At 43.2% G+C, this 72,089-nt stretch overlaps 2 protein-coding genes across 4 annotated transcripts in view; both read left to right on the top strand.

Moving 5' to 3' along the window:
• Nucleotides 1-16,182: 16,182 nt before the first annotated feature.
• On the top strand, nt 16,183-64,790 carry SIAH2 (siah E3 ubiquitin protein ligase 2). Of its 2 annotated transcripts, XM_042460107.1 has the most exons (3): nt 16,183-17,341; nt 61,560-62,090; nt 64,145-64,790. In XM_042460107.1, exons 1-3 carry the CDS (start codon nt 16,856-16,858, stop codon nt 64,145-64,147), a joined length of 1,020 nt encoding a protein of 339 aa, XP_042316041.1. In that variant the 5' UTR covers nt 16,183-16,855; the 3' UTR covers nt 64,148-64,790. The 2 variants fall into 2 exon arrangements, with proteins under 2 accessions (XP_042316041.1, XP_042316040.1); XM_042460106.1 differs by lacking the exon at nt 64,145-64,790 and having other exon boundaries at nt 61,560-63,883.
• A 7,049-nt stretch (nt 64,791-71,839) lies between these two features.
• ERICH6 (glutamate rich 6) overlaps nt 71,840-72,089 on the top strand; it is a 48,655-nt gene continuing 48,405 nt past the window's right edge. For both annotated transcript variants that reach the window (XM_042460102.1, XM_042460100.1), the window contains exon 1: nt 71,840-71,912. In XM_042460102.1, coding sequence (XP_042316036.1) covers nt 71,870-71,912 — 43 coding nt within the window. In that variant the 5' untranslated portion in view covers nt 71,840-71,869. The remainder of the gene's footprint in view (nt 71,913-72,089) is intronic.

The raw sequence follows: 72,089 nt of genomic DNA, 5'->3' as shown, positions 1-72,089 counted from the left end.
AGAGAATTCTAGTATGCTAGTTCAGTGGAATAAACAAGTGCTGTAACAGAATTCTAAGTACCTCATCAAACTACAAATACCAGGATTTGGTAAAATGGATTTATCACAGTTAAAATGATACAAACAACAATAGATGTATTGCATAGTAGATACAGTCCAAGTATGTTTATTCAAATATGCAGGTTGTCTTTTCAGATCTTCTGTCAAGTAGTAAAGATCTGAGAGTGCAGCTGGTATAGCCAGAAACATTAGGACTGTGGTACTATCTGTCCCCTACTCAATGCAATTTAAGCCCATGAACAAGGTTTACATTGCACTGAAATCTGTAAAATTTACTGGGGTGCAAATATGTTTGGGCTTGGATGAAGGTAATTTAAGATAATAAAGATGTTGATAAACAAAAAATGGGGTTACCAGATAAAATGGGATTACCAGCAGTTACAGTCTGTGCTTTATAAGAGGGGAAAGTGATTTTTTTAAGGAGGAAAATGAGACTGCTCAGCAAGAGTAAAACAAAAGTGTAAACCAAGTGTTACAAACAATTTTAATTGAACAGAAAATGTCAAACATTTAAAGTCAAATAAACTTGTGCTGAAGGTAAAATCATTCTTACATACAATGGCAGAGTCAATAATAGGTCTGGAAAATCTTTAAAAATTGTATCATTTGTCCTTTATTTTTCCCATATAACATCAACATATAACAACAAAGACGCTATAAAATCACCATCTGGAAATCTTCAGAAAGCAATTAATATTATTGGAGACCTAATTGAACAGAGAGGCGTGGAGTTCAAAGTATGCTCAATCACAGCAGTTGAAAGGAGTATAATCTACCACTACCACTGCTCTTAAGAATCTGGGAATTCACAAGAATAAAAGTATCAACAATTTTTGTACGTTCAAGGAAAGTCAGACAACCTTATCAAAATGTTGAAATATATCGTTTTAATTGTTTATTGGAATGAGAAATATAGTGTCATTGCAAGAAAAAAAGTTGTATCACTGAAATCATGTTAATATGTATTTATTTAAAACACACCCAAAGAGAAAGAGGGAATTAAAATTAGGACTGGAACAATACGTGGGCAGACACAATCCAGACTGGTTACCTCCCTATTTTCCAACTTGCACAGCCATACCCATCAATCAATTAAATCTGTACCATCTCATCAATGAAGAAGGTGCACTGCATAAAGTTGCCAGCAAACTAATATTTCCAGATGGCTCAAGCAAGCTATGGAATAACTTGGCTAGTGTTTGTTGTCACAGATTATTGAGATAAACCACACGGTGGCGCTCAGAACTGCAAATTTATCTTGCAGGAGCTAATGGCAAGTTAGTGACCCACAGTTACCAATTCTGGTTCATATGCAAAAGCAATCCACTAAGACTATTTTTGCTGTCCATGAGCTTGTTTGCATGCCAAGCTACAGTTGAGCAACAAATTGCACAGGTGCCGTGTTAGCCATCTTGTACAAATCATCCAGCGTCTCTCGTGACACGACAGAAATGAATTCAGAATATCCAGAAACCTCTTGATTCAACTCACCAATAAGAGGTTTCTGGATATTCAAAAGGAGCTGTTATTGTTGTTGTTTCTGAAATTTTATTTCTGTGATTTAAAAAATTGACATTTCATACTCACAAAACAGAAACAAACTAGATGCTCTGTAATCAATTCAGTAACTAAAACCATAGGAATCATAACAGTATTATGGTCAATGCCACAGTATTATGGGCAATACCATCTTAATGTTGACTTAAGTACATGTGAAGTTCATATATTATTTTTATTATTTTCACACTACAAAATTATAGCTCTGTTATTCCCCTTTAACTGCCATGACAACATCCCATGGAACCCTGGAATTTGCAGTTTGATGGAGGAATAGTGTATTTAGAATTCTCAGCTGTAGACCCTCTTCAAACTACAATCCCAGGATCCCATAGAATGTTGCCATGGAAGTTAAAGCAGAATGATAGTGCTATAATTGCATATGAAAGGGCCCTGAATATTATAGGGTTTAATCCTGTCGGGGATGCTTTGATTTGGATTTCCTGCATGGCAGGGGGTTGGACTGGATGGCCCGTGCGGTCTCTTCCAACTCTATGATTCTATGATTCTAATATTTTGTTGTGTATACTGATTTCAAACTTATGGCAATCTTGGAGTTTTCATGGTGTTTTCTTGGTAAATTTGTTCATAGAGCGTTTGCCTTTGCCTTCCTCTAAGACAGAGAGATTGTGACTTGTCCAAGGGCACCCAGTGGGTTTCCATGGCTGAGTGGGGATTCATACTGTGATCTCCAATCGTAGTCCAACACTCACTACATCACACTGGTTCATCCAGAGTTTAAAACAGGGGGTGCTAATTTTAATTAATTTAACAATATTCAGTGAAGAATTAATTTCAGGTCTTTCCAATCTAATTATTTATATTATATATATATATACACACACACATATATATAATAATAATAATAATAATTTGTTTTATTTATATACCGCTATTCCAGAGATCATAGCGGTGAACAGCAAGTAAGCTAATTTGCCCCCAACAGTCTGGGTACTCATTTTAGCGACCTCGGAAGGATGCAAGCCTGAGTCGAGCTTGGGCCCTTTTGCTGGTCTTGAACTCGCAACCTTGTGGTTTTGAGTGAATGGCTGCAGTACAGGCATTTAACCACTGCGCCATCAGGGCTCCATATATACACACACACACACATACACACACACACTTTACACTGATTTTTTTCCAGATTAATTCTGATGCTGTTTAAGGCACTTTGGAGACAGCATGAAGAAGTTAAAGATGAAATGCTTTATACAAATTTAAAGAGGGGGGGGGGTAAAGCCACTGAGGATGACACAGTAGGGTTGCCATAATTGTCCACTATTACCAGGGACAAAATGTAGGACAAATTCAAGACCAAACTGTAGGACAACTGCAGGACAAAACTCAGCCCAAAATGTAGGACATTTAAGGTCCTCCTTTTTTCTTAAATGTCCTACATTTTGGGCTGAGTTTTGTCCTGCAGTTGTGTCTCGAATTTGTTCCACATTTTGTCCTGGTAATAGTGTCACACTGTGTATTATACTTTTATTTTTACATGTTTCTGAAAGAGACAGTGAAACACAGAGATTCCAGGCTAAGAACCTGTTACAAGCCAGTATGTGGATTCAGCCTTTCCTGCACCACATTCCCCTAGGGTAGTGATTCCCAAACTTTTGTCCTCCAGGTGTTTTGGACTTTAGCTCCCAGAAGCTTCAGCCAACTTAGCCAATAGTCAGGAATTCTGGAAGCTAAAATCCAAAACATGTGGAGGACCAAAGTTAGGGACTCACTGCCCTGGGGGGATACAGAAACACATAAGAAAATGTAGCCAGGGCCAACAGGCAGGATTTGGCTATTTTTTTAAAAAAAATGTATGTAATAAAGCAATGCAATGTAAATTAACAATCTCAACAAAACAATTGTAGGGTTACACAAAATGTCACATGTTGCACATGCAGGCAGCTGCACATGAAGGCACATCTTCTACCATGCTCTACTCATAAAGGGAAGCACTATCCCAGCTGTTTTCCATGCAGAAACAACTGTGCTGCTGCTTTTCAACATACTGGTACTGATTTCTCAACACTTGATACTTCTGCAAGGGCAAGGACAAACCTAACTGAAGATGCAAAGTTAACTTCCAAATTGTTCCTCCACAAGAATGGCATTTGCAAAATCATTGTGATAAGTATATGCTGACTTAAAATGACTATTAACATTTATTTCTTTGGGGAGCTACTGCTTGTGGTATAAAGATCCTGCTTGTTGTGTGATCCATTAAGCAGATTACTCCTTAACAGGAATCAGCACACCTGAACACCAAACCCTGTTAAAGCCCCCTTTGACTTAGCTTCAGGCTGAGCAAAAGCAAATGTACTAAATAGACAAAATGCCTGTTTTGTCTAGCAGAGCTTGGGAAAGTTCCCTTTTTGGCCTATAACTGCCAGAAGTCCCCAAGCAGCCATGCAGGCTGGAAGCATCTGGGAGTTGTAGTCCAGAGAAGAAACAATTCCAAGCTTTGGTTTCTATTTTCAACAGTTTTGTTCCACAATTAAATAATTGCATCCCTCCTGACATTCCCTGCCTCTTCTTTGGCTACAAATCTATGTACATGTCATTAACATGATAAAGTAGCAGAGACCCTTGAAACACAACAGCTTTATTAAGAACCTTTCACCTGACACTCAAGTAAAACAGTTTGGAGATTGTTTCCACAACAAAGTTAGTTATTTCATTGGTTATTAGTGTTTTGTTTTGTTTGCTCCAGGAGAAAAGGAAAAGTACTTGAGGGGTTCTATGGTAACTATGAATATTATGAACTTTGCTTTGGATGGGTGAGAACTACCACTCCCTGCCTGCCTTGCCTTAACTATCATTATCTCTTGGGCCACACCTGATTTTATTTGAATGCAGATGTAGAGGAAGTGACAGTGCAATCCTAAACATATCTATTCTGAAGTAAGTCTCACTGAATTAAAGGGATTTTTTTTTCTTGGATAAGTGGAGAGAATGCTGAGATTGCATTCACTGGAGTGATTCACCTGAGTGATTCTCTATTATCACATTTTACAACTGGGTGTTTGTAGTACTGTATTTGTATGAAACCTGGGCCTGTGTTGGTGATGAATCTACCAGAGAGGCCATTTAAACATCATCTTTAAAAGGACAATGGTTTGCATAACATTTGAATGTGGTAATTTCTATGTACGTATAGGTACAAATTTATAAGTCGTTTGCTATTCTGTAAAGAGAAACACAATGTATCTCCTACCTCAGTGACCAGATAACCTACTAGCTGTTGATCAACCTTAAGCTGTCAAAGCCCATACTCTTGCTTCTTTTTTAAAAATGATGTTTAATTTTTTTTAAAAAAATCTATGCAGTTTTTAAACCAGAGTTAAGACTAACTTCTGTTAACTCATGTTCCACAAAACCAGGAAATTCAAAGCTAAGGCTAACTCCTTAATCAACATGATATATTGTCCACTATCACAAACTGTGCCTACTTGCAACCTAACCTCCAAACATCCATATTTGTTTTTCAGGCCAAAGTCCAGAGGGGAAAGACTTTATTGCTTGAGGAATCCTCCTAAGAGTTGATACAGACCAGTTTACTTCTTGTAATGTGTAATGAAACAGACTAGTATTTAGTAAATGCCCTCTCCAGCACAGAACCAGCTGAAAACATTGGGGTATCAACACATTTCTAGTTGCAGAATGAAACTCAGCATGTGTGGCATACTTTTGCCAGAAGTTGCTGCCATAGGCTTCAGTGGGACATGAAAATTTTAGTAACTTTTCATCCACTGCTCAGAGAACATTCCTCAATAAATCTGGATAAAGTACATCATTTTTACCAACATTTGAAAAAAATGTGAAGCTCCTGCTTTTAAAAATGGGGTCAAAAGCAAATGTGTCAGTTTTCAGACCACTGTAACTTGTACCTATGCAATTTTTATTGGATCAGTTTGCATTTTGGCACAAATGATTTACCAAGTACGTAAATCACGTATATTGAGATTCAAGATAAAAGTTCATAGAGTATTATTTTCATAAGCAAGGGAACTCTGAGGTTGATAGTGATGGAAGCCCTTGTTATAGCTATGCCTCTTTAGTACTGGACTTGGACTGGACAGCCATTCCAACAAAAAATTATCCTGAAGGTTACCAAGTGAAATAAGAAACAGGGCTCCTCTACCTTTAATACACTTTTATACACATTTTTAAAAAATAATTTTGTGCATGAAACAAAGTTTGTGTACACTGAACCATCAGAAAACAAAGATGTCACAATCTCAGCCACCCAATGTGGACAATTTTGGTTTTTGCAATATTTCAGATTTCAAAATTCCTGATAAGGGATACTCAACCTGTAGTTATGTAGAAGAAATTTCAGCGGCCCCCAACTAGTAAGGTACAGAACCGTTCTGCACAACCACTAAACATACAGGAGCATCTTCCTTATTTCACCTAGCAACCCTGTTCTCCTTAGACAGGCCTTCAAACAAAGGACAGTGCTCTGTAAAGAAGAACATGTGATTCCTCTAGCTTGTAACGTCAACATTCGATCTGAGCTGACAAAAATTGAACACACCTTAACCACCTTCCTTTAGTAGTTGAGCAATGCGTCACCACTTTCATAAAAGGATGAAATGTGCAAAAACTGGCCTGACCTCTTACTTAATCTGCCGCGTTTGCCTAATAGAGCTTTTAGATGTACAACAACATGTCAGACTGTTCTTGTATGAAAGTACAGCCAGAACTGATTTCCTCCCCTATTGTAATCAGTGCTGAATTCAAAACGAATTTACTAATGTGGGTGTTCTCACCTTACAATGCTTCCATCAAATTCTATGCAATCAAAGACCAACTGAATTATTTTAAAAAATGTTTTATGATGAGCATTACAGTTGAGTCATACTGTCCTGGGTAACAAAAAAAGCCTTGTTAGGTAAGTGAACTACAGACTGGGAAACAGCAACTAAAGCAGCATGGAACAGATTTCTTGAGACAGATCTGTTTGTTTACTGATTGACTGACATAGTAGACACTTTGACATAGTAATGATGCTGTTCCTGCAACAGCCTTGTCCTGTCAAGTGCAGGTTTTGTAATTCAGTGTGAGGGCCTAGAAACATAGCTTTTAGTTATAGCAATACTTGGTGAGTTTTTGCTGGTTTATGCTAACTGTGCTGGTCTGGACATCATTCAAGAAATAGTCTTGTTTCCAATCTCTGAAAACTGAGAAATGAGACTTGCACAAGACATATTACTACCGGTAGTCATAAGTGAATAAAACACACATTTCATATTACTGGAAATGTTTTCCTGCAGTTTTGTTGGATGGTGATTCATAAATAATATTCAGCAGATTGACATCCTGTTTCATCTGAATTTCCATGTACTGTACAAGAAAGCCATTAATGAACTTTTCCTCATAGCATTTAAGTTGCCCTTTTGTGAAGGAAAAGAACAATAAGAAGCAATGAGAGAGTCTAGCTTTATAAACTAAACTAGCCTTATAAACTAAAGTTTTTTTGGTCTAAGTTTTTGTGGGCTGCAGTTAACTTCATCAGATTTTGCTTCTGTTAGATATTTATACTATGCTCTTCAGCTGTCCCAATTTATGAAATGTCCAATTATACCTCTGTCATCCCACTTTTTCCAGATGCTTTTAAAATGTCCCAGGTGTTTATCAGACGGGGTCTTTGCAGCTCAGATCCGGGGCATCTGCGGATCGGGCAATTCGCATTCACGTGATAATGAGAATGTATTTTTATACCTGGTTGCTGTTCCGTTGCCCTTCCGAACTGACGGGGAATTGAATCGAAGGAAGTCACGTGATGCAGATTCAGGCAAAGCAGAGTGAGTGCAAATTGTATTTCCACACTGGTGCATACCATGAGGATTCAATGATTTGAATTGGGACCCTTGCGCATGCTCAGTGGGGCCCTGAAGGCATCCTGAACCTTTGCACTTCCGGGGTGAAGAAGGGAGCCTGGCTCCACTTTCACGGAAATGACAGCTTCCCCTTTATTCCTCCCTTCTATTTTCCCATCCCTGGCAGCCAAATTCAAAGGGTCCTCCATGCCAGAGCCCCCATCCATTTCATCCACATCTATATCTATCCTCTTGTCATTCTCCTCATCTATTTTGGCTACATATATCTACATCCATCCTCTTGTCATTCTCCTCATCTATTTCAGCTATATATATCTACATCTATCCTCTTGTCATTCTCCTCATCTATTCCATCTACATCTCTCCTTCCCTTTGTAGCAGTTGCCTTCTCTTAGGTTGCATCCACACTGGGGAGATAATCCAGTTTAACTCCAGTTTAACTGTTCAGGCTCAGTGCTATGGACTTCTGTGAATTCCATCTCTCCCTCCAGCCTCATGTTTTATTTCCTTCACATCTATAATCTCTGCATCTGCATCAGGAAGTAATCTATTTCAAAAACATTAATATACATCCTTATAGAGATCTTGTTGAACCTCTGAGACCAAATGCATCTGAGGAAGCAGACTTTAGGAAAGCTCATGTTGCCAACTTCTTTCTTTCAATTAATAATAATAATAATAATAATAATAGAATTCAAAGACATATTTTGGAGCACCTAGATGCATCTGAGGAAGTGCTGCAAGAGGCAGCAGTGGAGGGCGAGCAGGGTTTGATCCCTTACATGGGTGTAAAAAAAAAACCCTCACTGGGCAAGTCACACTCTCTCAGCCTCAGAGGATGGCAAGAGTGAACCCCCTCTGAACAATCCTCCCAAGGAGACCCCTTGGGCAAGTCACACTCTCTCAGCCTCAGAGGATAGCAAGGGTGAACCCCCTCTGAACAATCCTCCCAAGGAAACCCCTCGGGCAAGTCACACTCTCTCAGCCTCAGAGGATGGCAAGGGTGAACCCCTCTGAACAATCTGCCCAAGGAAACCCCTTGGGCAAGTCACACTCTCTCAGCCTCAGAGGATGGCAAAATCAAACCCTTTCTGACTAGGGTTGCCATAAGTCTGGAAATGACTTGAGGACAGACTAGAGTATGTGAGTGTGTGTGTGTATGTGTGTGTATGTGTATATATGTGTGTGTATATATATATATGTGTGTGTGTGTATATGTGTGTGTATGTGTACATATATATGTGTGTGTGTGTATATATATGTGTGTGTGTGAGAGAGAGAGAGAGAGAGAGGCAGGGAGGGAGGGAGGGAGGGAGTGCTGGCTGGCCAGACCCCTCTGCAGAAGGTGCAGCAGGGAAGGAGAGAGAGCTCCAATGGAGCGATGATCGCTCCCAAGCCCCAGTTGCCCTGAAAGCGAAAAAGGCCACCGGAAGCAAATGGGGCAAATTGCAGCAGGGCATCATGGGAGATTTGCAAACTGGGAGTCTTGCAATGGTGCTCAGAAGCACAATCAAATTGGAATTCCACACCAGACCAATTCACAGTGAGTTCGAACCGAGCCCCAATGCGAATCGCGTCAATTCACTTATTTAGCGCACTTGCCAAAACTTGTCAAAATGAGGAGCCAGTGTGGATTCAGTTCAGAAGTCCCGTGGAAGGGGCTCACATTTAAAGCAACCAGGTATGAAAATACATTCCCGCTTTCACGTGAATGCGAATCGCCCGATCCGCAGACGCCCCGGATCTGAGCTGCAAAGACCTCTGATAAATGCCCCAGATTCTCTCTCCTCCTTCCACTTTCCCCCTTTGTCCTTAGCTTATTTCAGCTGCTACAAATGGAGTTAAAAATGCAAAAGTAGTTTGCACTCTATTAACTCAGCTCTGGGAGATGAGAGGAGGGGCAGAATCTTTCCCTTCCCTGTAGAGCCAGGAAAAAGCAAACTGCTGGAGAGTAAGTTATACTCATGTTTGGGTGAGTGTGCGGTAAATGAAATTATTATTATTATTATTATTATTACATTTTATTTATAATATGCTGTAAAATATGAAATGCGCTATATTGATAGTAGTTAATAATAAACAGTAGTTGGGTGAAAGCATGAATGACAGATTAACACAGCAACCCCTACAAAGTACTTTGCATGTTTCTTAATTTACTATATTCACTTTAGCAATTTATCCCACTGTTTCTACAGCTTAAAAATAATTTTGCAATTCAGTATTAGCATCTGTATAACGTATGCCAATTATTTTTCTTTCTTATTGGACTTTTGATATTATTACTGGAAGAGTTATTATTTCTGTTCGTTTGAGTGTTCCCCACAACTTTTCTGCACCAGTTCATTTTCCAAAGATTTCACCAGTAAAAATCAAGAAGAGGAGATAACCAGGACTTCCAAGACTATTGGTAATCCAGGCGAACTATCACAATAAAAACAAAGCAAAAAGCGGAACAGAAAAAGTCTGAGTTCATGAAGACATCAGGCTCAGTCACCAATTTTGATCTATGGGAGCTTAAACATATTGATGGTCGCCAGCACAGTTCAATGAATACTGAAGCACAATACTTGTAAATACTTTATTATACCTTCATATTATCTTTTGCTAAAAATGACTAAAATGATTTTCTAAAAATGTGCACAGAAGCAATAGACAGTGATCATCACTTAGAATCCAAAGAACACATGGCTTCATCTGTGAAGACAGTAAGGTCATCAGAATGGTTTTTCTTTAAAAAGGCATCCTTCATCATACCACACAACAAACTAATTTTTAAAAGGGAGGACTGCAACTACTATGGTGAACTGTTCAAAATAAAAAAAGAATAAAATCTTCTATTTGCTGCACATATGCTAATAGCCAACTTGAGAGTCATACTGAAATTCAGTTCAATATAAAAAGGATTCTCAGCTGTTGCAGAAGCAACTTGAACACAACCCTTTAAATCAGTTTAATCTAGAACATTCAACAGTGGAAATGTTTAGTTCCCTGCCATGAACGCCTCACCTGCAGATTCCGGCAGACCAAAATTTTCTTGAAGGAACAAAAGCAGTGTTTACACAGCCTGTTACAGCCAGCCCAAAATAAAGATGCTTCGAGCACAGTGGAATGTATGGTGTTTCAATGATGCATGTGTCCTAAGAGTCCAGAAGTCGCACCAAAGCCACGCTCCAGCCCTAAGGACTGGAGTGTGGCTTCTGGACTCTTAGGATGCATGCATCATTGAAACACCACACCTTCACTGTGACTCGAAGCAGCTTTATTTTGGCTGTCTGTAACAGGCCACAATGATTTTTACTGTTGTTCCTCCACCAGGAAATAAACACAATACAACCCGGGGAACAGCAATGGTTCTGATTCATTGTAGAGAGACTTTATTCTGTGAGAGCCGGGGTCATGGTTTGGAAAAAAAGATACTTGTTTGGACTATGTCTCTGTGTTGAACTTTATTGCACAGGCCCTGCAACGGGCCTGTTGCGTTCTTACCGCGGAGTGAGAACGCTGCCGCCACTGCCGGACGTTCTCATCACGTTCTGGATGTGTTTCCCAGAGGTTCCTGAAAATCATCCCCTCTGGGACACATCCAGAATGTGATGGGAATGTTTGGCGGCGGCAGCAGCGTTCTTGCTGTGTGGTAAGATGCGTTCTTTGCCGCCTCCCGTCGCCATGACGTTCCCTTTTAGAACGCGACAGGCCCGTTCCAGGACCTGTCCGATAAAGTTCTGTGGTTTGCATTCAGGTCACTTCTGACTTATGGTGACCCTGTCACAGGGTTTTCTTAGCAGGTTTCTTTGGAGGGGGTTTGCCATTGTCGTCCTCTGAGGCTGAGAGAGTGTGATTTCATGGCCCAGTGGGGATTCAAACTCTACTCTCCAGAGTCCAACGCTCCAACAACTACAACACGCTGGCTCCTGACTTGTTTGGACTACAAGTGGTCATATTGGCTGAGTGTTCTGTGAGTTGAAGTCTGAAAAAGCAACTTGTTCATAAACATTCAGGTGGATGAACAACATTCATCTCAGTGCCTCAGTACCAGGCCTGACTGAGACTATGGAGATTATCACACTGGTTGTTTTTCCCCGATCTGGGCAGGGGCTGAGACCATGTGTTATCGCACAGCTCCATGCACAGATCAGAAGCATCCCATACTAGATCGCAACTTCTCCCGTACTTTTTTAAAAACGGGACTTTTCTGTGCTTAACAAAGTAATGGGAGAAGTCCCGATCGGCTACAAGATGCCTGTGATCTGGGCATGGAGCTGAGCAATAATAACATATGGTCCCTGGCCAGTTTCAGCCCCTGTCCAGATCAGGGGGGAAAGCCGTGCAATAATCTCCTATGTCTCCTTCCCCATTTTGTGTACATTTGCCCACTCAACTTACTTGAAAACTCAGTTGCTGGGGCAACAATGACTTGAGTGGAGATTCAGCCCTTATCTTTCCAGAAGGATGGGTAGCCATTGTTCTGATTCCACTCACTAATAAGACTGCAGGCTTCTAGATTGTGCTTCTTACAAAGAATAAAAGGCAGATATTATTTTATGGCCAGCTAACAGGTGAAGAGATCCCACATGGTGTAATGGTCTGAGCCAAGCTACACACCTCGGGGGACCAGGGTTCGAATCTCCACTTGGCCATGGACCAAGTGGAGTCAAACTGCATTATTTCTATAGTGCATACGCATCCTAAGTCAGGCATGGATTTATATCAGGGTGGGAATCAAGAAGCCAGATGCTGTTGGACTGCAACTCCCAATATTTTTTACCATTGGCTGGCTAGGGCTGCTGGATATTAGTCCAAAAGCCTGCATAATTCTCACCCTGGTCTACCTGATGGCTTTTCTAATGTCTCTGCTATTGAAGATAGCAGAATGGCCATTTACATCTCACTCAAGGAGAAGGAGAAGGAGAAGGAGAAAGAGATTAAAAAGTAATAGATTTGCACAAAAATTCCTCTGTACTAATACATATGTACAGATATAACTCTAGAAACAATTACTGTGCATTTTTAAAAGGCAACCCAAAATGTCCCTGTGGCATTTAATCATATATTCCATTTGGGTGTATGTTTTCATGGGTTACAAGCCAATGTCATAGGTGTGGAAAATTTGCTTTTGGGAATTTATAATTTTTTTAATATTTTTAATCCATGGATGGTTTAATTGGTGGATTAAAAAATCCATGGATATTCAGGGCCAACTGTAGCTAGCTGGTTGTAATGAGTTATTTCCCAACTGTCTCAATAGTTTTTTAAATACAGATTGATTACTCCTTATCTGAAATGCTTGGGGCCAGTTTTGGATTTTGGAGTTTTTTGGATTTTAGAATACTTACATATACATAATGAGATATCTTGGAAATGGGTCCCAAGTCTAAACACAAAATTCATTTATGTGTCAGATATACATTATATGCATAGCCAGAAGGCAATTTTATACATAATATTTTTATTAATTTGGTGCATGAAACAAAGGTGCGGTGCCATCAATATAGGGATGACATCTGACTGTATTACTCCTTTCCACCACCCCAAGAAGGCTGTCCTGGTCCTAAACCAGTCTCAATCATTAGTAATAGCCCAGACAAACCACAGATGCTCCTGGTCAGTCAGAAGGCAGATCAGGAAATAGAGATCCAGCCTGTGTTAGATGGGATTACACTCCCCCTGAAGATGCAGGTTCACAATTTGAGGGTACTCCTGGACTTGGCTTTGAACCTGAAGGCCCAGGTTTCTGCAATGACCAGGAGTGCTTTTGCACATTTAAAACTTCTGTGCCAACTATGTCCATTCCTTGAGACACCAGATTTGGCCATGGTGGTGCATGCCTTGGTTACATCCCATTTGGACTACTGTAACACGCTCTACTTGGGGCTGCCTTTTAAGAGTGTTTGTAAACTTCAGCTGTTCCAAAGAGCTGTGGCCAGGCTGTTAATGGGGGTAGGTTACAGAAATCGCATAACACCCTTGTTGAAAGAGCTCCACTAGCTGCCAGTTTATAAGTCTTAACCAGCACTTTGAATTGTGCTCGGAAACAAAGTGCTGCTTTTGACCTATAAAACCTGACATGGCTCAGGTCCAGGCTATTTGGCAGACTCCCTCTATGAGCCATCTGGGCTCTGAGGGCTTCTGTAGAGACCCATCTCTCAGTCCCACCACCATCACAGGCATGGTTGGTGGGGACACGAGAGAGGGCCTTTCCTGTGTCTGCCGCCAGACTCTGCAACTCTCTTCCCAGGGAGACTAGAATGGTCCCCTCCTTGTTGCCTTTCCAGCAGCAGGCTAAGACGTTTTTATTCAGATGGATTTTTAATACAGTGGACCCTTGTTATACACTGGGGTTTGGTTCCAAGATCCCCTGTGTATAACAAAATCATGTATGCTCAAGTCCCATTAAATATAATGACATAGCAAAATGGTGTCCCTTATAAAAAATGGAAAATCAAGGTTTGATATTTGAAATTTATACTTTTTTGGAACATTTTCAAACCGTGTATGCTTGAATCCGTGTATAAAAAATCCATGTATAAGAAGGGCCGACTGTAAAAATAAAAAAATTAAACTTTTATTTATATCCCACTTTTTGTTAAAAACAATCAAAGCGCTTACAAGAGTTAAAATACATCCATATATACAAAGTATCCCCCCTTAAAAGACAATTAAACAATATAGAATTTAAAATTACATAACAATTAAAACCTATAAAAGTGGCAGACTCATAATATATATGGGGGGGGGGGCAATCACCACATGGCCGAGTAGTTTATTCTGGAAAGGCCTGCTGGAAGAGATCCGTCTTGACAGTTTTCTTGAAGCTGTCTAAGTTGGTGATTTGATGGATCTTGTCCAGCAGGCCGTTCCACAGGCTGGGAGCGGTTGCAGAAAAGGCCCTCTGGGAAGTTGCAGTCAGTCTAGTTTTTATAGGTTGCAAGAAATTCTTTCCAGAGGACCTGAGAGTACGGGGCGAATTATATGGAAGTAGACGATCCCTTAGATAGGTTGGGCCCAAGCCATGTAGGGCTTTAAAGGTAATAACCCACACCTTGTACTGTGCTCAAAAACTAATAGGCAGCCAGTGGAGTGACTTTAATATTGGTGTTATATGGTCACTCCTAGATGTTCCAGTGATCAACTTGGCCACCATATTCTGTACCAATAGGGGTTTTCGGACTGGGTTCAAGCTTGACTCAGGCTTGCATCCTTCTGAGGTCGCTAAAATGAGTGCCCAGATTGTTGGGGGAAATTAGCTTACACTTTGTAAACTGCTTAGGGAGTGCTTAAGTGTACTGATAAGCAGTACAAAAATGTACAGTGCGTCATCCCCTTACAAGGGGATCCGTTCTGGGTTCCTCTGCTTAAGGGGAAATCAGTGTATGCTGAAGTCCCATAGGAACTAATGGGGCTCAGGCCTGTGGTGTGTGGCGGCATGTGCCCAATTAGTTCTTCCAGGACACGCGATGGGCTCTTCTGGCACAGCTTACTTGCTAATTAGCTTACTTGCTGTTCACCGCTATCTTTGGAACAGCGGTATATAAATAAAACAAATTATTATTATTATTATTAAATGATTTTTAAAAAGTCATGCGCCTGTAGGTCACACCACAAGCACAAAGGCAGTGCTGAGAACTAGTGTCGGGAAAGAGTGGGGTTTTTTGCATTTGCCTTGCTTCATCGCTATTGAAACCCATCAGAGTAGGATCTGAACCAGTTTCAGATGGGAATGACTGTCATATAACCAGACCAGCTTTAAATTAGTAGGAATGCGCCCATAGTTCCCAAGCCGGGCTGCCGCTTATGTCACTGATGAAGCGCAGATGATCGACACGCATTTTGAAGCAGTGCAAAGTAGCGGGGGCGACCATCGTGCCAAAAAAAGAAGCGATGCCAAGGGGATAATGAAAAGACCTGCTTTCATAGTGGGAACGATGGACCTTTTGGAATCACTTCACTGACACGGAACGAAGGCGAGTCACAAAGCAGTTGAAATGTAAGTGGGAATGGGTCCCAAAGTGGCGTGAAACCGGATTGTGAAGTTGAAGGCTTTCACAGCTGGCGTCCATATTTTTTGTGAGGCTTTTTTGGGCTACTGGGCCATGTTCTGAGAGAGTTTGTTCCTGACGTTTCACCAGCATCTGTGGCTGGGATCTTCAGAGGATGAAACCGGATTACTGCAGCAGTGTGGACGCAGCCTGAGTCATGTAGAGCCTAGGGGGCCACCAGGGGGCGCTCGGGGGAGTCTCCTTTCGTCTCCGCGGCGCCCCCAGAGGAGGACGGAGGAATAATATGCCCCTTCCCTGCTTCCCTCCTCCTGGCCTCAGTCTTCTTACCCCTCCTCTCTCCTCCCCAGAGCAAGCCTAGGGCCTCAGCTGCTCCTCCTCCTTCAGCCTGGACGACGGGGCCTCGGCAGAGTTACTGGGGGGCGGCAGCAGCAGGAAGAGGAGGAGGAAGAGGAGGAGGAGGAGGAGGAAGAGGAGCAGGAGGAGGAGGAGCAGGAGGAGGAAGAGGAAGAGGAGGAGGAGGAGGAAGAGGAGGAGGAAGAGGAGGAGGAGGAAGAAGAGGAAGAGGAGGAGGAGGAGGAAGAGGAAGAAGAGGAGGAGGAGGAGGAGGAGAGGGAGGAGGGGGTGGTTTGGGCGCTTTCAGATTATCATTTTTAACTTTCAATGTTTTCAGTTTTATCTTTGTATTTTTTGCTTTAAAAATCCGGTTCTATTTGTTTTAACATGTTCTCTCTCTCTCTCTTTGTCTCTCTTTCTGTTGTTAGCCGCCTTGGGTCCCACTTTGGGAGAAAGGCGGGAATAAAAAACGGAAGCGCAATGCTCTGCCCGCCGGCGCCCTGCTGTCGCCAAGGGTGGCTTCTTCGCCCGCCTCACTGGAGAAACCACCCGGTTCGGCACCGCTTTAAAAGTCTTGGCTGAAGGCTACGGAATTCTGGGAGTTGGAGTTAGTTGCGTGGCCCAAGACAGACGCCAACGCCCAGAATTCCACAGCCTTCAGCCAAGGCCCTTAAAGCGATGCCAAAGCGGGTGCTTTCTCCCGTGAGGACGCAGCCCGGCTGATGCCTTGCGTCAGCTCCAGGTTTCCGGGGAGGAGAGAGAGGCGAGGCGGCAGCAGAAGAAGGAGCCGGGCTTCGTCGGGAGAGAGAGGGAGGGAGGGGAGGAGCCCAGGGGAGGGCCGGCCTTGGAGAACGCCGCCGCCGAGGCTGCTGCTGCTGCTCCTTCGGAACCTTCGGGGGCAGCCTTCTCTTTGGGAACCTCGGGGGCGCTCTTTGGAAGGCGGAGGCGGGGCTCCGGGGCTGCTCTTCTTGGCCTCGGTTTCCTTGGGCGGCGAGGGGCGAGGAGGAGGAGGAGGAGGCGCTGCCGCCGCCGGGGTCCTCCCTTCTTCGATGGTGGCTCCCGACCGACATGAGCCGCCCGTCCTCCGCCGGACCCAGCGCTAGTAAGGCTTGCGGCAAACAGCAGCAGCAGCAGCAACAGCAGACTCCGGCGGCGGCTGCTGTTGCTGCTCCAGCTGCTGCTGCTGCTGCTGCTGCTGCTGCCGCCAGCACCCCCAACCCTGCCGCCTCTAGCCTCTCGGCTGCCGGAGCCGGGCCCTCGGCCAACGCTGTGCTCTCCGGCCCCGGAGGAGGAGGAGGAGGAGGGGTGGGCGAAGGGGGCCCGGTCTCCCCGCAGCAGCATCAGCATCACCAGGAGCTGACCTCCCTCTTCGAGTGCCCGGTCTGCTTCGACTACGTGCTGCCCCCCATCCTGCAGTGCCAGGCCGGGCACCTGGTCTGCAACCAATGCCGGCAGAAGCTGAGCTGCTGCCCCACCTGTCGGGGCTCCCTCACCCCCAGCATCCGCAACCTGGCCATGGAGAAAGTGGCCTCCGCCGTCCTCTTCCCCTGCAAGGTAAGGGGCCCCTCCGCCGGCCCTGGGTCACACATCCATCCCCCCCCCCAAATCGGACCGTTTGGATGAGCTCTGGAAACCCCTTCTCAGGACCAAGGCTGCAAGTACACTCGGCCCCTCATCCAGACGGATTCTCTTTATCCACGGATTCAAGCATCCATTTCTTTTGCAAAAGGAAGTAGACATTCTAAATAGCAAACCTTGATTTTGCCATTTTATATAAGGGGCACCCATCTATTCTGCCTTGGTCAGGCCTCACCTGGGAGACTGGAAGGGGTCTAGGAGTGCTAGTAGACCACAAGCTGAACATGAGTCAACAGGGCCATGCAGCAGCTAAAAAGGCCAATGCGATTCTAGGCTGCATCAATAGAAGCCTAGTGTCTAGCTCAGTGGTTCTCAGCCTTCCTAATGCTGTGACCTGTTAATACAGTTCCTCATGCGGTGCTGGACCCCCAGCCGTAAAATTATTTCCGTTGCTGCTTTGCTTTATGTGTTTCCCGATGGCCTCAGGCGACCCCTGTGAAAGGCTTGTTCGACCCCCAAAACCCACAGGTTGAGAACCACTGGTCGAGATCAAGGGAAGGAATAGTGCCACTCTATTCAGCTTTGCTCACGCCTCACCTGGGATACTGGGCCCACTTCTGGGCCCCACGATTCAAAAAGGATGTTGAGAAATTGGAGCAGGTCCAAAGGAGGGCCACCAAAATGGTGAAGCCATGCCTTATGAGGGACAACTTAGGAAGCTGGAGATGTTTAGCCTGGAGAAGAGACAGTTAAGAAGTGACATGATAGCTCTGTTTAAGTATTTGAAGGGATGTCATGTTGAGGAGGGAGCAAGCCTGTTTTCTGCTGCTCCAGAGATCAGGACCTCAACAGGAAAAGAGATTCCACCTCAGCATTAGGAGGGACTTCCTGACAGCAAGGGCTGTTTGACCGTGGAACACACTCCTTCCTCGGAGAGTGGTGGAGTCTCCTTCTTTGGAAGGAGAGGCTGGATGGCCATCTGCCAATGGGGATGCTTTGACCAAGAGTTCCTGCATGGCAGAATGGGGTTGGACTGGATGGCCCTCGGGGTCTCTTCCAACTCTAGGATGCTATTATTCTAGAACAGATAGGCTGGAGCACAGCTATGTAGGGCTTTAGAGGTCAAAACCAGCACTTTGAATTCTGCCCAGAAATGTACCAGTAGCTAGTGAAACTATTTAAACTTAACCTTTAATCCAGTTTTATAAATCTACTACAAAGCATAATATTAAAGAAGCTAGAGAGATATACACATAGTGAGTGATCAACATTAGGAGGAACTTCCTGACAATATAGAGCTGTTTGACAGTGAAACACACTGTTTAAAGACCTTCTTTGGAGGTCTAAACAGATGGCTGGATGGCCATCTATCAGGTATGGCAGGGGTTTGGACTGGACTTCCGACTCTGTGATTCTGTGATTGCATTTAATGGGACTTGAGCATCCATGGATCTTATTATCCATGGGAGGTCCTGGAACCAAAGCCCAGGAGATACCAAGGGTCTACTGTACTCAGGAAAATGGCTTCCCAAGCTGAGTTGTAAGACAAGAGCCCTTGTCCAGTTGAAGTTCATAGCAGAAGGAAGGTGGGTCTCAGTAGCAACAGCTAGGTCCAGGCAAACTTAGAGATGCCTGACTGATCCTCTTTTTCCTCTGTACAATAGCAGATAACTATAACTCTGTAGATAATAACAAGGGACCACTGCATAGAAATGCTTTACAAGTGAGATTTCTTCCCCTTTTCTGTATGCAAAGGGATCTTCTTGGAGACAAAGACTGAAAACACACTGCAGAAATCATCTAGTTTGAGACCACTTTAACAGCCATGGCTCAATGCTAGGGAATTCTGTAGTTTGGGGAGACATTGAGCCTCCTCTGTCAGAGAGCTCTGGGGCCACGATAAACTACAAGTCCCAAGAATTGAGCCAGAGCAGATAAAGCAATGTCAAACTGGATTATTTCTGCAGTATGTTTTGGAACTAACTGAAAGAAAGAACGTGGGAGTATGAGCTTTTGCAGACTTGAGATTCGCATGCATCTGAGGAAGTTGGCTCAAGCCTACAAAAGCTCACCTTCTTTCTTTCAGAAAGGCTCCAAGGTCCTCCAAAAACCCTTTGCGTATATTTATTTTCCAGACACACACTACAAAGGTGGTACAAGATCTCTTTGCATACTGTTTCCAGACTTGACACTTTTCTGGCTACTCTGCGAAAAAAGAGCTTGTATTCTGTGGCTTTAAAGGCTGCCTGTGGTCCAGTCCACATTTGCAAACATAATCCGGTTTTGAGACTGCTTGAACTGCCCCGGCTCAGTGCTAGGAAGTAGACTTACAGTCTACAGAAGCCCATGCTGCCAACTTCTTCCTTTCGGTTTGTCTCCAAGGTGCGACAAGAGCCCTAGCGTTGAGTCGGGGCACTTAAAGCAGTCTCAAACCGGATTATTTCTGCAGTGTGTTTTGGATCTATGTCATGGTGGTGGGCTTTCCATAGGCAACTAGGTGACAGAAGTCTGGAGTAGGTCTTTGGTCTGATCCCTCAAGACTATGCTTATAATTCTTACCTTTATTTTGGTCAGCATGCAGACATCAGCGGGGCCAGTATTTCCTAGTAAATAATCTCACTGCCTTCCCAAGAATGTATTGTATATCCTTCCTTTCATCTATGGCTCCTTTACTGAAACATTCCCTAGAATAGACTCCTGTTGCTGCAATTCTCAGAGTTTTTGTTGGTAAATGCCTGACCTATGCAAGACCTGGTCTGAGCAAGGTAGGAACCTGATTTAGACTTCACCTTGGCCATGGTTGTAATCAAGCCAGTAGTTTTCAGTCTCCGTTCTTTCAGTTTGTGAAATGGGAGGGTTCAGTCCTACAAGAGTATTGCAGTGATCTTTGAGATATGTATATATGGGAGCAGTTCAGAGGTTTGGGGAAAACATACATTATATAATCTTATTTGAGAGCCAGTGTGGTGTAATGGTTTGGGCATTGGACTAGGACTCTGGAGACCAGGGTTCAAAACCCAGCTTGGCCATAGAAATCAATGGCATGACCTTGGGCAAGTCTCTCTCTCTCAGCCCCTTCTGAAGAAAATTGCCAAGAAAGCCCTATGAGCCTTATCACACGTGAAACAGGCTCTCCAATTCAAAGCCCTTCCAAAGCAGAGTCACTTCGGGTCCAAGGCAATTCACGTGATGTATTATCATACCTGAGGAACGAAATTGTGGTCTCTATTTGGGCAAAGCGGAGCAAGTACTGTATACATTTTATTACCACACTAGAGGGATTCAGTGATTTGAATTTGGCATCCTTGCGCATGCTCAGTGGGGCTCTGGACGCTGTCATCCTTCCCTGCCCCCTCCTTAGCTGTCATCCGTCTTGGGGTGAAGGAGGAGGCAGGGGATGATGGGACAGGTGGCAGGATGCCAGAGGGGGTGAAACGGGTGAAGGAGGAGGCAGGGGATGATGGGACAGGTGGCAGGGTGGCAGAGGGGGCAAGATAGGGGAGAAGGAGGAGGCAGGGGATGATGGCACATGTGGCAGGATGCCGGAGGGGGCGAGATCGGGGAGGAGGAGGAGGTGGGATGATGGGACAGGTGGTAGGGTGGCAGAGGAGGCAAGATAGGGGAGAAGGAGGAGGTAGCGGATGATGGGACAGGTGGCAGGGTGCCAGAGGGTGCCAGAGGGTGCGAGATCAAGGAGAAGGAGGAGGCAGGGGATGATGGGACAGATGGCAGAGGGGCGAGATCAGGGAAAAGGAGGAGGCAGGGGATGATGGGACAGGTGGCAGGGTGGCAGAGGGAGTGAGATCTGGGAGAAAGAGGAGGCAGGGGATGATGGGACAGGTGGCAAGGTGGCAGAGGGGTCAAGATCGGAGTGATGGAGGAGGCAGGGGATGATGGGACAGGTGGCAGGGGGTCACTGAGGGGTGGGGTGAAGGGTGGGGTGATGGGGTCACTGAGGGGTGGGGTGATGGGTGGGGTGATGGGGTGAAGGAGCAGGCAGGGGATGATGGGACAGGTGGCAGGATGACAGAGGGGGTGAGATCGGGGTGAAGGAGGAGGCAAGGGATGATGGGACAGGTCACAGGGGGTCACTGGGGACGAGATCGGGGTGATAGCTCCACACCAGACCTATTTGAAGTGAAATCGAAGTGAGCTTGAAAACAATTTTTATCAATTTGCTTGTTACCGAATTCACAAAAATGAGGAGTCACTCCGAATTGACTGTGGATCCGCCTCTGAACGACCCCCCATAGAAAGCAATCATGTCTGATAATACATCATGTTATAACGTGAATACGCATGGCTGGACCCGCAGTGACTCCGGATCTGAGCTGCAAACCCCACGTGTGGTAAGGCCCTGGAAACGACTTGAAGGCACACAACAAATAATAATAGTAAGTATTAAATCATTTAATGTAACAGTCCTACTTCATTTCTGTTTTAGTTTCTTTTTACCCTGAGGAGTTATTATATAATGCCAGGATTCAAAAGCATACTATTGTAATGGTTCTAGTTCTTCTTTGCTGGTTGGTATCAGAAAGTAGTGTTGCCTCATTTCTCCTCTCCCAGTGTTCATGGGATAGGGCAGTGGTTCTCAGACTTTTTACCCTTGTGATCCCCCTTTACACCCACATCCAAACATCATACCCTTCACTGGACATAGTATATAAATAAAATATTATTTTTGTTTTATATTAATGTACTGTATATTCATGTTTTAACATCTTATAAGGAAATAGCTCCTCCTCCCTCAGTCACAGGTTCCAAGCACCCTCCTTGCCTTTCTCTTCCTTTCTAGTACAGAAAAGGGGTGAGATGGGCCGGGGGGGGGGGGGGGGACAAGCCCTCCAAATTTGCCCCCCCCCCTCAGGGTCCTGCTCCACAGTTTGAAAACCATTGGGATAAATAGGGCATTTGGTGCTTGGGGTTCCATCATCATCAGTATTTCAGATAATATGCAGCTCTTCTTCTCTTTTCCAGGAAATATAGTAGAGCTTCTGAAAAAAATACTTGGTGCAAAGTTAGGATGTAACTGCAAGAGCAAGCTGGAACTTTGGGCTGGGAAATCAGATAATCTGAAAACATGGTGTAAATCCAGTCCTAGATGTGGTTATGTTCCCCTTTGGGGAAAAAAGTAGGTACATAATTTTGTAAGATGATTGTTGTTGCCCAGTAGGCTGCAGATACTAGTGGTATGTCTTAGAATAGTTGTAACTATTGTAGAAACCTAGAAACCCACACAGTGGTACCTTCAAATAGAGAACTGCAGTGAATTTTGTACAAGGATGCTGTTGAAGACAATTTTGAAGACACCCCAATAGCTACAAAATTTGTCTCCTCATGGACTTGTTCAAGCCAGAAAATATAACTCTGACTTTTGGCTGCCAGTGAGTTTCCAGTCTCAGTTCAAAGTGCTGGTCTTAACTGTTAGCAGTCTTAAAAATCTTGGAACCAAAGCTATGTGAAAGATCACCCTTAGTTTTATAATCCTGCTCATATGCTAAGATGTGCTTTGGGGCCCTTCTCGTGTGTCTGCTGTTCAATTACTTTATGTTGGATTAAGTTGCCTAAGAGGTGGCACTATTACTCTGGCACTGTTGAATTCCCTTCCTATTGATATGTGCCTAGCTCCTTCTGTTTCCCCTGTCTAGGGGGATTTTTCTTGTGAATTTTTAACAATATGTTTTTTAACTTGTTAAATGCTTATAGCATGGACAGCCAAAAAGACAAACGATTGGGTACTAGAACAAATAAAACTTGAACTCTCCCTTGAAGCCACGATGAGTAAATTGAGGGTGTCGTACTTGGGCCACATCATGAAAAGGCATGACTCGTTGGAAAAGTCAATAATGCTAGGGAAGGTGGAGGACAGTAGAAAGAGAGGAAGACTGCATATCAGATGGATAGACTCAATCAGGAAGGTCACAGGCCTGAACCTGAAAGATCTGAGCAGAGATGTTGAGAATAAGGGGTTATGGAAATGTCTCATTCACAGGGTTGCCATGACTCAAAGGCAGCCAACAACAACTGCAACAACAAGCTGCTTTGAGTCCCAAACTGGGGGAAAAGCAAGATAGAAATAAAGATGATGTAAATTATTTTGTGTTTAAAGTTTCCTTCCGCTGCATTCATAGTTGGCCTGTGTGTTCAAAGCAGACTGGCAAAGTTTTCTGGATGTCTGTGTCATATATCTTGCTTTATCGGGGATGGCCCTAGGTGGGGAAAGTTAAAAATGCATAAACCAAATAAAAATGGTGGCTACTGGGAAGAGGAAGGATCCTAAAGTTTTAAGCGGCATCACTGTTTAAAAAAAATATTATAATAAGTAATACAAACAGCAAAACAGGAGTTATAAATGGATATATTTTAGGTTAGAGGTTCTTACCCCTTTTGCTCAGAGGAAGGCAGGAAAACCTGTGGCCCTCCAGATTATGTTGCGCTACAACTCACATCATTCCTGACCATCGGACATTCTGCTGAGGCTTGACAGGAATTGGAATATGATATCTGGAAGACTACAGGTTCTCCACCCCTGTTAAGGGATCTACCACCACCATTTGCTGTATGATTCAGTGAAATCTTATCAGAGCTAAAGCACACCGCATATGGTCATGCCTTGTTAATCCACAGTGCCCAGTGTGGGAACTGTGGCATCAATCTAAATGTGCAAAAGAAGTGCAGGATTTCCTGCCATGTACTTCTTTTCCTTCCTCCTTCTCTGCTTTGCTGCTTTCTTGTTCATCTTAAATGATGAAGTTCCTTCTGGCACCTTAAAATTAGCATGTTACATTTGCCATAGGTGTTCCTGGACAGCATCCCATACATCATGGGCATGGAATGTAGCTTGAGTAGATGGATGTTCGTGTGTGTGTGCGTGTGTGTGTGTGTGTGTGAGAGAGAGAGAGAGAGAGAGAGAGAGAGAGAGTGCATGATGCAGAACAAATGTGATGGAGAACAATTGCAGAACTAGCTAAATCAAAACCTGAGCCAGGGCTGTTGATGACAGGGTGATGTGGAGGCCTCTCATTCATTCATTCATTCATTGAAATTGACATGGTGGCAGTTAAAAACAACAAAAATCATTCCAAACCATTGTTTAAAGATAGAGCCATGTTAGAGTCTGTAGAATCATATATAGAGAGCTCTTGGACCAAATGCATCTGAGGAAGTAGACGTAAGTTTACAAAAGCTCAGGCTGCCAAATTCTTTCTTTCAGTTAGTCTCAAAGGTGCTACAAGATATACATACTATTGCTTTTTTGTTTGTATATTCTTTTGGCCTGGTGTTGAACTCAAGTGCTGCTTTGGGGCAGTATATCACCCCCCCCCCCCCCCCCTCTTTATGTGGCCCTCACTCTTTTTTCTTCCCTTCAAAATGGTGAATGCTCCTGAAAATCTCCAGGAGAAGCAGCTTCCCATTTAAACTGGTTGCATTCCAAAACTCCTATGAAACATTTGGCTACCTCTAATTTTGTTTTTCTTGTTTGAGGCCATTTTCAAAATCTGTGCAATTCTCAATGGATCCTTGAGCAGAAAACTGGCTCTTGAATTTATAAAAGTTGCCCACCACTGTGTTAAAGGCAGAACTGGTGCATAATGTGATACAGGGCTCCCTACTTTGTTTTTACTTCAAGGTATTGGAAGGGCCTAGGGAATGGGAGTGTGATCCTATACATGCACACACCAAACAAAGTCTGTGCCCTCTCTCTTGCCACTGTACCACTCATCATCTCTTCTTTAAAATGTCCCCATCCCTCTTCCGTGCTTGTTGCTGCTTTTACTGAAGAAAAACAGCTATTTGCAAGCATCTGAAGACAAAAACAGAGGCAGCACCTGTGGCAGGGTAAGCCACTTCCACCCTGACTTTTTGTTACTGCTGATCTGGAGACCATTAGCCCTCTAAGGGAGATATAGTGGTGTCGGTTTCATGCCTGTTTTGCTCCCAAGAGGCCAGTTTAAGCTGATCCTTATGCACTCTAAACCTTCTAAAGTGACATTGAGGCGGATCTTAAGGTCACGTTGATAAAAGGGAGCCTTGGAGGCAGCTGTGTTGCTTGCATTAAATTTTCCAGTAGAAGGGCTTCGGGGAGACAAGGCAAAAAATATATCTATACTTAGGTAAATAGAAAGATGTCTTATTGATCCACTGCTGCCATCAGTCAACTCACCAAATATGGTAGATGTAATTTGGGAAGTGAGAGGAATAGAAGAGAAGAGAGAGAACAGCCCTCCTTATAGTCAGTGAGAATAGTATTAGGAAGAATGTCTAGATCAGGGCAGTAATCATGCAAGGAGCAGAAGCCAAAATTTTCATACCCATCTGGCAGATTGTACCATGCTTTGTAGGTGTGTTGCTGATGCACAGAAAAATGAGATTGTGCCACTTCAAGTTGGGGGGAGTGGCGTAATGAGGGCTAGTAACAGCTAAACTGTTGTACTTCCATGTGGTTTGGAAGCAAAAAGGTTAACAAATGTGGGGAGGGACTTCTGAGGGGGGCACTTTGGGACTACAAAAACATAATTCTCTCTACACTTGGCTCTGTTTGACACTGCCTAGTTATAGCACTATGATTCTACTTTAACTGCCATGGATGAGTCCTGTGGAATCCTGGAATTTGTAGCTTAGGGTGGAGAGCTTAGAATTCTCAGCCAGAGAACTGCAGTGCCTTGTCAAGCTACAAGTCCCAGGAAGTGGCACCACTAGTGTTGGTGTCACTTGGTGCAGTGCAGTGGTGGCAACAGTGGACAGCCCCATCCATCTCTCCTTTCCACTGCCCCAATTGGTCAGATCCCAAAAGACCCCGGCAGCTGGACAAAGCAGTGGACACAATCCCACCTCCCTTCCCTCCTGCTGTTTCAACCATCTGACTAAATGGCAGGTCAGACCCAGAAAGATCTGGCCTGGGCAGTGAGCCAGCAGTCTTCTTCACCTTCCCTTTCCAAGAGGGAACAGAGAATGGGGCAATGCTCTGCAATGGGGCACCGTCCCCCCTTTTGCAGAAGCCGCCTGGCTGGTGGTGGAAGGGTTGAGACAGACAATGAGTGACCTTCCCACTGAGTCTTCACCTGGGGTTTTACCCAGTGCAGTCCGCACCCATCAACCCCCCCCCCCCCCCCCCTCAGTGAAGCCCCTGGCCTCAAGATTCCATAGGAAGCAGCCATGGCTCATATTGCTATAATTGTGTTGGGTAGAAGCGACTCAGGTCTAGGTGCTTTGATTCAAGGGAGAAACAGTAGTCCCACAGGCTCAGAGTGATAGAGCATGTATAATATTTGCCAAAGGTGGCAGAGCTGGAGTAGAACCTGGCCTGGAGACCCACTACCAGATGGAGCCAACTCATAGAATCATAGAGTTGGAAGAGACCACTAGGGCCATCCAGTCCAACCCCCTGCCATGCAGGAAATCCAAATCAAAGCATCCCTGACAGATGGCCATCCAGCCTCTGTTTAAAGACCTCCAAGGAAGGAGACTCTATCACCCTCCGAGGGAGTGCATTCCATTGTCGAACAGCCCTAACTGTCAGGAAGTTCCTCCTAATGTTCAGGTGGAATCTCTTTTCCTGCAGCTTGCATCCATTGTTCCGGGTCCTGTTCTCTGGAGCAGCAGAAAACAAGCTTGCTCCCTCTTCAATATGACATCCCTTCAAATATTTAAACAGGGCGATCATATCACCTCTTAATCTTCTTTTCTCCAGGCTAAACATCCCCAGCTCCCTAAGTCGTTCCTCATAGGGCATGTTTCCAGACCTTTCACCATTTTTGTCGCCCTCCTTTGGACACGCTCCAGTTTCTCAATGTCCTTTCTGAATTGTGGCGCCCAGAACTGGACACAATATTCTAGGTGGGGCCTGACCAGAGCAGAATACAGTGGCACTATTACTTCTCTTGATCTAGACACTATACTTCTATTGATGCAGCCTAAAATAGCATTGGCCTTTTTAGCTGCCGTATCACACTGTTCACTCATGTTCAACTTGTGGTCTACTTGGACTCCTAGATCCGTTTCACACGTAGTTTCATTCAGCCAGGTGTCACCCATCCTATATCCGTGCATTTTATTTTTCCGCCCTAAGTGCAATACCTTACATTTCTCCGTGTTGAATTTCATTTTGTTAGCTTTGGCCCAGCTTTCTAGTCTATTCAGGTCATTTTGAATCTTGATCCTGTCCTCTGGGGTATTAGCTATTCCCCCTAATTTGGTGTCATCTGCAAATTTGATAAGTATGCTCCCAATTCTGTCATCCAGGTCATTGATAAAGATGTTGAATAGCACTGGGCCCAGGACAGAGCCCTGTAGGACCCCACTGGTCACTTTTCTCCAGGATGAAAAGGAGCCATTGTTGAGCACCCTTTGGGTTCGGCCGGTCAACCAATTACAGATCCATTTAACAGTTCCTTTGTCTAGCCCACATTTTACAAGCTTGTTTGCAAGAATGTCATGGGGAACTTTGTCAAAGGCCTTACTGAAATCAAGATATACTATATCCACAGCATTCCCTTCATCTACCAAGCTGGTAATTTTATCAAAGAAAGAGATCAGGTTTGTCTGGCATGACTTGTTTCTCTGAAACCCATGTTGACTTTTTGTGATTATGGCATTGCCTTCTAGATGTTCACAGACTCTCTGTTTAATGATCTGCTCCAGAATCTTTCCTGGTATTGATGTCAGACTAACTGGACGATAATTGTTGGGATCCTCTTTTTCCCCTTTTTGAAGATGGGGACAATGTTTGCCCTCCACCAGTCTGCTGGGATCTCTCCTGTTTTCCAGGAGTTTTCAAAGATTATTGCCAATGGCTCCGATATTACATTTGCCAGTTCTTTTAATACCCTTGGATGGAGTTCATCTGGTCCCGGAGACTTAAATTCATTTAGATTAATAAGGTGTTCCTCTACTATCTGTTTACTTATTCTGTACTGAAATGCCCCTATCCTGTCCTCTACTCCATTATCCTCAGGTTGAGCACCCTTTGCCTTTTCTGAGAAGACTGAGGCAAAGAAGGTGTTGAGTACCCTTTCCTTCTTCTTCCTTTTGCTGCGGACATATCCAAAAAAGCCCTTTTTATTGTTCTTAACCTCTCTAGCAAGCCTGAGTTCATTCTGTGCTTTAGCTTTTCTGACTTTACCCCTACACATGCCTGCTATTTCTTTGAATTCCTTTTTTGTGATTTCCCCCTTTTTCCATTTCTTATACATCTTCCGTTTCAAACTTAGCTCGGTTGAAAGTTCCTTAGTCATCCATCCTGGTTTCTTGAGACACCTCCCGTTTTTCTTTCTCACTGGAACTGTTTGAAATTGTGCCTTCAGTATCTCCCTTTTGAGAAAGTCCCATCCGTCCTGAACTCCTTTATCTTTTAGTATTTCTGACCATGGAATTGCCCTCAATACTTCTCTAAGTTTACTGAAATCCGCTCTCCTAAAGTCTAGGATGCGTGTCTGACTATGCCTGGCTTCTCCTTTCCACTGTATTACAAACTCCAGGAGAACATGGTCACTTCCACCTAATGATCCCACCACTTGCACCCCATTAACCAAGTCATCCTTGTTGGTTAGGATCAGATCTAAAATAGCTGACCCCCTTGTTGCCTCTTCCACCTTTTGGACCATGAAATTGTCTTCCAGGCAAGTGAGGAATTTGCTAGGCCTTGAGGATTTTGCTGAATTTGACTTCCAACAAATATCAGGATAGTTGAAGTCGCCCATCACTACTACATCTCTCTTTTCTGACTGTGTGGTCATCTGTTCTAGAAAGATATCATCCAATTCCTCAGTCTGACTTGGGGGTCTGTAGTAGACTCCCACCGTAACATCCTTGTTGTTTCCCTCCCCTTTAATTTTTACCCAGATGCTCTCCACCTGGCTTCCATGATTGATGTCCTGGATCTCTTCACTGTTGTAAATATCTCTGACATATAGTGCTATTCCTCCTCCTTTCCTGTTTGACCTATTTCTCTTAAAAAGGTTATAACCCTCTATTTCCATATTCCAATCATGAGACTCATCCCACCAGGTTTCAGTGATGCCTATTACACTGGTACCCCGGGTTACGAAATTAATTCGTTCCGCCGCCGCTTTCGTAACCCGGGATACTTCGTAAGCCGAATAGCCCATAGGCGCTAATGGGGAAAAAGCCGCGGCTGCGCCGCGGCTCCATTTGAAACAGCGCAGAGGTTTTTTCGTAACCCGAAAAAACCTTCGTAAGCCGAAACAATAAATCCCTATGGGATTTATTCGTATCCCGAAAATTTCGTAACCTGGGTATTTCGTAACCCGGGGGACCAGTGTATATCATATTTGCTTTGTTGTACTAGGAGTTCGAGTTCATCTTGCTTATTTCCCATGTTCTGTGCATTAGTGTAGAGACATCGCAGACCATAGTTCCCTTTTACTTGCTGCCTGTGCAAGTTTTTTTTGCCTCCCACTGTTGGGTCCTTGCACTTTTTTTCTTGTTTCCTCTATGTCAGTTTGACTATTTTCGCCATCCCTTTCGCCTTCCTTAATATTGTCTCCCTTCCCCTCGGAACTCAGTTTAAAGCCCTCCTGATCAAGTTCTTGAGACTGTTGGCAAAAACATTTCTTCCAACTGGCGTGAGATGCAACCCGTCTGTTGCAAGAAGTCCCTCCTCGTGGAACCGCAGCCCATGATCAAAGAATCCAAATCCTTCTCGGCGGCACCATCTGCGAAGCCAGTTGTTCACATCCGCTATTTTCCTCTCCCTTCCTGGACCATGCCCTTCAACTGGCAGAAGAGACGAGAACTCGGGATGAGAAACCTCTTTCTGCTTGGGGGCCAAATTCAGTTTCAGAGTAGTTCTCAGGAATAGTGGTGGGTGAAACCAAAAATCCCAGTTTAGTTATACTTAAAGCTCTTCACTACAAGTAAGTAAGCATTAGGAGAGGTATTTGAGACTTTTAAAATGAGCGAAAAGCTGTGCAACCAGTAAATGTTGGGGAAGGGGGCATGAACATTCGAGGAACCCCAGGAGAGCTGAATGAATTCCTCTGCTTCTCCACCCTTTTCTCTTAAAACCAGAGTGGGAATTATGCTGTCTCCTGCATATTGCCCAACAGCAACTCCCAACAGTCCTCATCATTAGCTGGGCTGCTGGGTCATGCGATCCAAAACTTCCAGCGGGCACCATAGTTTTCATCCCAGCTCAAGAGGCTTGTGTGGTCTGTGCTTGCTTAGCTTTTCACAGAGGGTGTATCACTTCTGCTAACTTGTCTTGCTGTTTTGGGTGGGGTGGGGCATTGTTTTGGGGAAAGCAAACTGAACCAGCAAGGAATAATGGGTTTTTAATCTTTAAAATGTGTGTTTTGGCAAAGAATTGTCATTTTCAGGCCAAAGAAATGGGGAGGTGCCAAGGCTTTGGAGGTGGCCCCCAGGACCATGTACCCTCACATCACATGGGTCTGTCCTTGGTTTTTAGACCACACAAGTCCCACACCTGGTATAGAGGATATTTATAACAAGAGACATGTCCTACAGAATATCCTTGGTTTTGTTATATCAATATGGTTGGAAATATATAGGGGAATAATCTGCCCTTTTTTTCCTTTTTTTCTCCTTTTTTGGGGGGCTACTTCTGCATTCATCAAAATCATACTTTCCTCCTCCAGCTTGCATCTTCCATTCTTGTCTCTGAAAACAATATTGCTAGCATTGTGTTCTTTAAAAAGAAAAAAAACCTTCCTGTCATCTTGCCTCATTTGTCTTGCTGACTGTATTTTGCTTCAGAATTTGAATGTGGCAATACCATGAATTACAGCAGCTTCCTCTTATCAGCTTTCATTTTCCAGAATGAAAGGTTTCCTCCTTCTTACATAAAAATTCAATTTAGGACAGGTCTCCTAGGTTCTTTATCTGTCTCATCGTTATGGGGTGGGGAGGGGATCTGCTCTGTGTTTTCCTGTTGTTGTGAACAGTTGCATGCTAAGCACACAATGGCTTCCACATGGTGTGCATTTAAAAGTAGGTAGAAACAAGCCAGGGTGTCTGACTGGGTACACAAAGTCAGTGTTTGGAAGGATATTCTTTAAGAGTAATTGGCTCCTGTTGATCTCCGGAGTGTTTAGGAAGCAACTCATACTTGTTACAGTGTTAAAAAGAGTAATACACTACTGATTTACTCTTCCTACACACATCCACACCATTTTTGAGGAGGAAAAACTTTTAAGATTAGTAAAAGAATGGTATAAATCTTGAAAAAGATATTTTCAAAATGCATTTAACAATTCCTTTACATTAACTTTTGAAAGTAACTAGGATATTCACTACAAAGCTACTTCATTCCCTCTCCTTGTGCCACTTCTGTAATATAACTATGATATAGTTTGACCTTTAAAGACACTCTGCATAGTGTGAAACCCTCTCCTCAAAAGGAGTTTGGGCCTTGGATAGCTCCTTTAAAGGTTGGACTAAAACCCAAAATGGATTCAGTGCCTCATTGGCATTGGAGCCACCATCCATCACAGGCAACTTGTTATTGGAAACATGCTTTCAACATGCACAGGATTATGTTTAATAAAATCCAGCAAATGCATATTACAATCCCATCTCTAAAATACACATGCTGCAAAGGGTGTATCTGCCTCTGGAATCATTTTTTGGCCTCACGCCCTTGTCCAAAATAGCTGTGTGAAGGGGCCAACAAAGACCACAGTTTGTTACTACTGAAGGAAAGCCACGTAGGAACAACAGGGAGCCAGAGACTTCCCATGTCTCCTCTCACATGGGAAGGGTAGAAAGGAGAAAGGCCTGCTTGCTGCTCCTGTTAGCACAGCATCTTAACAGTGACTCCCATTCAGGAGAAAAGTGGGATATAAATCAACAATTCTCATGGAGGTTGTTAGAAGAGATACCTTGGGGCTAGAAGAGTCTTTCCTCACCGGATGCCTTCAGATGGTTTGGACTACAATTCCCATCAGCTTCAGTGAGAAAAAATCTTGAGGGAAAGATACTGCACTAGAGACTCAGCCAAAAGTCTCTTTCCTAAGGGAGTGGAAGGTCTATAGATACACACACGCCCTGCTGCTCAAAGGCAATTATTTATTTTACATGTATTATTTATATCCCTGCCATCACAGAGCAACCACGTGACATATAGTGAAGACATACAGATACACATACAAACTGCAAGTCCTCCCTTCTAAATGTCTCAGAACATGTCTGATGATCCTGTTTTCTTGCAGCTGTCCCATGCTGTAGGTGAGAGGAAAGTGATGTTCCAAAGGCTACATGTGTTTCGTAGCTGAATGAAGGATCTGAAGCAGTGACTACATGAGGAGGGGCTGTGGCTAAGGACACACTTTGCATGGAGTCAGTCATACATTCAGTCTCCAGGCAGGGCTCAGGAAAGGAGCCAGCTTGAAATTGTCGAAGGCTGTTGCTCATTCACATTGACAATATTGGACTAGATTGAACAGTGGGCTAACTTAGAATGAGGCAGCTTCCTGTTTTTGATGTATTCAGCAATCTATCTCACTTATGTTCACAGTAGACCCATTCCACACACTCTGCAGAGGCAAACCTTATTTTACTGCTCAGTGTGCACTGGAAATACCAACTCCTGTTGTTAGTCCAAAGAACAGAATACTGTACACCCATTGAATCGGGAACTTTCATAAAGAAGATTCCATTCATTCAGCAGGTCAACTCGAGTTGGGATTAACAAGAGAATTTAGGGCCAACTGAACTGCAGGCAGCTATAAGATCATAAAAGTTGGAAGAGGCCCTGAGAGGCCATCAAGCTCAATGCAGGTTGAAGGGAGACCTGGTGGTTAAATGTAGCCTCAGGGTTGTGAGTTCGATCCTAGGTCTCCAAGGTTGACTCAGACTTCCATCCTTTCATAGGTCGGTAAAATGGGTACCCAATGTGTTGGGGGCAATTGGTTTACATATTGTAAACTATTTAGAGAGTGTTGAGTTCACTGATAAGTGGTATAGAAATGTAAATGTTATTGCTATTGGATCCCAAAATATTTTTCCTCCAGATGTTGTAGACTTCAGTTCCCAGAATTCCTGACTCTTGGTCAAGTTAGCTGGGGCTTCTGGGACTTGAAGTCCAAAATTCCCAGAGAACCAGTGTTTGGGAATCACTGAGCTAAAGCATTGCCAGCAGATAGCTGCCCACCCTCTTTCTGAAAACATCCAGAAAAAGAGACCTCACCACCTCTCTGGGCAGTTGGTTCCATTGCTGAACCACTCTCACTGTCAAGCCTCACTGCTCCTGAATGACAGGCTGTTTGTTTACATGCCTTTTTAAAAAATAAAGAATACACTTAAAACTTTTGAGGTGAATCTCTTGGAGTCATCTTTGAAGTGGTCATCATCTTAGCCATCATAGGGGCTTGGTTCCAAGGGCAGAAGTGGAAAAGCAATCTTGTACTCACTCTTCCCTTCTCTGAACAGCACAGGAACTGGTGGCCTTACCCTTTTGGTCACATTTTTCGCAGATGTCTCCCTGGACAGTTGATAGAGATGTGTAGATGTGAGGAAGGAGCAACCTATCGCAGAGATCGGCAAAGTGCAACATTTGGGGCCCTAGGCTCCTCAGGAGTCAAAAAATTGAAATTTTTGCAGGGGTGGAGAAACATATTTGCCCCCCCCCCTTTTTTTTTTTTTTCAAAATACCCCAAACAAATCCATTTTATGCCTTTTCTGAAAGGCCTCTATTGGGCCAAAAATGGTCCAAGCAAGAAAGTGGTGAAAAGACTCCACATGCCCTAAATAATATTTAAGGGCAAAAAATTGATTTCTTTTGCAGGGAGTGCAGTCTTCCAAGATCTCCTGGGCACTAATGTGTCCCCCATCCTCCCACCTCAGTCTATTGTTACAGAAGTCACACAAGGAAAATGACTGGTATTATTATCTTCCTATTTGCCTTTTTATTGCCACCTGTTTAGACAAGTGAATACTCTTCCAGTAAACATTAGTCAGTGGCGCCAAAGGATTGAGGCAGTAAGTTCAGGGCAGGATCACCTGTCCTAGATTGAATAAGTCATCAGAACAGACAGATCTTAGGTTGGAGGCATGCTTGCTCTAGCCAAGGTTTGTTTAAGGTCATCCAAAGTACATTGATGCGGGGTTATTTTTCAAAATCAAGAATGACCATGAGAAGGATATAACCAGGTAATATTATGCCTAGAGCCTACAGGCTGCAGATCCTGTTTATCCCTGCTGTAGAGTCACAGGATGACCCAGATCCTGGAAGCTAAGCAGGGTCATCCCCAGTTGGTACTTGGGTGGGAGACCACCAATGAATACCAGGTGCTGTACTCTCTATTTTTGAGGATGGAACTGGCAAAACCACCACTGAGTATTCCTTGCCTAAGGAAGCCCTGTGAAATTCATGCAGTTGCCATAAGTTGACAGGCAATTTGAAGACACGTACACACAGAGGAAATCCATCCCAAGCTTGTCCTGATTAACCATTTGGCCCTTAGACTGAACTGCATCATTCGATATAAATCAGCATTTCATGAGATCAACGAACCAATATAACCACTTTGAGACTTGAGAGAGAACATGGGGTCATGTGGTTCAAGCATATCTGGATCGGAAGTGTGGCCTTTCAGATATACTTGGAGTATAATTCCCATAATCCTTTCCCACTGGCCATTCCAGCTCAGGATAATGAGAATAGTATCCTTAGTGTGCTACCTTAACATGGGGATGGAGATTCTGAATGTACTTCCCTTGAATAATGTTTAAAAAATAGTTTAGCAATGTTGGTCTGTTGTGGAAAGTGTGGGTACTGCAGTGGGAATGGGTCGTCTTTAGGCTTGCCATATGGATCACCTGTTTGGATCTTTTTCACAAGTGCCCTAAGTTCTACTAGCTAGGATCTGTTGAAAAAAAGTGATTTGGGGAAGCATTAAATTTGTAAAACAAGGTGCCTCTTTTGCTTATGCTCAGTCCATGAGTTTGTTTTCAGAACTAAAATTAAAACTAGAACTTGTCCCCAATTCTACTCTTATTCTCTCCTCCCTCCTCATTTTTTTTATTTTTAATTTAATTGACTTTTAATTTAAGAGGTGGGGAATGTTTTGTTTTTATTGTTATTGCCACTGTTGCTGAAAGACTGGGAGTCACAAATCTTGTGCAAATCACCCCGAAATCTACCAGTAGATCTTGGACTACCTGTTCCTACTGTAGCACCTGATTTCAATAGTCTTCTTAATGCAATCAGTTCAGGCCTCTGGCAATATCAATGCCTTTATTACAGTCCACAGACCATGAGACAACAAACAATTAAACACAACAGTGCTAAAAGAACATACAAATATGCAAATATACAATAAAATACCAATATAATATACAAATTTATACACAATATGGAATGTCTTCAAATATATTAAAAACATTAATATCATTTTATAGCATCAAAAACAGTGCCATGTAAACCAGCTGCTAAAGCCCTTCTTTTATTCTGCAGAGAAGGACCCTTTTTAGAGACCACATATTGTTAATCCTTATCTGCTCCCAATAATACTGTCAGTTTTGTAGTGTAGCCCTGCAAGTTTTGATAGCCAAGAGGAAGAACTTTGCAACCTCTTCCATTATCCTTTTTTCGATATCTTTTAGCACATATTTCAAGTGCCAGCCCACGCTCAGTCCTAGAAACTTACTTAATAATAGTGTCAATAGCCTTGCCCATCATCCTTATATCCTGGCAACAATGATTTTTCATTTGTCCCAACAGCCTGCTGAATGGAAAGGAAGAGGGCAAAAGAGATAAGGGAGTACTGGTGCGGGTAGAGTGAGCAAGCAAGAAAAACAGAAAGGACGGAAGGGGGATAGGGTGGACCTGTCCACATTTAGCTCTTTATCTAGCCACAGTGATGTTGTGGCCCTTGGACCTAAAATGGCTCCCTTTTGCAGAAGGCCAGTGAGCTGCGTATAGCTCTTCCAGATTGTTTTAGTAGCCATTGCAATGACCCGATTTTCGGGGGATGCCCCAAACATCCCTGCAGGCGAGGGGCATTTTTACCACTTCCGTTGACCATTTGACGCCCAAGAAGGGTCTTGATTTTGGACAAAAGGTTATGCAGAAGTGGACTTCCAAATCACCTCTTGTTGAATAAAGATGTCTCCTGGTTCTGAAGGAGCCCAGAGAGGGTTAAAATATGGGGAAACTGCCCCATGCCTCCTTAGAGGCATGGGGGGGGGGAACATTTTTTCCCATAATAATTTTTGAGAAGTAGAAGGCATTGCCCACCTGAGTCCAGTGGTGAGCAAGGCGGTTCAGTGTGGGCATCTCTCCTACTCCCTGTTCCAGAACACTGCTGCAAAGGTGCCAGTCTTTGTCCTTGTGCTGTCTCAAGGCTAAATGACCTCCAAAAGTCTCACCAACTGAGTGGGGAGATTTTAAATCTGGGGTGGGAGGAACCCTTTAATCAATTACACATACCAATAAATTGATGTTAAGCTTGTAGCTTTGTGTTAGAATTCGAGTGCAAGGGCTGTGTTTGTGATTATGCTGCCATTGCTAGAATGATATGGGAATAATGTTTGCAATTACGGGCAAGCTGTCTTAATCCAAAACAAGCAACAGCAGATTTGTTGGCAGTTAGAAGGGGAAATTTCTTCATAGATTTTCTTCTCCTCTAAAATGTAAACAAACAGGCACCACAGAAATTGACAGCAGAGCCCAGAGTACCAACATGTTTTGTTCCAAGAACTGATGATATGAGTGATGGCCAGGGAGAGAAGGAATAAAGGCTAAAGGGGGAGCATGTCCTGCACTGAAGCTGCAGCCTTTTACCAACTTAACTGGGAGTGGACTTCACTGAAATCTGTAGGACTTCAGTATAGACATTTGTTGGATTGCACTTTAAATAGTTTGGCAGTGGAGCTGCCCTTTCTCATATACCCTTTCCCATGTCAGGAGCAGCACTGCAACATTCTTAGCGTGCAGTGAAAAGTTTGTCAGTTTCTGCAACCATGCTTGTATACTCCTGAGGATATGTCTGCAGCTATTAGATTATACATTCAGCAGAGATCTGGTGAGTATTTAGGGTTGCCGACGTTATTAACACTCTTGTGCTTTTAACAATAGGCTGACCTGCATAAATGAAGCAGTTTAATTCCTGGAGTGAAGATAATGCCTGATACAGCTTTACCTGTTCAACTTCTGTTTGTCCTCTTTAAAGGCATAGCACAGGCAGGCATCACTTTCAGCTCAGTTCAAATTCTGTTGTACTTTTTCTCTCACTCTCACTCTTTTTTTTTTTTTTTTGAAAAACCTTGTTTGGCTAGCAGCAGATTATATCCTCCCAGGTTTCCCATTGAATCCATAGTACAGTCTACCCTCCCGATATGCAGCAGATTTGTTCCGTACCCCCCCTGCCCCCCCCCCCGTGTATGGGGAAAAGAGTGTATGCTCAAGCCCCATAGGAAATAATGGGGCAGGGTGCGTGGCACGAGTACATGCCCCATTATTTCTGCCTGGGCTTGCCTTCCGTGTGAGCTCAGAGCCACGGAAAGCAAGCCCGCCTGTAAGGAGGGTCGACTGTACTTTTTTTTAGTTGGAAATCTTTTCAACATGTGGTAATGAGATAAGAAATGGCACCACATATGTGAGAACTAGTGAAATGTCACAGCTGAGAGAGAGAATGTGAAGCAGGATTCTCAAGGATGGGGTGAATGTGACTTTCCAGATGATATGGATTGCCATTCCCATTGATGTTAGCTAGTACAGTCAAACATGAAGTCGTTGTGTCATTACATCTAGAATGCCTTATGTCCTCCAGCCCTGTTTGAATATCAATATAAATGTACTGCTTGTATTATTGGATTTTAAGTGTCATAGAACACACACACAGTCTACCCATTTTTGGGGTAGGGAGGATCTCGCAAATACGCTGATTAACTGGGACAGTTGGGTTATGATGTTCTATACAGCTGTTATGCCAGAGATGAGGAACCTATTTTTAATTTTCCCATCTTCATCTACTGCTCCAGACGTTGGATTCCACCTTCCTTCAGCACCAGCCAGTATAGGCAATGGTCAGGGGGGAAGGAATGTGTCTCCGGCAACATCTGGAGGATCCCAGACCCAATGCTCTGCAAAGAATCCACACAGCCAGATATTTCAGCTTGTGGTTGGAAGTCAGATGTGTACGTCATGCCCCCCCCCCCCCCCCCCATGTTTTTGCACTGCAAGGCTCAGCAGCCTTAGCTAGCACATGTTGAGGAAATGCTTGGAGCTGCAATCCAGCAACATCTGTAGAGCTGCATCACAACCTCCTCTGATTTAAAGACAAATGCACATGGATTGTTTACTAAAGGAATTGCATGCTTCTAGTAAAACTCCTTCTACATGATATCTGAAAGTGAGCTCTGTCTTCTAGTCAAGGTTCCAGGATTAGACTCTCCATGCAGTCTAATAATATGCACATGCCAGCTGAGAGATGTTTGGAGAGCTGGGACTGTATGGCCAGTTTTCCTTTCCTGCCACACTCCAAACCTATTTTCTCCCTGCCACTTCTGAGAATATTTATCTTCATTCCTTCATCCCTTGTTAAAGCATCAGCTTTTTATTGACAGTGATCATGGAGTAGAGAGGAGTGTAGGAGTAAGGCCTGGGAGAGGAGTGGGAATAGACTATGGAATCGCATTTTCATAAGTCTTAACCGTGGCTCTACTCATCTGCAGAATGGTCACATTGTTCTTCATCCAAATGGTGATGTCTGTTGAAAGTTAATTTAAGCATTGCCTTATGATCTCAAAGTTTGTTTCTGCTTGGAAAATATTGATCGGAAAAGAGGAGGAATATTGGTGCAAAAAAGTCTAGTGTGTCATGGTTCAAAGTGAGGAAGCAACAAAATGTATGGGGCAAATTAATATATTTGGAGATCTTTTTGTGGCTTATGGCAGGTAGGCATTTACAAGTCTAGTTTTTTTTGTCACAGAATCTTAAAGTAGCCAAAAGGTTTAAGTAGTGAAATTTCTGGTTATGGCAATTTTTTTTGTTTGTTTTTAACAGCAGAAATACAAACCTGACATTAATAGGGTGTGTGTTCAGTCACAAAGGAGAAATGTTAAAATACATATCAGCATGTTCCTTTTTTAGATTCTGCAGCTTGACAACCAGCTATTTTTACCTTCCACTTCCTTTTCCTTACTCTGTTAATCATCTAGCAAGTAATACAATTACCTGAAAGTAGTTCGTTTTACCAGTAATGATACAGCCTTGTTTGTGTAAATCTGAAGTAGGCAAAGTGTGCATTGTGGGCCGCATGTGGCCACCAGGAAGTGACTTGTTTTAAAAGGCCTCATCTCAGTCTAAAATGGCCCAAGAAGGTCTAAAAACATAGTAAGGATGCCCTTCATGCCCCAGAGGAGGGGGGCATTGCAATCCTCAAAGTTCTCCTGGGGGGGGGTCTAATGCAGCCCCCTAGACTTCCACAGTTGCTCTTCCTTACAGTAAAAGCTTAATGGTTGTTATATTTAGCATCCTTCATTATTCTGGTTGAGAAATTTTTATCTGTTGGTCTTAATGAAATCAGTGCATCAATGCCAGACTAATTTGCCTTTTGTTTTGCATCCAAAAATGATATTAATTTAAACAAACCAGTGATCTCTCTTTGTAGTTTTTCCCCCCTGCCTTTTGGCCAGCAATTGTTTGAATAAATCTATGATTGCTTTATGTCAGTTTTGTAATTATCAAAAAAGACTTTAAAGGTAGGATGAAAGAGGCATGATCAAGCTTTATTTTCAGCAATTACTGCTGACAAATACGATGGGAGGAACAGGAACTGATTCTATATTTAGTTGATAGGTTTAATAAATGGCTTGTGAGCAAGGAGTAGGGGCCTTAGTTGCAGCGCTGGGATTTTGGTTCTTTGGCACTGATCTTGGCTAGGTTTAGAAGTGAAAACCCAGGTTGAAACAGGCAGTGCAGACAGGTACTGCACTGCCTTCTGTATTAATCCAGTTTTGTTGCCTGAAAAATAGCAAAGAATACAATCACAAGTTGATATTGGTGGTGCTGGGCTGCATTGATTGAAATACAGGTTACTCCTTTTCCTTTGTGTATGTTGTGGAGTTACCATATCCTTGTACAAGTAGAGTATCCCTTACCTGAATTCTGAAATCCAAAATACTCCAAAATCCAAGACTGTCCATTTGGGTGGCTGAGAGAGTGACAATTTTACTTTCTCGTGGTTCAGTGTACACAAACTTTGTTTCATGCACAAAATTAATAAAAATATGTATAAAATTACCTTCAGGCTATGTTTATAAGGTGTATGCCAAACAAAAATGAATTTCATGTTTAGATTTGGGTCCCATCCCTAAGATGTCTCATTATGTGTATGCAAATATTCCACAAGCCAAAAAAAAAAGCTGAAATCCCAAACACTTCTAGTCTCAAGCATTTTGGATAAGGGAGACTCAACCTGTATAACAGCTTGGGAAAAGGGTGTGGCTTTTTGGAAAACAGTCCCAGAACACCTAGCCAGCATGGATGCATCATGGATGCTGAGATCTGTAGTCCAAAAAAGTAACTTTCCCGAACTCTTCTTTGTCGTAGTTTCAGTCTTAAAATAGGACTGGAGAAACCTTTACATTGAGATCCCCAGGCAGCTATGAAAACAACTGGTTGGCCTTGGACCAGTCACCATTTCTCAACATAACCTCCCCCATGAAGTTGTTGGAAGAAGGCAATTGGTACTAGCCACTGATAGAGTATTTTTGCAACTGTGGTTTATACACACCTGGCCTTCGTGTGGAAGAACTGTGAATCACCTGGCTGGGTGGAGTGCCCATATCAAAAGTGATGTTATCAGCATGATGGAGAGGAGGGAGACCAGCTGTTGATGTGTCTAGTGTACAAATTGGGCAAGGTATAATCTGATCCCCTCCTCTTATGAATGTGGAAACTCAAGGACCATGTTTGAGTATATTCAAAGCAGTTTGCAACAAATACCAAAAAAAGAAGAAAAAGCTAATTAGTAAAAATTCTAAAAGAGTAAAAACAATGCAGTCCATCGTTAAGAGCCAGGGGTAACTGATAATGTTAACTATCAGGAAAAACGGAGCACAACAGTGACTGGGCAAACTGATAATACTTCAGTTGCTGGTGGAAACACCCAGCAATGAGAGCCTACCTAATTTCAACAGGGAAGCCATTCCAGTAGTGGGTGACCTAACAGCAGATCTTCCACAACTAGGCACATAGAGCATAATCTTCAAAGATATAGCAGTGTTAGTCTGGAAAATCAGTATGCAAAAGGATCTTGTAGCACTTTTGAGACTAATTGAAAGAAAGAAGGTGGTAGCATGAGCTTTTGTAAACTTCAGCCTACTTTGTCAGATGCATGCGTGATCTTGTAAGCGGAGCTCCCTTCCTTTGGCACCTCCTTACAGCATAAAGATTGACTGCTCGGTATGAAATAAGACAATCTCTCAGATAACCTGGTCTTGAACTGTATATTAGGAAGGGATGGGCACAGTACATCCTGCTAGCTGTCTGTGACCTTTGGACTCCACTTTGGGGGGCTCCAATCCCCCAAAGATTCCTAATTTTGTGTCATTTTCTGGCAGTCTTTGCTCACAACTCATGTAGAAAGTCCCCCATCATCTAAAAATATACTAACATACCCCCATCCCTAAAAGCATCTCTGGAACCTGTACTCTCCCAAACACCTGTGTTGTCTTCTGCAGTCCCTTTCAGATAGTGACATTGGCTGTGTCTGCACTGCAGAATAATCTGGTTTGTCGCCACTTTAACTGTCATGGCTCAATGCTATGGAATTCTGGGAATTGCATTTTGTTGTGACACCAGGGCTACCATTCCCAGAATTCCTTAACATTGAGCCATGGCAGTTAAAGTGGTGTCAAACCAGATTATTTCTGCAGTGCAGATGCCATTATATCACTTACTGTTGACATTTTGAGAAGGACTGCAGAACAAAACAGAGGTGTTTGGGCTTAGTGTGTGGATGTGAGACCTGTTAGGGAAAGGAATTGGCCCCTGGCCCCCATGCAGTTGCCTACCCCTGGTATAGAGCCTGGTATACCACCATGCATCTAATTCAGTTTCTAATTGGCAATAAGTGTTGATTTTTCAGCACATGATCTAAATGTACACATTGGGATGCCTTACCTAAGACCCTTACCTAAGAGTGCTCTATCTTGCACTCATTACAACTTCCAAACCAATCTTGTTATTTCCTCTATTGCTACTATTATATTTAATTTTTCTCCTTCACTCTCCCTGGCCTATATCTTTTGCACTTGCAACATCCCTTACATACCTGATTATTATTTACAGCCTACTTTTTGTTGGCCCTCATCCTGCAGAAACACCACCAATCTTTATCTATGCTCTCCTCTGAGCTTTCTTTGTTCTTTATTTACTCAGTGTTCAAACAGCTTGCCTGATTATCAGCTTTGTTCTCCAGGTGCAGATTGCTCTAATCTATTGTTAGCTTTAACTGAAAATTCTCTCTAGTTAGAGGGGGGCATGAAATAAAAAGCTTTGAGTGGTGATATATTTTCTTTCCATTTCTCCAGCTCCTTCTTCCAACATGGTTTTGAGGAGATCAGATGCTTCAGCTTACATTTTACATTAAGAACAGTTCAGTGTGTCATCTCAGTGCAACAAGCCATTATTCTCACAAACCATAACTGAGATTAGCCACCAGTTATCATATTTGGTTGGTTTTGTGAACCTGGTTAATGCAAAGTAGGAAAAAAAATGAATCCCCTTCTTGCAGTAGGGCCAGAGATGATGGAATTGTGTGAGCCAGAGACTTTCTATCACTTCTTCTGATACCAGATTGTGGTTTAACAGTGGTGAAAAACCTTTGGAGGGCTGTGCCTTGTGTGTGTATTTGGGCCAAGCACACAGATATTCATTCTTTCATTCATTCATTATATTAATTAGTATCCTGCTTTTCTCCCAAACTGGTACCCAAAGTGGCTTACAGAAGCATTTAACTTGCAATTAAAAACTTAGAAAAATACAATTAAAACATGCAAAAGTGACAATAAAAATGGAATTAAACTATTGCGTTGATCAGGGATGCTCTTTCTCACTCCTGTCCATTCTTTCCCCCAGTTATCATAGTATGGGCCACTTTTTCCACACTGCTAGTAGTACCCGGAGAGCCAGCATGGTGTCACTTGAGTGTTGGACTATTACGCTGGAGACCACAGTTTGAATCCTCGGCCCTTATCAGATGAGTGTGGAACTGGGGGTCTTCTGCACTGGGCGATTCGAATTCGTGTGATAATGCAATGTACTGTCATACCTGGGAGTCCTTCCGCATTGGCAGGATTCAAATTGGCCAATCCGCATTCGCGCGAAGTGCATTCAGTGCAGAATGTTTTGTCAAACCGGAGCTCAACATGCGGATTGGCCGTACGGCAGCCTCGTACATGCTCAGGGTGCCCTGCATGGGTTGCGACATAAACGCTTCCGGGGTGAAAGGGGAGGTCACGTCATGACAGCCCGGTAAACAGCTGGAGAGCCAGCTCATGCACATTAACAATCGTGATACAACGTGCCGTTACTGTTTCCTCTCTCATTCCTGCTTGTGTTTAAAACTAACCATGACCTTCCTGCAACAAATTAGCAATGCCCGTTTTCTGCGTGGGTGTTTGAGAGTGTGTGTGTATGTATTCTGGGGGGGGGGGGCATTTCCAGCGGCTGTCAAAGAGGCTGGATGGCCATGTCAATGGGGATGGCTTGATTAAGAGTCTGCATGGCAGAAGGAGCTGGACTGGATGGCCTTTCTGGGGTCGCCCGTGATTCCCAGCGCTTCCTCCCCTCCCCCCCGGCTGGGATCCAGCCTGGGCTGCATCCCAGGCAGGGAACACGGCGCGGGCCGCTAGAATCGCGGCGATCGCCGCCGTTCCAGCGGCCCCTCCTCCTCCTCCCGGTTGAAGGCACCCTGGCTGCATCCAGGCAGGAAACAGGCGCGGGGCCGCTAGAATCGCGGCGACGCCGCCGTTCCAGCAGCCTCCTCCTCCTCCTCCCGGCTTGAGAGGCATCCCTGGGCTGCATCCCAGGAGGGAAGAGGTGGGGGGCCGCTGGAATGCGGTTCCAGCGGCTCCTCCCTCCTCCCGGCTGAGAAGGCAGCCTAGGCTGGCTCCCAACGGGAGGAGGAGAAGAAGGGAGGCGCGGAACCGCGATTCCAGCGGCCCCCGCGCCTCTTCCCTGCCTGGGATGCAGCCAGGAAGCCTCTCAAGCCTGGAGGAGGAGGAGGAGGCCGCTGGAACCGCCCCCCCCCCCGCGTCCCTGGAACCCGCAAGAGGAAAGACCCACCGAAGTAAAAATTGGGAATCGGGGGGTCTTGCGATGGAATTCAGGAACTGGGTAGTCACACCAGACCCATTCGCACTGGAGATCGAACCAGAAGCCCAAATCGGAATAGCGCAATCCTTATTAAGTGCACTCGCCCAACACCCCAAAACGAGGAGCCATACGCACTATTTCGGATCCCCATGGAAGGGGCGCACTTCGCGCGAGGCGGATTGGCCAATCAAATCCAGGTATGACAGTACATTGAGCGTTATGACGCGAATTCGAATCGCCCGTGGCAGAAGACCCCCAGTTGCCACACTCATCTGATAAGGGCCATCAGGGCCAGGGAGACCTACTGAGGGACCTTGGGCCATTTTGCACTCTGTCGACTATGAGGATCAAAAGGACAAACGCTGGAGACCACAGTTTGAATCCTCGCTTGCCATGGAGACCTACTGAGTGACCTTGGGCATTTTGCACTCTGTCAGCCTATGGGATCAAAATGACAAACGCTGGAGACCACAAGTTTGAATCCCGCTTGGCCATGGAGACCTACTGAGTGACCTTGGGCATTTTTGCACTCTGTCAGCCTATGAGGATCATAATGACAAACCCCCTTGAAAAAAATTGCCAAGAAAGCCCTGTGATAGGGCCATAAGTCAGAAACAATTTAAAAGCACAGAGCGCACAGTAGTAACCAAGATAATGATCTGTACAAAACCTTTTGATAGTGGAAAGGGGGGCGGGGGAGGTAGCAACATCACTTGAAGCTTTGAGAGATAGCATGGGATCCCTGAGCCAGGAGTTACTGTATATATTCATTTATAAGTCTAGAAATCTAGGTTAAAAAATTGACCCAAAAAACTTGAGTCAGCTTATCCACGGGTCAATGTAAGTACTATACTTTAGATCATGTGTGTGTGGGTAAAAAAAAAATCCCCTGGTGAAAGGCAAGAATTTAGGCTGCCCTGGAAACACTGATCCCCTTCTACGCTCTCATCCATCCAGCCTTTAGTATGAACACAAATAGTTATGCCTCCTGGAATTTATAAGTTCTCCGGCATTGTTTTTCTTTGCATCATCCTTTACATCCTTCATTACAGTCCCTTAAGTTTTACCCTCAACTTATCCACAGGTCATATCAAAGTCCATAATTTTGGCTCTCAGATCTGCCCTTGACTTATACATGAGGTCAACTTATATTCCAATATATATGGTATATATCCCTTGGTTTACCATGACATCTGAATATGATCAATATGTGGTAACAGAGAAGGTTTATTTACATGTTGTACTCCACAGCTCAAAAACCAACTCATTGAAAAATGTGGAAAAGAAAAGAGCAATGTACAACACAAAAATACGTTTGAATAAAACATAAGATAATGCAGTAGACATAAGATAAATACATATATTATAATGAAATGAGGAAAATAATTAATACATACAGAGCAAAGCTAAAAGAAGCAAGCCAAGACAGAATACTGATCTTTGTTAGGTCCGATTTTTCTTGCTGCATCTTGGCCTAAATGCAAACCAGAGAACATGGAGGGTTCTCAGTGAGCTAGATGTTTGTCAGCTGGATTCCTCCTTGTAACCTAGAAAAACTATTTGTGTGTTGTGTGCCTTCAAGCCATTTCTGACTTATGGCAACCCTAAGGCAAAACTGTCATGGGATTTTCTTGGCAAAATTCTTCAGAGGAGGTTTGCCCTTGCTTTCCCCTGAAGCTGAGAGAGTGTGACTTGGCCAAGGTCACCCAAAGGGTTTCATGGCTGAGCTGGAAATCAAACCCTGGTCTGCAGAGTGGTAGCCCAGCACTCAAACCACTACAACCCAATGACTCTCAGAAACTAAAAACCTGGAAAAAATGCAACCCATTTAGAAATAATAACCACAGTGATGACACTTAAGCACAGCATTTAGAAGAAACATCTGAAAATTTGAAATCAAATTGCATTGTTCAAAGAATGCTACAGTAAACATTTGTGTGGTGTCCTCTCCAGAATTATTTTTAGTGGGAAGTCCCTTTGGCTCAGCTCGGCTGTCAAATTCCAGTCTTTGAAACACATCATGAAGGACAGGGAAAACACTTCATACATTACTCCTTTCCATAAACACTGCTGTGAGATTCAGATTATATTTTCTGCTCACCAGAAATTGGCTCTGAAGTATAGCTTGCAATACTTCTTTAAACCATTACTCTCTGGTTCATCATTAACCACATTTTGCCTGATTTGGGTATGTTGACAAGTAATGGAAGATTATATCTAGAAAAGGAGCTGGCAAAGAGAAAATGAGTGAAGGGGGAGCATCCATGTCTGCAGCACATTCCCAGTCCTCTAACAACAGTGAAAAGTATCCAGAAGTGGCATCTGGACCTCATCTCTGTGTTTAAACTACTCTTACTTGGCTCACTCTTTTTGAAATTCTTTCTCTTAAAAAAATCTGTGTGCTAGTTTTAAACAGAAGATGGAAGGGTTACATACATGTGGCTTTTAAAATATATATATATTCTTACCAATGAAAGTGACATTAGATATATAGCAGATTTACTCGAAATGCGCAAATCTGTGTTTGCTTCTATCAGTTGTCACCAAACCTCATTTACCCTCTTTAGTCTCATATTTTACCAGCAATTATGGTTTATATTATTGAACCAGAATGGCATAGTGGTTTGACCATTGGACTACGACTCTGGAGACCAGGGTTTGATTCCCATCTTGGCCATGAAATCCACTGGGTGACTTTGGGCAAGTTAGACTCTTTCAGGGGAGCACAATGTCAAACCTCCTCTGAACAAATCTTGCTAAGAAAACTCTACTTTATGGTCACTTTATAACAGAAACTTGAAGGCACACAACAGCAATAACTACAACTTGCTAAACTTCTAGTCCTTAGCTGTGAATGGACACTTGAAATAGTAAAAGGGGAAAAAGAGGAGAGAGAGATGAATCTAGCAACACCTTTAACTAATCTGAAATAGTAAAGCATTCTTTTTCTTGATTAGGATAGTAATATTGCATCTATATCCAGATTTTCTCTGCTATGGCACAGCCTTAGCATATGGTCAGTCCTAGTAGCATAGCAATGAGTTAATTGTAAAAGACAACTTCTGCATTTTGGAGCCTGTGTCTACTTGCAGTGTAAGAGAACAATATTTCACAAATGCAAACGTAATAATATAGGCAAGCAATTAGCTGTGTGCCCAGCACAGCATGTGCTGACCTATACAGCTGCTGAGGCTGCGATTAATGGTGATTTGGGGATGGGGAGCAGAATTGGTGATGCATCTCAGAAAGTAGCTTGGTCTGATTTAAAATTGCCAAGAGACTGGGTAGGTCAAAAAACGTTAATACAATTTAGGGCTTCCCATCTTCAGACTTCAGGGATTCATATTTGTAAAATATTTAGAATGTTAAAAATAGTCACTGCTAGATTCCTGGGATTCTAGATTTTCTTGTGTACTGTATATTAAACAGATGACTTCTCCACATAGAATTACAGAGTTGGAAGAGGCCACAAGGGCCATCCAGTCCTCTCAAGCAAAGTATCCCCGACAGATGGCCATCCAGCCTCTGTTTAAAGACCTCAAAGGAGGGAGACTCCACCACTCTTCAAGGGAATGCCTTCCATTGTCGAACAGCCCTTACTGTCAGGAAGTTCCTCCTAAAGTTATGGGGAAATCTGTTTTCCTGTAGCTTTTATCCATTGCTCTGTGTCCTTTTCTCTGGAGCAACAGAAAACAAGCTTGCTCCATCCTCATTGTGATATCCCTTACATGTTTTATTTCTGTTGAGATGAAGGACCAAGTCGAAACCTTTGCTGAATTGGAAATTGTACCCCAGAATAGTTTGCAGCATCTGAGAGAATAGTAGGGTGAGTCAGAATATCCATGCCTCAGCATCAATTAAATTCTATGGGATTGTCGATATGCCAACATACTGTTTATTTGATGCCCCCTCAAATGTTACTAAATCATTGAGTTGCAAAGGGAAATTTTTATTTATTAGTTACAATTATATCCAGCTTTTCATCCAGTGGATTTAAAGCATTTAAAAGTGGAGGTCTCCTCCCTCCACTTTTAACCTCACAGTTTATGTGAAGTAGGTCAGGCTGATCCAAGGACACATTGTGCAAAGTGGAGACTTGAACCTGGATTTTCTGAGTGCCAGTCAAAGGCTGTAACCACTACACCACATTGACTCTTGAAGGTCATCTAGTGGACCCACAATCCTCTTTTAATTGCTGGGATATTGCAGCTCCAACATCTTTGCTGGATGACAGTCTAGAGCAGGGGTCGGCAGCCTCCGGCCTGCGGGCCGGATGTGGCCCACGGAGGCCTTTTGGCCGGCCCCTGCTCATTCCTGCCGCCGCCGCCAATTGTGGCATTTTGCCGCTCCGGGCGTCGCCATTTTCTCAAAATGGCGGAGAAGTCTTGGAGACTTCGCCACCATATTGCAAAACAAAATGGTGGTGGCCTAGAAGCGAAGTCTCGCGCGACCACAGGAAAGGTTGCGCGAGACTTTGCCGCCATTGGCAGCGGCCTCTAGGAGGTCCAATGCCGTTGCTGGGGCCTTCCAAGAGGGCTCCAGCGGCGGCAAAGGGGCCGGCAAGGAGGAGGAGGCCTCCAGCACTGGCGGCCCCCGCCGGCTTTTTTGCCAGCCTCTGATGGGGCCTGGGGTCCCGTCAGGGGCCGGCAAAGAGGGGGAGGCCTCCAGCGCTGGCGGCCCCCGCCGGCTCTTTCCCGGCCTCTGACAGGGCCTGGGGCCCCATCAGGGGCCGGCAAAGAGGAGGAGGCCTGGCCCCCGGAGGGTGGAAGCTCCACCCCCCGGCTTCGGCCCCCCAGTTGTCTGAGGGACAGCAACCCGGCCTCCGGCTCAAAAAGGTTGCCTACCCCTGGTCTAGAATTTGTTTCAGTTCCCCAACAGAAGGAGATTCCACCATCTCCCCAAGGCAACTTTAGGATTTGGGATTGCTGATACAAACTGGAAAGCCTTGATCCTACCATTCTTCTTTGTAATGTTCACAGAGCACATATAAGTATAGTAGTGTGCAAGATGTAGATCTCGTATATCTCCTGATGATTTGTAGTAAAGTATATTGACAATTACTCTCACAAACACCCTGACTGAAATTGAAGTTTAATTTGAAATGAAGAAAGCTTGGTTTGTTTCATTCATTCATTCATTCATTCATTCATTGTTTCCAGTGAGTTCTGTTCAGTTATAGTAAACACAAGTTTCTGGGCTGGAAATGGGAAAGTTATTCATTCATTCATTCAAGTAATTGTCAACTGACAGATATAAACTGGTCTTCAAGGTTGTTCATATCTAACCTCAAATAGCTCGTCTCCTGGTCTGTTGCTCAAAGGGAGTAGCTGTCTAGACTTTTCTCTCTGGAGCCTCCTTTCTTGGCAGATAAGTCATTGTAATAATCACTACTGTGGTTTTCTTGCTGTAAGAATGAATTGATAAGAGTGACATCAAAACAGGTCTGTCCAGTTATGTTGTTTACAATGACACTTTGGGATACAGGAGGTTCCTGTCTGCAGAACCACAAGACCTTTGCCAGCTATATCGTTTTGCTTCCAATTAGACTCACATATTTTTGGCAAAGTACAATAACTATATCCAGGGGTAGCCATGTTGGCCATGTAGCAAAGTACAGTAACATCCAAAATCCAGAAAACAGTGATACCTTTACAGGGCCAATCTACATGCATAATATACATGTTGCGAGCTTTCAAAGCTCCACTGGCTTCTTCATCAGACAAAGATGTTAAAAATTATATAGGAGAAAAAATATGACAATGTTAGTCACAAGCCTGTATTTTGTCAAGATATGGTTGTTCCCAGTTCAGATGGTCCCTTTGCAATTCAATGATTTAGTAACATTTGAGGGGGCATCAAATAAACAGTATGTTGGCATATCGACAATCCCATGGAATTTAATTGTACACCGCTGTGATAGAATGGAATAGCGGTATATAAATTATTATTATTATTATTATTATTATTATTATTATTATTACTAACTAGAGGGAAATTCATGCAGGCAGGCCCCTACTCCTTCTGGCTATGTAGGTATTCCAGGAAATAAAAAAAGTAAGTTCCATTAGTAAGACAAAAAAAGAGATATTCCTCTTAAGATCCAAGTTGCCGACATCCTGCCAGATTCTATACAGTGTGCACCTCTGCTTTTTCAGGCAGTTTCAAAGCTAGAAACACAAATGTTAACAGCTAGGCTGTAAGAGAATCTCTTAAACTCTTGATCTGTGGTGTTCGGTAAAAGTTGTAATCCAGGCTGTGTCTGCCCTGTGCCAAAAGAAATGCATTCCAAGGAAAGGTGAAACGTGCTTCCAGTATATTATTTATAAGTGAGTTTTTTTAAAAATACATTTAAATTGCAGAGTTTGAATTCTCCCTTCCTTCAGCTGAAATAAAATGGAACAGAAGGGATGGAAAAGTTCAGGAGTCAGTGACAGCCCTCTCCATTCAACTAAATGTGCACTTGCCGTTTTATAGAAACCCTTTGGGAAAACCCTTTATGAACACAAAGCTCTCACAGAGGGGATCTGCACCTTATTCATACAAAAGAATTGCTGCTCCTGGAGGCTACCAAAAGCAGCAACTGACTTCTGAAAAACTAATACATAAGTTATAGTTAAGGGAGGGTGTTTTGGCCAACAACTACAAAAACAGGCAGAGGCTGCATGCTGTCCACAGACCACTTGTTGGTCCAGTTGTAATGAGAGAGAGTGGAAGATAGAGGATGAACCTGTAGAAGTGCTGGGTAAGAAGGAAGGAGACTGGAAATATTGAAAGACACAGTGGCCTGTTCTAGGAGCAATCTCTGGAAGGTTTCACACATACTCCATAAATGTTTTTCTTTTTTTATTATTGCAGCTATGAGGTCTAGATGCTCAGTGGTTTAACTTACATGCACACAAATGTGGCAATAGCAATCTTAACTCCAAAAGGGTTCTCTGCAAGGATTGGCTAAATGCCAGTTTCCAGAAATCTTCAGTTCTCCCCCCTCCCCAACCTTTTGTGTTTTCTGTTCTCATTGTAGCTGTACAGTAGGCCCTCCTTATCCACTGTTATTTTATCCATGAATTCAAGCATCCACGGCTTGAAAATATTCCAAAAAAGTATAAATTCCATATAGAAAACCTTGATTTTCCATTTTGTATAAAGAATACCATATTGCTATGCCATTATATTTAGTGGGACTTGAATATCCACGGATTTTGTTATCCATGGGGGCTCCTTAAACCAAACCCCAGTGGATAACAAGGACCCACTGTATTTTTATATACATGCTATCCCACCACAATTCTTCAGGTTCTTGTGAAGCTTTGAGCTGGGCACCTTGGAGATAGCAAACAGTGCTGCAGTTTAGCAAAGAGCAGCAGCTGCTGCTACTGCTGCACAAGAGTTATGTGATCTGTTTTCAGAGTGACTGATTTTCTAGTCTTTTCTGCAGCTTTGTCAAGGTTTTACAGCAAAAGTCCCATCTGTTCACATTTGTTCAACACTGGAATATAGCTCTAGGCTACTACAGTATACCTCTCTTCCTGAGAGGATGTTATAAATGGGCAAGCAGGAAAAATGCTCGCCACCTTTCTCTTAATGTGGAGGTAGATTTTGTGTTAACTTCTGCAATCTGTCTTTAGCAGCCTCAGCAGAACAGTTGGTTGCTATACATTGCACAATTCTCAATGCAGTTTAGCAAGTTTCTGTGCAGTATTTCCATGCAGAGTGGAATGACAACTGCTAAGCTAAAAAGAACTGGACATAAATAATTGGGCTCAGGGATAATAACAGCAATGGTGAGCGCATCCAAGTGCCCAACCACTTCACATATAGGATCATAGTACACAACCCAGCAAGGTAGAACAGCATCATCAGCTGATATTAGGTATTGCAGTTATGGATTTGTAACAAAGAACTACAGATCCATAACTGCCCCATATTCACTTAGCACTACATAGTCACAAGTATATTGCCAGGATCATAAATGCCCTCACAAACTATTTTACCAGGCAGCAGCCATACCAAAGATGGTGGAAATCTTCAACTGGAGATAGAGGCACAGGGGAGGATGATATTTCCAACTCTCCTCCCACAAGAAAGCAAGGCTGTGACAATCATAAGCAGGATCCTGTCACAATTCTTTCTCAATACCTTGCTTGCTGGTGGGTGGGGACATCTCATCCTGCACCCAGATTGCCAGCTGAATAGACTTCCATTTTTTCAGTGCAGCTACTGCTTGGTAAGGTAGGTTTTGGGGGAAGGGGTTTGAGTTTGAGCCAGGACACTACTTAGTTACACATATATAACTAAATAGGTAATGTATAATATAGGCCAAGATCTTCATATTGTTGTTAGAAATAACTGACTAATTAAGGCAGCCTAGCTGACAGGGCTGGATCTTAGACCTCCTTGTGAAAATGCTACAACTATGGATCCAAAGGATCCAATTCCAGGAGTTCTAAGTGATATATGCCTTCCTATTAGTGGAGGAAGTTCTCTCCATTGTTCTTCCCCCTGGATTAGGGCAATGGAGAAGTAGTAGAACAAGGTTTATTGTGTCATAGGAAAACAGTGACTTCTCCCTTGCACAGAGTTTAGAAAAGTACTTTACACCTAGGAGCATTTTTATTACCTTAAGCTGGTGTTGGTTTGATTGCACCATCTTACAGGAAAGGTGAGGAACTTCTTTCAGCCCAACAGACATTCAGTTTCAGTGAAGTTCACAAAAATTGCATTCTGGTGATGGGTGAGGCCAAAAGCAGGACTACATATTGTGTTGTTACATGCCTTCAAGTTGACTGCTGACTTGTAGCAGCCGTATCATAGCGTTTTCTTGGCATGATTTAGTCAGAGGATATTTGTCATTGCCTTCCTCCTCAGGCTGACATATACCCCATTCATACTGGCCTAAAAGACATGGAGGGAACTGGGATGATCCGGATGCCCCTCCCCAGAATCGCTCCGTTAGCAAGTGCCCACTACAAATTTGAAATCGAATGCATTCTGTTTGAAATCGAATGCATTCTGTGTCTGCCGGCGAGGTGGCCGCTGTCAATCAAGCGATTGTCATGGTGACGTTTTGCAGGGCATTGGAAAGTGTCCTCCCCCTCCTCCCTTTTTTTAAAGAGCCAGGCACAGGGTTAATTTTTTTATAAACCTGTGGGCATTTGGGTCAGATCTGCCCCGTCCCAGGCAAAGGATGGAATTGTCATGCATTTTTTTATGCTTTTAAAAGCAACATTTGTAGCTTTCCCTTTGCTCCAAAAATTGTTTAAAAATGTAACACTGATTGTAAGTGAGGTCTTTTGCAACATTGTAGCTTCCTCTGCTGAACTGACCCCTTTCCTCCTGCTTACACTTTGCCATTGCCTTCCACTGAGGCTGAGAGAGAGTGACCTAATGGAATCAATTGGGAATAAATGAGAAATGCAGCGCAATAATAATAATAATAATAATAATAATAATAATAATCCAGGAGCAAGAGGAAATAAAGCACAAGCAAGCACACAGACATGTCACCCCCCCAAAAATGCGCATAAATGGTCAAAAAATGCGCATAAATGCTTCTGCTGCATCCATTTCCCTACATCCCCCAGCCTTGGCAATCCTCCTCTTCCTCTTCCTCCTTCCTCCTCCTCCATCACTTTCTCCATCTCCCCCCCACCCCCAGCCCTATGCAGCCCAGCCCCCCCTTTTGCCACCTGTCACCCTTAGCATCCACCCTTTGGGCTCTTTCCTCCTCTCTCTCCCCTCCGATGAGGGGAGGGAATGCTCTAACCCATGGAATCAATTGGGAATAAAGGGGAAATGCAGTGCAGGCATTCTGACTGTAGCATCCGCATATAACAGTAACATTAACAATAATAATAATAATTAATAATCCAGGAGCAAGAGGAAATAAAGCACAAGCAAGCACACAGACATGTCACCCCCCAAAAAATGCGCATAAATGGTCAAAAGAGGCTGCTTGAAAAGGGGGGGGGGTTGTTGCTTTGATTGGGGGTTGGACTGGATGTCCCTTGGGGATCCCTTCCAGCCTTGGGATCGTGAGGGAGAAGAGCAGTGGGGAGGCTGCGGGAGCGGGAAGTAGACCACCCCCCCTTTTCCCTCTGACACACACACACACACACACACACAGAGGAATCTCTCTCCCTGCTTCAGCTGCTGGAGGCCTGCTGCTGCCTGGCCAGCGACCCTCCTCCTCCTCCTCCCGCCATCCCCTGGCTGCCAGGCTGGCTCTCAGGGGAGCCCCTCTCTGGGTGCCAGGCTCCAGGCTGGAAGCGGCTGCCTCCGTGGGCATGCAATGTGCCCTCCTGGGGTTGGCCAAGTCCCCCAGCAAGAGAGGCGGCCTTGAATGGCCCCGGAGGGAGCAGGGGCCAGCAGGAGAGCAGGAGGAGGAGGAGGAGAGCATCCCCTTCCTCCCGGCGCCAGGAGCCCTGCCTGCTCCTTGCCCAGCAGCAGCCCTTCTGCCCAGGGCTCTTTCCTCCTCCCCCTCCCCTCCGATGAGGGGAGGAAATGCCTTGCCCTTTGCCCACCCTCTGACCTAAATCCCTCCCTCAATTTGCCTCGATCGTGATCGAGGCCAAAGTTCTCATTCCCAGGACCCAGGGTTTTTAAAAAGAAACGGTATTTGCGCCGATTTCAAAAGACCCGCGCTAGGGGCCATTTACCACGGAACGGGTGTGCAAGCCTCGGATTCGCTTGTGTGAGATTCGGGGTGAGTAGGAACTTCACGTATTTGAATCGGTTTCAGAACCGATTTTTTTGGTAGTGTGAATGAGCCCACAGTGTAACTTACCCAGTGGATTTCCATGGCTGAACAGGGATCCTAACCTTGGTCTCCTGAAATCCCAGTCCAGTACTCAAATGATGCAAGCCCCAGATCAAAACTACAAGTAAAAATTAGCTTTAAATTCTCACTCCTTGTAAGTAACTTACAGAAGAGAATGTTCAGGTTTTTAGAATGGGCAAACCATTGAGAGGCCATCAAATGACATAGTCACGGAAAAAATATGTGGCCATCCGGGGAATCCAAGAGGGCCAGATATGGCCTCCAAAGGGTCTGGATTTGGCCTCAAGGACTGAGGCTCCCCGTCTGTGCTTAACACAGCACAAGAAGACAGGCCCTCTGATTTTTACTGTGTAAAGTCTTTGGACCACTAACAGAATTTAAATGTTAAATATATGCAACTGCCAGGTTTCTCTTGGCATCAATATTTTTATTGGTGGATATTTTGTTAAAAATATTTTAAAATGTTATACATTGATTTTCTGTTGTTGTGTGCCTTCAAGTCATTCCCGACTTATGGCGACCCCAAGGTGAACCTATCATGGGGTTTTCTTGGCAAGATTTGTTCATGAGGGGTTTGCCTTTGCCTTCCTCTCAGGCTGAGAGGATGTGACTTGCCCAAGGTCAAATAAACATTTAAGATAAAATGCAGGTGGCACTTGCAATAAAACGTAGAAGTATGGGGAACTTCTGTTCTTGATTCCAGTCACTCCATTCTACTTCCCTTCCTAATTTTCCATTCCCCTGCCAATAATAATAATCATCAGTTGTTGTTATGTGCCTTCAAGATATTTCCGACTTATGATGACCCTAAGGTGAACCTGATCATGGGTTTTTCTTGGCAAAATTTGTTCAGAAGAAAAGTAGGCTTTCATGGTCAGCATCTATAGTTTTTTGTTGGTTTTTTGAGCTATGTGGCCATGTTCTAGGAGAGTTTATTCCTGACGTTTCACCTGCATCTGTGAATTCCTTAAAGATACCAGCCACAGATGCAGGTGAAACGTCAGGAATAAACTCTTCTAGAACATGACCACATAACCTGAAAAACCCCCAAAAAACTTATGTTCAGAGGAAGTTTGCCATTGCCTTCCTCTTTGGGTTTCATGGCCCAGCTGGGAATCAAACCCTGGTCTCCAGAGTCATAGTTCAACACTCAAACCACTATGCCACATGCCCCATTTCCCCATTCTGCAAATCTTGGGGTTCCCTAAATCTTTAGCTGTTTTGGCTCCAAAGGTTATGGCATTTTCAGCCTCACATTGAGAACATAATGGGACAGCACTCTACCTAATACATTTGCAGAAACTGTGAACTTGTTGCTCAGGTAGATAAAAAAATAGAATATTTTTATAATATTTTAGAACAGAATATTTAAACCTGTCTGTATTGTTAACATTTCCAAACAGGGGTGGGCACACATAGCAGTCAGAAGGCTGCACTGACTAATTACGGCCCCCTTGGAAACTCTAGTGCAGGCTGCACTGTCACAACCGCCATTCTAAACAACCAGAGGTCATGCGATATTATCTCCAGTTGCCTTTAAGACCCTGGGGAGATTCTTGCTGTTTAGTGCGGGTGACCCCAAAACAGCAAGAAAAATGCTTTCTAGAGGATTTCCAATAGTTCTTCGTCCTTTTTCCCCTAGCCACAATACTTTAGAGGTTTTGCTTTTAACAAATTATGGTGTGTAGAGCTTGGGAGCAGGAACTGGTGGATTCTACTCCTTAAGATACAAGATTCCCATGCCTGAAAAACAAATATTTACTTTTTTTGAAATATGCAGAAAACAATTCTTCCTTAATGTTTACAAATTATTGTTGTGCGCCTTCCAGTCATTTCTGACTTGCAGTGACCCTATCACAGGGTTTTCTTGGCAGAGTTTATTCAGAGTGGTGTTGGCCTTGCCTTCTTCTGACGCTGAGAGAGTGTAATTTGCCCAGGGCCACCCTGTGGGTTTCCATGGCCAAGTGGAGATTTGAACCGTGGTCTCTCAGTGTTCTTATTCAACACCATGTTGACTCTTATACTCTTTACAAATACACAACTGAAATCCATAGCTATGGTAACACCTTTCAGCAAAGGTGATTTTAAAATCCAAATGTAGGTGGAATGTGATGGGGGGGGGACAGCACTGGGCGCTGTGCATTGGACCTTGTGAACATTTCTGAGTTGCTGTTAAAAATTAATTAAGTCCTGGAGTGTTTGTGTAAAGTGCATGGCTGTACTAGAATTGCTCAGGGAGCTAAATCTTGGCAGTCACCTTAGCCCAAGGCTGTTTTAAGTCTTTGCCATAAAACAAATGGAGTCTTTACAGCTGCCACTTATTCTGAATGACAAACAATTCAAAGTTTCCTATAACCCTGCATCAGTCAATATTGCTTTTGTATTAGTGATGGATTATGTGAATTTGGGAGCTGGATGACATGAGCCCCAAAATTTTACATTGCATTCTCCCCCTATGTAACATGCAGTTAGCCCTGCCATGGACAATAATTCAATGATAATGTGCCTGCTTTTGCCTGTAAAAGGTCCTCACATTGAGCCTTAAGCATCTCCTGTATTAGGGAACAGGTAGAAAAGGTCTCTTCGAGAAACACCCTGCAAACCACTACATTATGCCGGCTCTCTTATAATGTGGGTAAAACTGTACCCTTTTTAAAAATACTTTTCTTATTTACTTAGTCTTTGAACTCGACTCAAAAGCCTAAATACAGTTCAGTCCCTTCATTAAATCATAGGGATTTTCATTAGTGTTAACATATTCAGCAATTCAAAAGGTCTACACTGGTTGGGACTAGCTATTAGATTTAAGACAATGTATGATTTTGGGCTGCAGAGGGAACAATAGACACAATAGGCACCTGTACAATTATTTTCCTGGGTTTATGCTAGATATGGGGCTTTACTAGATGCATTCTTTAGGAAGCAAAACTACAGTGGGAAAGAAAAAGGAGAATGTTCAGCCCTCTAGATGTGGAAAATTCTATGGTGAACGTAATAGAGAGATGGGAAAACAAGGCATGTGGCTGCCAGCATTAGCAGGAGTGCCTTATTTAATATCCTTATGTTTGGCTCCAAGATATGTTCACTTTTCTAAGCTGAGAATGTTTTCATGTTTTACTTAGTCATGACAGTAATAATAGGATCCTAGATGGTTTGCATGGTTTGGTGGTTTGAGCATTGGGCTTTGACACTGGAAAGCGGGGTTTGAATGCCTGTTCAACCATAGAATCCCACTGGGTGGCCTTAGACATGTCACACTCTCTCACCCTTAAAAAATGGCAACGACAAACTCTCTCTGAAGAAACATACCAAGAAAACCTTGTGATAGGTTCAGTTTAGGGTCACCACCATGAGTCAGAATCAACTTGAAGGCACACAACAACAATGCTGTTGTACCATACTGATCACTTGCATAATGGCCCATTATGCATGGAGAGTTACTCTTTCTACATTTGCACTGGAAGACAATGAAAGAGGTTGCTGGTTGTGAACTGTCTATTTCTCAATATCTGGTTTTCAGGGGAATCCATTCTGGGAAGGGTTATTTTAACAGTTGTCTGTGCCACTAGACAGGTGGTTGTTCAAGCTACCACTTCCACTTGGTTTTGGCTCCATAAACTTTCCTTGAACCGGTAGTTAAGAAACAGTACAAAGCTGAGAGCCTTCTACCCCTGCTACCTTTTCTTTCTTGTCTTGCTATCAGTGTCACCATCCCCCCCTCCCACCACTGCAGCCTCTGTCATTGATGTAACTATACCAACAGAGATACAATATTTCAGCCATGGGTATAATATTTTGGCCATAATGATCATAATGTCAGGGATAGCTACTTGTGGGAATGGATGAACTATCCCTTTAGTTTTCTGGGGGCTGGATGACAAAAAGTAGTGGTGACCATATGAACTTATGGCTGTGCTCACTGATGTCACTGGGTTCCTGGCCAAATCACCAGATGAGAATTTCCACCCAATTGTGACTGCCTTTGTTATTCATCCTCCTTTTCCATGGGTCCGGCTGAAAGCAGCATTCCTCCACCCCTTGCCTTCATGGGAACAGGAGGAGAAATGAAGTGAACACCTGCTGTTTCTGATCAGGGTTGGAGGGGACACATCAAGGGCCTTTGGGCCAGATGTATGTGGTGCTTTAAAGATTTCACAAAGCTTGCTGTTGGGAGAGAGTGGTTTGACTCCAACTGCACAGTCAGTTTTCCCACAAGTTTTGTGCATTTCTGAGTTTTCCCCAGGTGCATCATAAATTCAGTTTGAGTTCTGATTTGTAATTTGGTAGGAAATAGCCAGTCATGCTTCTTAAACCTGTAGCTGCAACATCTTTTTCAGAAGCAATGGGAAAAAAGAAGGGACTTGATCATCTTACAGTAATAATGATGATAGTAATGTGTTGCAGCTAACGACTGGCATCATCACAAGGTGAGAACTGACTTTGTGCTAGTAATTATTATGGACATATTTACTGCAAGGCTTGTCATAGCAAGAGGTCATAGCTTTGGGCTTGCACTTCACCAGGTGATTTTGATTATACAGTACTTATGTACTATTTATTTTATTGATTAAAATATTTATCCCGCACCCACTATCTAAAGAACTCAGGGCAGCATAACATAAACATAAGTTCAACTTGTCCAGTTAAAAATAACATAAACAATAACAATGATTTTAAAAGGCTAAACAATTAAATGAAACAATTTAAATTAAACAATCAAATTAAATTTAACAATTTAGCAAAAGAAGATAGATTAAAACTGTCTAAAATAGTTTAAAACAATTTAAATCCATGCATATTTATGAAACCATTCAGGCTCCAAATGCAACCATGTTTTCACTTGGCACCAGTCAGACCTTTTAAGGGGAGGGTATTCCATAAGCAGGGTGCCACGTGCCACAGTAGAGAAAGTCCTCAGAGACCTGCATGTACATTATATACAAACACCCACTGCATTTGAAACGATTCCTCTTCATAATCTCTACTGGACATCCCAAGTCCTGAAATTGAATAAAGAGAAAATGATTAATGTTTCTTGCTTCCAACAATGAGTGGCAGTTTTTGTGTTAGATAGTTAGCTTATCTTATGTGTGAAATAACTTACATCCCATTCTTTCCTTCCTTCCTTATCCTTAAAATGGTGTCTCGCTGATTACTCCACTTAAAGACAGATGTTTGGCAGCTCTGCTGGATACCAGAAATAGGAGTGATAAAGCCATAATTGCTGAGAGAAAAAATAGGAGTGTCACACTCTCATGAAGAAGAGTGGGAAGAGCAGTGCAGGATTATTATAATACAAAGGGAAGATGTATATCTTATTTTTATATATTATAAAAGGGAAAATGAGGGTAGGTGCAGAGGAAAATCCTGCCCTGTTCACGAACCAAAACTCCACTTTTAGCCACCCCAGTTATAGCCCTTTGGATGTTACAAGAGCTATATGAAGTGGGAGAGGGAGAGAGAGAGAGTCAGTCATGAAATGTTTAACAGTCTGAGATATTGTGGCTGAAAACTGTATGGTAGGGACTGGCACAGTTGACTCTCACAAGTGGCATTGGGCCCTTGATGAAGACAAGAAAAGTGATTTGAATGTCACTGCTGCAATATCTGAAGGATGCTGCCACACACACATCTTTGACTGCCAGATGTGTTGCACCTGGAAAGAGTTTATAATCAGACTTGAGCAGACCCCTTAACAGCAGGGAGCTCTATTTGTTTTGTGTGTAGTGAGATATCTTGGAGCTGCATAATGTGTGCTTTGCATGCAGAAAGTCCTGTGTTCAGTCCCCATTGGTTTCTAGGTGAGGCTGGGGAAAGTTGCTTTCTGAAACTCCAAGGAATTGTTTTCAGGTCAGTGCAAATAATACTGAGCTAGATCAGCCAGTAGAAAACAACGTCATGTCTCTCTAAACATCAGTGTCACCATTTTATGTTATTGAGAATAGTCGGTGGTAGAATCCTTGTTTCAGATGCAAAAAAAATAATCCCAAATCCAGTCCTTGATGTTTCCAGTTAACTGGCTGTATAAGGCAGCTTCCTTATGTTTCTGTTCTGAAGAAAGACAAAAGCATTGTTATTTATAATCCCATTTTCTTTTTGTCTCCTTTCAGTATGCCACCACAGGCTGTTCTTTGACTCTCCATCATACAGAGAAGCCAGAACATGAAGATATTTGTGAATTCCGCCCTTACTCATGCCCGTGTCCTGGTGCATCCTGCAAATGGCAAGGCTCATTGGAAGTCGTCATGTCACATCTCATGCACGCCCACAAGAGCATCACAACCCTCCAAGGAGAAGACATTGTCTTCCTTGCTACAGATATTAACTTGCCAGGGGCCGTCGACTGGGTGATGATGCAGTCTTGCTTTGGCCATCACTTCATGCTGGTGTTAGAAAAACAGGAGAAGTACGAGGGCCATCAGCAGTTCTTTGCTATTGTCTTGCTCATTGGCACCCGCAAACAGGCAGAAAACTTTGCGTACCGACTCGAACTGAATGGCAACCGGAGGAGGCTGACTTGGGAGGCTACGCCACGCTCCATCCATGATGGTGTAGCATCAGCCATCTTGAACAGTGACTGTCTTGTTTTTGACACTGCCGTAGCACACCTTTTTGCAGACAATGGGAACCTTGGAATCAATGTGACTATTTCTACATGTTGTCCGTGATCTTTCTGTGTATTTTAGCGTGATCACACAGTTGTCTGGACATAGTGTTTTTTGTTTGTTTTGTTTGTTTTACCAATTTTTTTTTTAAATACTGGAGTTCAGCTATAGTTCTTATATGGCTGCTCCCACTAATGCGATTAACAATCATATGAGAGGAGACCAAAGTCACGCCCGTAGGTGTGCCATTGTGGCCCCACCATCCATATCTTTGGGTAGCAGGCTGTGGAGGGATTCTATCCCATACACAGTGCCCCCCCCCCAAAAAAAAAGATACAGTACCCCAATGTGATGGTTAATTGCATAAGGGGGAGCATCCAAATAGGAATCATGTCTTCATAAATGGTTCTTGCTTAGCCTCCCATTTTGCAATTCCCTTTAACTGGTGTTTCAAAAATTCTGTTAATAGGACATTACATTACTGTAAAATGATACTGTCCTATACAGTAATAATTTTGAAAGGAAGTGAGGAGTTACTGTTTCCACCAATGCCACTGGGTGTTTTTTGGATGGGGGGGGGAGTGATTCTCTTCTTGAAAGGCAAAGTTTTCTTACCTCTGCAAAATTGGAAGAGAAGGGGCGAGGTAAACATGCGAGATGGCTATCTTGTGCTAAAAGCAAATAGGAGAGACCCTATTTTGAAGGACCAGTCTCCCCTGCCCTCCAGTAATTCAGTGAAAACAGAGACATGGTACACCAGAGTAGTTCTAGCTCAGCATCCCCCCCATGTGGTTATTTTCCCACTTGTGGGATTATTTATTTATTTTTATGTAAGGGAGCTTTTAAAAATGACATTTAACCTCTATCCTTTAGCAGTATGCGCCATTTCAGTTACCTCAGAACTCTGCTGGCACCTACTGCATTTGTAGGTGAGACCACATTAAATTCTGGGGTGCAAATGGTTCTTTATAAGCTCCTTAACCAGCCTGGTGGCAAAATAATATCTTGGAAGAGTTACCTTTTTGGACTGCAGCTCCCAACCCCCCCAATTCTGCCTTGGGGTATTCTAGGAACTGTGGTCCAGAGAAGTAATGTTCTTCTAAGCTATGAATGAAAACAAAAGGAAAGAAGAGGAAAATACTGATTATGGGATTGTGGTTAGATTTGTGTTACTATATAAGACTTTGAAGACATACCACCACACAGAGGACTTCAGAGACTTTAACACAGTTTCACAGCTTGGTATTTAGGGAGAGAAGGTACTTTTGTGAATTGGTTGCACTTGTTTCTATGCTTCTGCTAATAAGTTGTCTCTCTTTTTCTTTTTTGTTTAACTGATATGTTTGTTCTGTTACAGCAAAATAGTTGCACACACCTGCAAAATATGTGACCCCTTTGCCATCCATCCCTTTCAGCAAAAGCTGCAGAGGCTCAACAAGTTTGTGAGAGAGATGCTTAGTTATGGGGTGGCAAAAACCAAGATGCCTTTTGAGCAGCTAAAAGCAGGCCCCATCTATAAATATATTCAGGTTGTTTACATGTGGCTTCCCCTTTGGGAAGACATACTGACCATACTTGACGCTAAACTTGTAAAGACTGACTTAGAATAACACAGAAGAGATACGGTGGTTGTCTTGTCTTCTGCTATTTAAGTTGGGGTTTGTTGATGTTTGTTGCCATATTTACTTTAGTTTTTTAAAATAAATATTTTGCAAAAATAGCTTGTGTTGCCTGTCCAACTCACTTGAAGAAAACAAAGTGTCAGTCACATGTGGGTACCATCACACACACACACACCAAATATAGCTTAGTGGTAAAGCAGATTCTTACAGTTTTAGGTTTGTCCTGAGTTTGATAGCATATGGATGCTGGAGTAGAGTTGGGAGAAATCTTTAACTCGGCCGTGCCATTCTTACACTACAATAGAAGATATTTGTCTAGATAGACCAGTATTCTGACTCTATAAGGCTGATTTGTATATCCAGTATCACTCTGATCTGTCGATTCTACCAGTGTTTTTCATTGTAATTTATTTATATGGTTTTCATGATTATTTATTCATGTATTCAATATATTATGCTTTCTTGCAGTGAGCTCAAGGAATCCCGTGTGGCTTCTCTCCTTGCTCAGTTTATCCTCATAACAACCCTGTGAAGTTGGTCAGGCTGAGATAGTGACGAGCTCAATGTCACCCTGATTTTCAAGGCTGACTTGAACGATGATCTCCCAGGTCCATCACTTTGAGCACCTCACCACATTGACTTTCATATGCAGGCTGGAAACTGCTTTATCCTCCTAATTTTGAAGTTGTTCTAGAGAGCTCTTGATCAGCCTCCCTGTAAGACTGACAATTCTTTTTTCATCCTTTCTTCTCACAACGCTGATTGAGTTTCCTTAAACAGCCACTGAGAGCTGCTATAGCAGACTGGCAAAAAGACTGAATTACAAGTCAGGAAGATGTTTGGTGGAAAACATGTGCATGTGGTAAACTCAAAAGGTGACTGTAGCCAATCCACTGTTGGTCAGCTAGCCAGAATTTTGCAAAATAACTATTTGGGGTTTTATTCCTCATGCAGCTCTTTGGCATTGGAAGAAATACTTTCTATTTTCTGATGTTAAATGGACTTCACACTATTGGCACATGGATGAAAAATTTCTTTTGAATCATAGAGTTGGAAGAGCACCACTGACAGATGGGTATCCAGCCTCTGTTTAAAAATCTCAAAAGGGGGAGACTCCACCACACTCTGAAGGAATGTGTTCCACTGTCGAACAGCTCTTCCTGTCAAGGCAGTTCTTCTTAATATTGAGGTGGCATCTCTTTTCCTGTAGTTTACACCTCTTATCTATTTGTGTTACACTGCACAAACAACATTCTTGGTCTTACAACCCCTAAAGCTTGCATATATAGGTTCTGAACTGAAGCTGGCCCTGCCTTTAGCCAAAGCAAGGTAGATACTCCAGGGAGAATATACTGGGAAATAGCTTGCTTTGGGCCTCCTTACCTAGCCTGTTCGCTTCAGGTGTGATAACAGATGTAGTTGTATTGCTGAGGAAAGGCTCACTTGCTAGCCAAGTTGGCATTTGTCCATGGCATGAGAGGAGGTGCTATCTTGTTCTTTGCATCAGGCTGCTGAGCATGTTTGGAAGAGCTCTGTTTTCTTGCATTTTACATTCTAGTGCACTTTAAAATTCCCTTTGAAAGACTACTTTGCAGCTTGGACATTGAAGAAAATGTAACTCTTTAAAGCAGAATGTCTCTTGCTATCATTAACTTATATCCTGTGATAAGTAATCTGTTTTTTTCTTGGTCTTCCTACCCTTGCTAGGCCAGTCATGTTCTTTTCCATACATATTCCTAACATCTACATTTTTAGTCCTTGTCAGATGTCCACCATCACCAACTATAAAGCTAGTACAGCTAAAACATTTTCTGCAAAAGCTCTGTTCTGAAAAGCCTTTGTGCTGAAGCCTTGGTCCTCACAGCCAAGATACATTCAATAAGTTTGTTTCCCCTTCCAAGTTTTTTTCCAAATTCATTCTATTAAATACATATAATTATTATACATATACTCAACTTTTACAAAGGGATTTCCTGTAATCCAACATCCTGATTCCTGATCAGGCCTGTACTGTTTAGCTTCATTAATGCAGCAGTATTATCTTTTCCAGTCCATTTTACTGAGCTCATTGTATATCTATCTGAATGTAATTCAAAGCACTTGCTTTTTTGCACAATAATTTGCTAAGCAATAGAGGGCTAGTTATTCTCCTTTACCTATCTGTGCCACCTTTTTATTTAATGCTATTCCAGTTTCTGATAACACAGAAACACAAATCAAGGAAATACAATCCTCAGTAATCCATTAAGACAATAGAGTCAGGTACTTGATACCTGATGTAAAAATTAGATTAACGCCTTAAAGGGATAAACTTGAAACAAATTCTCTTGAGATGGTTATGCTAGTCTAGCACTTTGACACACAATGAAAACACCTCTTATCCTTGTATGATTAAAGTAATACTATTATGTTAAATTTAAAAAATTGTAAGCCACTCTGATAGCCTTTTGGCTGAAGAGCGGGGTATAAATACTATAAATAAATAAATAATAAACAATAATGAATCACATTTGATATTTATATAGCAATTTACAATGCTCAAAGCACTTCTTATACAAATATGTACTTCCTAATCCAGGAATTTAAAATATCCCTGTACATAACAAATTTTCTGATTTAATATTGAAACTCTGGCAAAACAACATGGCATATCCCAAATGTTTTGGAGCACACATCCCATTATTCCTGGCCATTGGCCATACAGGCTGGATCTTAACACCCCAGAACATCTGGGGTGGCACCCAGTTACCTATCCCTGCTCAGATCAATGTGTTCCCATGTTTCCGTTTGTAGGAGAATCTATAAACAACTATCAGCAATCACTTCACAATTTCTGGAGGTATTTGTCTGGAATAAAAGCAGTGTCTATAAAAGCTGAGAGCACTGTCTGCTAAGTGAGTTTTTGACCAATCATTAGCAAAGTAGAAAGCTTTGGAGCAGTTTATCTGGATGTAACTCCACACATAAAAAGATTCAGGGCATGGTCTAACAAGGTGTTTGGTTGTATCTAGTCTTTCTTAGCTGCTTGCTTTACATATCTTCCATCCAATCTGTGCTCATCTATTTTAAAGGGATGTTCTGCAACTTTAAATAATTCATCAAGGGGAAACAATCAGACTATATTAATGCTGATTTCACCCAGAATTTGAAGAAGTTAATTTTTTTAATTACAATTCCTTGACTCCTGCCAACTTGGCAGCACTGACCTAGGGAATAATACCCCTTCCCCCCAGTAGCCTTTCTAGGCTCTGGTTTCATCATGTCAAACCGAATCCTTTATAAAATTGTAAATACATTGTATGTAAATTGTCAATGCACCCATAGAGTTTGGGAAACCACTTTGGGAAACCAAAGTGTTAAATATTTGATTTGACAAGCAGCAAACTGCCTGTCCTTACAGGCTGAAGAGTCATTTCTCAGTTATGAAGTGCTTCAGATTGTTCACACCATTCAATAGCTGAGAATAAATGGCAGCATTGATACCTGGAGGATGAAAAAGACTTTTTAGGGCATATATTTTAACACTTTGAGAGAGCATGTGGGTGACTTGAGTATGCGTGAGAGAGAGTTCCCTGGTGTACACTTACTGAACCATGAGCATGCAAAGACTTGGATTCCTAGAGCTTTAGAGTTGGCTCAGAGCCTTTTCAATTGTGTCAGTATGCCCCTAGAATAGCTATTGTGCATTCCAAAAGTGAGCTCACTCGGATACTGAAAGCAGAATATGCCAGCACAGCAATGCCTACAGCTGTTTTCCCCTGTCACTTCCAAGATGGTGTTTGTATTTCTCTGCTAGAGCAGGGACGTAGCCAGGGGGGGGGGGTGCTGGGGGCCCCCCCCCCCCCCCCCTTCCATTAGAAAAATAAATGAAGTGTGCTGCTGTGCTGCCGCACCCAAGCCCCATTATAATGGTGGCACTTAGTCTGGAGCCCCCCCTTCCTAAAATCCTAGCTACGTCCCTAGCTAGAGGGGCCAAAGAGACAAACACAAAAGGTGTGCATAAACATCACCTTTTGACCCTGTTGTAGAATTCCACACTGGGAAATAGCTGAGCACAACCGATGATATGAGAAGAGAATATTATAACTTCCTCAGCTGTGCTTTCAGACCAGAACAGGAACTATCTGTGCATGCAGAGACACTGTCAGTCAGTATACTAAGATCATGAAATTGATTTTTCCATTGAAAACGTTTAAGTTTTATAGTTAGGGAACTGCTTCTGTTTTTTGAAGTCATAAAGTATATCACACTGAGATTTTTGGGTCCAGGGTGACTGTGGGTCCAACGATACGGATTCATGTCATAATGTGAATGTGTTATCACATGTGATTCCTTTCTATGGGAGCTCCTTCCGTTGCGCTTCTGCAGTGATTCCAAAGTGACCCCTCATTTTGGTGAATGCGGTACAAAAGTGAATTCACAGAATTCACATTCAAGCTCACTTTGATTTCACTCTGAATTGGTCTGGTATGGAATGCAACTTTGCTTCCCTCCCAGTACACCCCCCCCCAAACCTCCAAAGAAGAAAATTTCCCATGATGCTGTGCTGCAATTTTGCCCCAATTGCTTCCGTTGCTCGGAAGGGTAGATCACATGGATGGAAGGAATGAACAGGAGGCTGGGGGGAGAGATGGAAGACTGGGGGGAGCAAAAAAACTCCAGCTCCCAGAATTCCATAGCCTCGAACCATAGTCTCATCTATTTCAGTCTCATCTATTTCAGCGATATCTACATCTATCCTTCTGTCATTCTCCCCATCCATTTCAGCCACATCTACAACAAACTCCAACTCCCAGAATTCCATAGCACTGAGCCAGGACAGTGAAAGTGAAGTTAAACTGAAGGCAACTATTACAAAGGGAAGGAGAGTGGATTGGATTCAGGGAAGTGGTATTTTAGGGAGCATGGAGAATAATTATAATAATTATAATTTTAAAAAAGTTTTTTTTTTAAAAAAAAATTAATAATAATAATAATAATAATAATAATTTATTTTTATTAGTTTGCTGAGGCACCAGAGCTCTCTGGCAGACAAGGCTCAATGTCTCAGGACACTACAGTTCCCAGAATTCCATAGCACTGAGCCAGGACAGTGAAACTGGAGTCAAACCAGATTATTTCCCAGTGCGGATGCAACCTATGAGAAGGTAACTGTTACAAAGGGAAGGAGAGTGGATTGGATTCAGGGAGGTAGTACTTTAGGGAGCATGGAGAATAAGGGAAACCGGATCATTTATGTAATCCTCCAAAATGGGTCTCCTTCAGATTTAAAGGATTTACTTCCAAGTAAACCTGCAGCTTCTACACTGATTATTTTGCAGTGAAATAAATTTAATATCATTAATAATAATAATAATTCCTTAATACTACTAATAATAAATTAATGGGACACGGAGGACAGATGTAGATGTGGCTGAAATGGATGGGGAGAATGACAGAAGGATAGATGTAGATATCGCTGAAATAGATGAGACTGACAGGAGGATAGATATAGCTAAAATGGATGGGGGCTGGAGGACCCATTTGAATTTGGCTGCCAGGGATGGGAAAATAGAAGAGAGTCATTCACATGAAAGTGGAACCAGGCTCCCTTCTTCACCCGGAAGTGCAAAGGTTCAGGATGCGTTCAGACCCCCACTGAGCATGCACAAGGGTCCCAGTTCGAATCAAGTTGAATCCACATGGTATGTCCTGGTGTGGTAATACAATGTGCACTCACTCCCCTTTGCTTGAATCCGCATCACGTGACTTGCTTGGAATCGAACTGTGTCCGCTTCCCCCTTGATTCGGAAGGGCAGCAGAAAAGCAACCAGGTGTGGTAAAACATCACGTTTTAATGTGAATTCGCATTGCTAGACAGGAGTGACTGCAGATCTGAGCTGCGAACCCCCCACATGTGATAAGGGCCATACTGTACTGTGCTCTGTATGGAAATGGACAAGAAGAAAAGGGATCTCTTACCTGGGGATCACTTTCAGGCAACCATGCTTAACTGCTTTTAAGCAAAGGGATCTTGCAGCACAACTGAGACTAATAGAAAGGTAGAAGTTGGTAGCATGAGCTTTCGTTGTTGAGCCTACTTCCTCAGATGAATATGGGATCCCTGCCTTTAATACAGAGTTAGAAACAATGACTTCATTTCCCCATTTTTAAAAAAAATCATCTAAAATGAAAACAAAAACATCCACATACATATACATACACAACATACCACATAAATATACATAAAATAAATATACTTGATAAATATACCCAAATTAATATATAATTTGAGTCAGCACATCATAAAATCATAATAGCATACCAATAGCAAACAAAACAAATAGACAAAATCACATTCAAAAAGGCAAACAAAACTTCCTAGACTATTTTTCCACGCTGTTATCCTGTCTGTATTCATCTATATTTCAAAATCTTTGTAGTAATATTTACATCTCTCCAAACTATTTCCCCCTAAAAACAAACATTTCATTTTCCCATTGACTGAGATACGACATGAGGTCTGGTAATTTAATAAGAGAATGCCTTCATTCCTTTGCAATGCTCAACTGTTTTGTGTGTTACTTTTATGGTTGTGGGATCTGTGATATTAAAAGGAGGGGAAGAGGAATACTCTGTGGCCTGTGTGCTACTGAGGACTCTGTTGTGGGTTCTGAGAAGGCAAGGTAAATGGGAGGAGTTGTACTCCACAGGCCAGTGGATTGTAGCATTCATTGGTGTCATGGGTCCAAAACACACTGCTGAAATAATTCAGTTTGAGACCACTTTAACTGCCCTGGCTCAATGCTAGGGAATTCTGGGAACAGTAGTTTTGTGAAACATTTAGCTTTCTCTGGCAGAGAGCTCTGGTGCCACAATAATCTACAATTTCCAGGATGCCCTAGCACTGAGCCAGGATAGTTAAAGTAATTTCAAACTGGATTATTTCTGCAGTGTGTTTTGGACCATGGACCCAGGGTTTTCAGACTTGATGCCCTGGAACCTCTTAATTAGCAGGGCTATATATAACACCATCAACCACTCCCTTTGGACGCTTCTGTTCCCCCAAACTGATTTTTCTCAACAAAAACGCATTATTGCAAGCTATCCCTCTTGTAGTCCATAGCGTTTGGAAGTGGCTCAGTCTTGAGCTGGCAAGACTCATTAACTTTACAAAAGACCTGCACTTGGCAGTGATGAAAACTGGTAAAAATATTTTCAGCTCAAACAGAGCTGCCAGCAAGGCTGGACTCTGCATGATGTGTCATTCTGATGAGGGCCAGGACTTAAGTTGCAGATGAACCAATGACCCTCCTCCAGCAGTAACCTTTCCTTTTCAGGAATAAGAAGTTACTTTTTAAAATTGTAACCGTAGAGAACCAGCATGGCGTAGTGGTTTGAGTGTTGGAATACAAACACAATAAAATACAGTATAGGTAATGTTGCTGTCAATTAAGCCTTGTGAAATGAGTTTATATTTCATTTGTAATGTCCTACATTTTTCATGAATGCCCTACATTTTGTGGTGCCTTGTCCTCCTTTGCAGGGATGGCATCTGGTCACCCTGCCTACCGCACTAGTACTTGCTAGCCAGCCTGGTGTACCTGGTGTACTAGTACTTACTAGCCAACCTACCACACTAGTACTTACTAGCCAGCGGTCTGAGTGCTGGACTACAACTTTGGAGCTCAGGGTCCAATTCCCCACTGAAACATCATAACCCACTGGGTACTCTTGGGCAAGTCACACTCTCTCAGCCTCAGAGGGTGGCCAAGGCAAAAAAACCCTTTGAAGAAACCTGACAAGATAACCCTAGGAGAGGTTCGCCTTAGGTTGGCCATAAGTCAAAAAATGACTTGGAGGTACACAACAACAACAACAACAAGTCTTGAAAATAAGTGCCTGGCCTGAGAAAAATCCCAACAAGGGTGGAGAGTTTGGGTCCTGAATCAGGACAAGGAGAAAAGGGAGCTACAAACAGCAGGGCTAAAAGGAGAGGGTGCCCAGCCAGCAGAAAGGGATCTTTACAAAGAGGTGGGCATCCCGGCTGAGCATCCAGGTTGAGCCTCTTTGGAATGCGGCGCCGTCTCCTAGGAGACGAGGATGCAAAACACCGGCTGCGTCATAAAGGCTTTCCAACGCTGGTCCTTTCGGCGGTCCTTTTGTTCTTCTTAAAGGGACCGCTTTGCAAGGAGCGACTGGAAGCACCGCCTGATGGATCCCCAGAAGGAGGCAAGCGATGGAGGCCCAGATTCAGGTGTCACTAGAATCCGCGTCTCACGATACATCCACACTGCAGGAATAATCCGAATTGACCCCGCTTTAACTGCCCTGGGTCCTTGCTATGGAATTCTGGGAACTGCGCCACCAACTGCAGTTCCCAGAATTCCATAGTATGGACCCAGGGCAGTTAAAGTGGGATCAAATCGGGTTA

Source organism: Sceloporus undulatus, chromosome 3 (assembly GCF_019175285.1).
Source record: "Sceloporus undulatus isolate JIND9_A2432 ecotype Alabama chromosome 3, SceUnd_v1.1, whole genome shotgun sequence".
Taxonomy (NCBI): Eukaryota; Metazoa; Chordata; class Lepidosauria; order Squamata; family Phrynosomatidae; genus Sceloporus; species Sceloporus undulatus.
Note: the sequence above shows the minus strand (reverse complement) of the source record. Positions and strands in the feature narration are given on the sequence as shown.

Coding starts and splice junctions, on each gene's coding strand:
- SIAH2 (XM_042460106.1), top strand. CDS start 16,856: ATGAGCCGCCCGTCCTCCGCCGGACCCAGCGCTAGTAAGGCTTGCGGC. Junction 17,342..61,559: donor CCGTCCTCTTCCCCTGCAAG/GTAAGGGGCCCC, acceptor GTCTCCTTTCAG/TATGCCACCACAGGCTGTTC.